General features: G+C 38.0%; 1 protein-coding gene across 2 annotated transcripts; it reads left to right on the top strand.

The window, feature by feature from the left end:
- Positions 1-33,889: 33,889 nt before the first annotated feature.
- Positions 33,890-67,750, top strand: PGR (progesterone receptor). Of its 2 annotated transcripts, XM_038149049.1 has the most exons (9): positions 33,890-34,181; positions 34,391-35,782; positions 37,063-37,214; positions 48,528-48,644; positions 56,010-56,312; positions 57,682-57,826; positions 61,005-61,135; positions 64,186-64,343; positions 65,761-67,750. In XM_038149049.1, exons 2-9 carry the CDS (start codon positions 34,617-34,619, stop codon positions 65,914-65,916), a joined length of 2,328 nt encoding a protein of 775 aa, XP_038004977.1. In that variant the 5' UTR covers positions 33,890-34,181; positions 34,391-34,616; the 3' UTR covers positions 65,917-67,750. The 2 variants fall into 2 exon arrangements, with proteins under 2 accessions (XP_038004977.1, XP_038004967.1); XM_038149039.1 differs by lacking the exon at positions 33,890-34,181 and having other exon boundaries at positions 34,189-35,782.
- The last annotated feature ends 4,339 nt before the right edge of the window (positions 67,751-72,089 follow it).

Below are 72,089 nucleotides of genomic sequence, written 5' to 3'. Positions count from 1 at the left end.
TTTGCTTTTCTGCCTCACTATTATTTTTTCTTTTTCCTGCCTTGGCTCATATTCTTTTCAAAGTCAGCAGACTTGTTTGAATATTCTTCTTCAAGATATTTCACTGGCACTTTCTCTGAAACACATGGCAGAAGTAAGGCATTACCCCCAGAAGTGTGAACAGGAGCACACTGCCCCATAAGTGATCATTTGTTTTCAAGGCAAAGCAAACAACTGAACCATGCAGACATATAGAAATATTTCACTGCTCACTTGAAGAAATCAGAAAGCAAACAAAAAAGAATTAAAAACAAATGTAATTGAATTATTAAAAACCTTATATACTAGTCAAGAAATACCTAATGTGACTGCTCAGTGAAATAGTTCAGAGTCCATGACACTCACAGATTCTCTCTCTCCTGTGCAAACTCTCAGGCTCCTTTCATCCAAGAATTTTTCTCCCTCCCCTTCCAACTGCTTCTAATCTTCCTAGGCTTGGTCCAGCTGATGCAGCCACTGTCTACTCTGTCTGCCCCCCCCAGATTCGTGCAGATTGAGTGTTCAGAGCAGCAGCAGCATGCTGGAGAGAGCACTGGCATACAAGAGGGATGGCTGACTTGTGCTCACATTCTTCAAAATAAGTGCACAGGTGGTGAAAGTACTGCTAAGATTGAACATTTAAATATATCTCATTAAGGAAAATTAGCACAAGAAATATCAGTTGATTTATCTTTATGGGGCTCTGTGAAGCTGCCAACTGCCATGGAAAGGCTATGTATTTTATTACTGCATTAGACAAAAATTCACCAAAAATTACATCTTAACACCACTGGAATGCAGGGGTCACAGGCATGTTCAGACACACTTCACTTCTGCTCACCTTGGTGAGACATACACCATGAAAATACCATGAATACCCTGAATACAGTCTTCAGAAAATGGAAATACTCCTGGCACAGCATTGCAGCATCCTCCAAAACTTTCTTAAGCAGTGCCGTGGCTGGGCAGCTTTGGGCTAGGCTCAGCCAAGGATGAGTTAAGGTTACAGTCAGTGAGAGACAGAGCCTGAGGCTTCAGCTGGGGGTAAGGCTGCCAAAGGCAGGGGAGGGGGTCCAAAAAAATTCTGGGAACTTTTTCAAGACCAGTTTATAATGGGTTATGGAGAAGTGCACAGTTGAGACCAGAGGCCTCTTGGTGCCAGCACTATCTTTAACCCAAGGTGCTCAAGAGTTGAACAAGAGGCCAGTGTTTAGGCTGTCTGTAGCCCACCTCCTTTCTCTGGCAAGCCTGCTGCAGCCCTGCACCAGCAAGAGTTATGGGCTCTGTCTCTATACTAAACATAACCCTAGCCTAAATCCTATGCCTAAGTCCTAAACATTGACCTATGAAATATCAGTGACTGACCCTCAGTCAAACTTCCAAGAGTCACTTCTTTTTGAAATCCAGCCCCTACTCTGGCAGGCTTTTATGGTCCTACTCCATCCATACATAGCCCCCCACACATGAGCCTGAGGCTTTGGGTTTCTCCTAACTCCAACCCTAAATATAACCCTAAACCAAACTTGGGCTGGGCTGAGCTTTAGTGCAAGACCCCTTGAATTTGTTGGTTTAACAAAGATCTAAAATATTTTCCCCACTTATTAATATAAATTATAAATTTATTATTATAAATTATAAAAAATAATTATAATTTTCCCCATCCCTTTTGCACTGACACTCCTGGAGCCTGAAACAAGTTCTCTCTCACAAACCTGACAATAAAAATCACCCTAGGTCTTGGACTTGGCTGAACCTTAATCATAGCCCTCTTGACTGAGGTCTCAAGGGAGATTTTCTGAGACCTTGCTGTAGACCCCTCCTTCCTCTTCAGCCCCTTTGAAGCTTCTGTTGCTGAACCTCATTTGTAAACCTAACTTTTGACAACAGCAGAGCTTTAGCACCAATCCTCCAGCCAAAACCCTCATTAACTAGCTCTTATGGGAGGACATTTTTCACAGTCCACCTTCTTCTTGTGCAGCTTGATTCTAACCCTACATACATATGTTAGGGTTAGAATCAGATTTAGACGAGTGTTATAGTCACAGCTGTCACTGACAAATCCCAGGGCTCCATTGAAGTGAGATTACAAAGGGAATGACCAAGGGTTGAACTACAAGACGAAATCTTCCCTGAGAACTTGACAATTCTCATGGCTGGGAACATGAAGAAGGTTCAGCCAAGATCAAGGCAAAGGCCTAGTGATAGGCTTAGGAAGAGGAGGGACACAGAGCCCTGCACTTGTATTGTGCAAATGTGGAAAAATGCAGACAGGGGCGACAGTTCTGATGTGGGTTGAGAAGCCTTGGTCCACCAGGTTGCCAGTCAGGAGTTGCTTCAGCCAGGTCTGCACTCCACAGAAATAAAATCCATCAGATCTTAAACTTCAGCCAGTCAGGAATGTACACAGTGCCCCAGCTCACACTGACTTTGAAAGTAGTGGTCAGCCTTGAAGGGCTGCAGACACAATTCTGAGGACAAAAGAGGCAAAGGGGGCAAGGGACTCTGGCTGTGCTGACCCATGCTGGCTCTATGAGAGAGACCACAGTTATGGCCATGACAGGCAAGGACATCCATGAGGGACTGTGGCAGAGCACAGATACTCCTGGATCTGAATTTATTAAAAAAATGTACAACTTCTAACCCAGCACAGTTCCTTGATGACAGCAATAATACGACCCGTTTCTTGAGGGCAGCATTACTACAACTTTGTTTCTCAGGAGCAAATGGTTTCAGAGTCCTCATTAGGTGGCACTTTGTGTTGCAAGTGTCACCATGACAACCCAAGGAAGTCAGCGTGGCTGTCGCCAGGCAGCAGGACACCCGCTAGGGTCTGCTCCCATCTCAGGTGCCCTCCTGGACCAGCTGCCTGGGATGCTCACACAACTGCAGTGATAGTTCCTGTATGGAGGTGTCAGAACACAAGAAGAAAATCTGGATGGTGCATTTTTAGATAATTAATCAATAGCTCTGGCAGGTTTATGAGCTCTGAAGCTGACGGCAGTGTGAAATCGACCACTCGAGGTGAACTATAATCTTATAAAGATGGGCTGTGGGGAAGAAACTGTGGCTCTTTCAAAATTGAATTTTCCCATTTGTATTTACGAATCATTATTAGCATAGACAAGAGTAAAATGGATTATATTAATATCCTTCAGCAAGTGGTGTGCGGGTTGGAAAATGAGTAGTTATTTCCATGTAATTACAGCTCAGGCTGCCTATAACACAAGCAGCTGCCTGTAAAAGCAAGCAGCTGGCAAGCAGTGGAACTGGGCATTGCCAGCTGTTTCATCCCCTTGTGAAATGCACCACAACATCATTACATTTCCTCCCAGTCTCTATGGAACTTTATACGTGACACCTGTGACAGTAAGTTAATGCAAGAATATTCTACCCAGAAGATTTTTTCTTTCCCATGAGCTCCATCTCTGAGAGGCAATGCATGGTGCCACCCTGAGGAAGTCAACTCTCTTTGGGTGAGTGGCACAGGACAAAACCCATCTCATCATGTAATGAGCCACTACCTGTAGAAATAGGTGGAATATGGGGAAAACCTCTCATAAACCCACTCCTGACTTACCACGGGCTCAAGTGCCTGAGCAGTCCTCAGTGCTCCTCACATTGGGGCAAGCAGAGAAAGGACTGCAGAAAGAGAAAAATATTTTCCATTGCCTGTTTGCAGTGGCTGATGCCTGGGCCATCTAGCTTTGTCTCAGATGAGGAATGTGCCCTGGGACCTGTACCTTTGAGAGTGGCAAAACCAGGAAAAGACTACCCTCCTTTAAAGGCTTCTCCCAAACCAAATTGTTCTATAATTCTATAATATTATTATGTTATGATTCCTAAGTTTCTTCCCTTACCTTTGTATTCTTCCTCCAAATCGTGCCACATGATCTCCCTCTCTCAAATAATTTTGACTGTAAGTTTGAAGGTGTTATGTTACCTTTAGTAGTGACAAACCAATAGAAAAGGCAGAACAAAGATACTTTTTACAGTATCTGGTAAGGATGAAAATTAAAACTGAGTGTTAAGGTAACTTCTGGGTATTGTGTGAGAAAAAAAAAAAAAGAAATTGGTTTAGGACAAGTGATTTAATGTCCTTACAGAGTGTTTTTCCTAATCAATTCCTTGCTTAAAACAACATATACTGTATTAAAAAATAATATATCTGTAGATCTGTAAGTCAAAATCCTTGCAATATGAAGAATAAGAAATGAATCATGATCAGGATCTGTTTCAATTTTATCTGTTTCAGTTTTATTCACTATCCATCACCAGCTACATCTTAAAAAGCATTTGCAAGAAATGAGAAATAGATAGATTGGCTGTTTAACAGAGGATTTAACAGAAAATCACACTTTGTGTGAAAGTGTCAGCTTTTAGTTTGGGGTGGCATTCATCTCAGTTAACTACAAATGGCACCAGTGGAAAAGTTGACACCTGAGCGACACCCGCCCCAGCCTCCATACTCAAAGGAGAGAAACTGGCATCTTAGGGGTAGATTTGGTTATCCTGTTTCAGATTAGGACAAGTCCTCTCATCATCAGGAGTATTAGGATTGTTGTGCCCTAAAAGTAGTTATTACTCACCTTACCTTTCAGCAGATCCGATAAAATTGCCTGCAATTCAAATCTGAGCAGGTTAACTGTACCTTTACATATCCTTGTAGGGTAACTCCAGCCTCACTTCAGGTTTTCTAAGGCATTGTGGCTGGACAGTTAATATAGAAAATAAAAACAAGGAGTTTTCCAGGCTATTTTTTTAAGATTTTTCGCTGTGATTTGTACACTTGAGCTCCTTTAAGCATAATTTATCTCTGTTCTCTGACTTGTAGACATAACACATACTGATGAGGTCTATGAAATTACCTCCAAAAATGATTTTAAACTTCTGATGAATCATTCTAGTCTTACATTTTCAGTACTTGGAAAATGCCATCAAAGAAAAGAGAGGCTATAGTTCTAAAGTTTCTAGAGACATCTGCCAGCAACAATTATACCGACTGAATCTTAGAGTCTTCTAATGGACAGGAAAAAAAATAAATGGCTTTCAGAATTGTTTGTCTCTTTGCACTCATCATCACTGTGAGGGAAAATGAGCTCATCTCACAAACCTGCAGTACATGACAAAACAAAAGTAAAAATACTTTAAATCCCTTTTAAGGATGAAAATTTTGTTAAAAGACAATAATCCTGGTAATACTGAGATATGACTAAGGGCCTGAGATGAGAGGAAAAGGGAACCTGTGCTTGTGATCTAATTCCAGAATACAATTAAATGTCTGAGAATAGATAAGGAGAGAAATTGTAAGACTGATGGCCTGAACAACTTTTGGCCACTAAAGCTACAGTTCTGTGTTGGAACAGACAGACAGACAGACAGACAGACAGACATATTTTCTTCCCTTTGATCTGTGTCTGCCTCTATAGAATAGACTCTTTACTTACAGTAATTGTGTGAACAAAAAATGGACTGTCTGGCATTGCTGATGATTATTTGGGATAGCAGTCAGCTGGATTTGTAGTCAAAATACACCTCAGGAAAGTGAATATTACTGACACATAGATTTAAATATCATCATCGAAGTATTGTTATTTTGTAATAGTATTTGGGAATTCAGGATGTGTTTCATATAGGAAATATACATAATGTGTTCTTACTTTCCTCTGAAATAATTAAAAGAGTAAAAAAAAGGCCTTGATTTAAATTTCCAATCCTCACTCAAATTTGGGTGATAGTCTTAGGATCTCAGTAACTGGATTTTGAAGTGAAAATGCCTTTGAGGATAGACTTCAATCTTGTATAGATTGATAGAGAATAATCAAATTTCAAAGTAATACAGGTAATCAATTTTCCCTATATCTTGACTCAGACCAGGAAAGATTTGAGCCATCAATTTTCTTTGTACTTTTAATTGCAGACTCCCCTATAAAATATTTTAAGTCAAAACTCTCCAAAGTTGTAGGGTTGGTAGGTAACAGGCAGTACAGCATGGAGATCAGTTTTGGACTGCAGCAAGGAAGGCATTTCTATTTCATGACTTTAGAAGACTATGCCTGATTCCTATCTTTTCCACCAAACATAGAGTCTACCATTTTTGTCCACAGTTACCAAACATCTCCTGTAAAACTGAAACAGAATTTTAGTTATTTAATTTTAATTTTAATTTATTTAAATTTTCAATTAAAAATAAAATATATTTTACTCAGTATTCAGATTTTTCATTGTATCTGATTTACTCATCCTTTTTTAGCTATAAGTAACATGAAGCGAAGAACCCTATCCCTATGTTTGCACCTGCACCAAGAAATAAAAAAATATTCAATTTTATGCCCAAATGATCTGCAATTAAAAGTCACAGGGGAAAAAAAAAAAAGGGGGTTGTGTCTAGTCAAGAGCAGCCATTTATACATGTGTGTATGGGTTTCATATCCAGAAGATCAGCTGCACTATTGATATATGTTTTAGATAAATGTTTTGTTTTGGATTATGATTCCCAGTAGATGATGTAGCAAATACTGCCACTGCAGACTGCTGGAACATGTCTGTGATGTTTTATTTTATTCATTTGAATGTTTCAGAAGAGATTCAGATCTAGTTCATAGTTTTTTGTTGGAAAGAGAGAATGGCAAAACCCCAGATTTCTGACTAGGATAAGGGCAGCCGGGCAAAAAGTAATTTAATTTGGCTAAGACTTCAGCAGCCTCCAATACACACATAAAATGCTGGAAGTCATGTTACCAGCAATCAATACGCTATATAGCTGGACAACCCAATTAAGGATTCAGTGAAGGATCACCATCATCCTGCTGCACAAAGCTGTAACCACACTGCAGCCCTGACAAACAGCCTTGCTAGGCTCTAGAACTAGCAGTTGAAAGCAAAACCTGTGTGTTTTTGAAATTTGCTGCATGTTATAGTTGAACTGTCTGTGCACAGAAAAGCTAACTGACAATCTGTACAGTGTGAGAAAGGCCTCAGCCTCTAATTGTAAAACAGCTTTTTTTTTTTTTTTTTACTTTTCTTGTCAGTGAACAGGTGATGGAGTGGTAAAAAGAACAAGCTCGTATACTGAATAAAATCTCCTGCATTCTCTTTTAAAATATAGGGTTGTATTGCAGGAAAATCAAAACTATGTTGTGTCCATTGGTTCTGCCTGCTAACAAGGCAGGTGAGTACACATTTACACTGATGTATCATTCCCCAGGTAGTACAGTATTGGTGCCGACTACCTTTGTATTTTCTTACTCCAATGTAAATATGTCAAAATAATTTACATTGAATGTATTTTATCATTTTATTACAATAATGCCTGGATAGATCAAATAAAATAAGACTTTCCTTTTTGGTTACCGTACAAACTCAGAATAGACAAGGGCCATTTAAAAAGCAAATTTATTCTAAAAAGAGGGTGATGATTTAATCAACTTTAATTTAATGATTCATTTAGAAGAAAGCAGTCTGATATTTTCTGCCCAATCATTATTAATTTTGACAAGGTGGTTCTTTCACTATCACCATGGTAAGATCAGGTTAACAGAGCACAACTGATTTGTGATAATTTTTTTATGTTTAGGAAAAATATATATTTATGACAAAGAAAAAAGAAATTGAAAACAGACAGAAGAAAACTGTAATGTCATTAAATTTTTCTTCTTCTGCCTATTTAGTCTTGTGTATTTTCTCCTGAGTGTTTCTTTGTCTGGCGCATTCAAATGCTTGGTTTATTGGTCTATTCTAATATGACGAAGCAGCCAAAATTTTGTGTCAGGTAGAGTTACATCCAGCAAAGTTCACTGCAGTGGACACCTTGGATAGCCTCCCCCAGGTGCCTCTCTCTTCTTCTGACACTGAACACAGAGTTAGTTTTCTCCTGGACATGAAATTCTTCTTCAGGACCAGAAACTATACTGTTTGGTGTTCAGACAATAGAACATCCCTCTAAGTCCAGGCATAAGTACCAAAATCTCATCTTTAGGCCTGTGTAATTTCATGGTTTCATAGGGTAAAATATGTATGTAATTGTTCGGGTTAATATTACTATCACTGTTAATCATAATCTGTCAGCATCAACAATATTATGGGTCCATAACATTGTCATCCCTGAAAAGGGCAGTGGTTCATCCATTGAATGATTCACTGTTTCCTTAAAGCCATGGGAACAAGTTTTATGTGACAGGGCTAGGGAAATGTTTTGGAAGATGCAAAAAAGAAAAGCAAAAATGCCTAACTCAGTGATATTGTTTTTTCTTTGCCACATGATTTCCTTTCTGACTCAGATGTGCCCTCAGATGTTATCAATGCCTAGGTTTTCCTGTAATACAGAGTTCACAGGTGCAGTAGTTAAATTATCCCACCAAATTCTGATTTCAAAGAAAAGGAAGGGAGAATAGAGATATTATCTAAAAAGACTAATCAAATGAGATTAAAAAGCACACTTCAGTGTGCTGTAAACCCCAGAGGTTGAGGACATTTCCAGTGTTACAGTGCTGTAAGAGCTCTGCAGCAGTAAAAATGTCTAAGGACAGCCCAGGGCCAGGATTTGACTTTTAGAACCACACATTAAACCCAGCTCCAGCCAGTGAGTCTGAGGCATAAATGAGTCTGTGGAAATGGATGCTGAATCATCCAATGTTTTCCAAGTTCTTTATTTAGCATCTGCAGAGCAGGCTGGACTTCAGTCAATGCAAAGTTGTACATCCACACACAAATGGAATGTAGCTTCTGCAAACGTCACAGGAAATCATCCCAATTGAAATCCAGGCTCACCAGCTGTTGGCTATTCTTCTATTCAAGAACTTCTTCTATTCAAGAAATATTAAAGGGCAAATAAGAAATATGTATTTCCCTCTGATATATTCAAGTTTTAAGCAGTCCCTTATGATGACTCTTAATGCTGATTTCTAATTCACAAAAGGGTGAGCCTGTTTGCTGACACTGAAATTACATTTCTCAATTTAAGGACAGGGTTTGGGTCAGAAAACTTCTCAGAATAGATCCTCCTCTTTCTCATTATACTGATTTAGCTAAATGGCAGTTTTGGAAATAGAGAGTGCCATAGCAGTGGTCATGGGCTTGATAGTCTCTTGAGTTTGACAACTTCTGAACTTGTTCTTCTTAGTATCTATGGCTCCTTGTATCTTCTGGTGTCCATAGCAAAATTAGACAGGAATGGACTGATATTTTGGAATGGAGATAGGCACATGAGAATTTTTAGATTTTGAGTTTTACTGTTTGTTTTTATTTTGATTCATTGTTTTTCCATGTTTAATTCATGATAAAAAAATCAAAGCATATATAGTGTTGACTGTTTGGTTTACTTTTATAAACAGAATATAACAGAATATATAAATATAAATAGCAAAATTTTCAGGAGCTGGTAAGAAGCAAAAAGGAAACTGGAATGCAGGAATTTAGCATTCAAAGTATTTATCAGTCTACCATGTGAAAAAAAAAAGAGCAGTACAGAAAATACATTAATCATTACCACAGCTATTTTTGTGAAAGGATCTTACAGCTCCATTAATGGAATTACTAAAATTGGAAAAAACATATCCCAGGAACAGAGGTGTTTGATGGATGCCCATTAAAATATGAGTGTGATTGAAAGGGTGAAAAGATTCACTAGTTATTTTCTTGCAGTATAAGGGGACGTGAAATGAATCTTGAAGGATTCCCATTCAAAATGCACAGTGGTAGTTTGCAACCTGTGCCAATGTATCACCACACTCACAGCAAAGAATTTCTTCCTAACATCTAATCTAAATTTACCTCTTTCTGTTTAAAGTCATTCTACTTTGTCCTACAACTACATGCCCTTGCAAAAACTCCCTCTTCAGCTTTCTTGTAAGTCCCTTTTGGGGACTCAAGAATGCTATAAGGTCTCCCTGGAGCCTTCCCTACACTGGATAGCCCCAACTTTCTCAGCCTGTCTTTGCAGCAGAGTTGCTTCAGCCCTCTGATTATCTTTGTTATCCTCTTCTGGACTCACTCCAACCAGCCCATGTCCTTCTTATGCTAACAGATCCAGAGCTGATGCAGCCCCGCAGGTGGGGTCTCAGCAGAGCAGGGCAGAGGGGCAGAATCCCCTCTCTGGCCCTGCTGCCCACGCTGCTTTGGATGCAGCCCAGGACAGCATTGGCTTTCTGGGCTGCAAATGCACATTGACAGCTCCTGTTGAACTTTTCATCAACCAACATCCCCCAAGTACTTCTCCTCAAGGGTGCTCTTTATCCATTCCCTGCCCTGCCTGTACTTGTGATTGGGATTGTCAAATAGATAAACATGGGAGAGTTGTAAGTAGGATGTTGGAAAAGTCTTTAACACAAGCATAACTAAAGCAAAGAGAGATTTTGATGTATATAGCACTGAATTTTATGACCTGGTAGCTTGTGATCATCAAGTGCTTGTGATCACCGCATGACCTGAAACATCCCCTCTGTTCCTGTGATGTGTTATTACTGAAATACATGCTAGCAATTGTAACCTACACAGTGTTGCTCAATCCTGTTCAGTCCTGAAACTTTAACTTTATACTTATCATGGCACAGCACAGCACAGATGAATTTGCTGATTCTCTTAGATAAAAGATAAGCTGATGGTGGGAGAAAATTACTTGGTCTGTTTGAAGGAAATAATGGTAATGTTCCAGACCATCTGTAAATCTTTAATGATGCTTTTAGTAATTTCTGAAATTTCATTTCTGAACCCATCTTGAAAAGAAATTCTTTCCAGTGACTTAAACGTTCCATCTACAGTGCCCAACTGTCCAATTGCTAGGTACAGCTCAATTTAAAAATGCCATTATCAATCACTTCTGGTTTCATGATGCAATCAGTTATTGCTAAGAACAAAAATTTCACAACAAGGTTACAGTAAAGACTGCCACATTTGCAGAATTTGAACTGAATGGCAGTAAACTTCTCATAAATGATGTTTCGGCTAATAACAGTAGAGCACTCTGCTGATTGGAGAGCTACTCTAGCAATACAAGTTTTGTGCCCATGGTTTTATTTCTTGAGCACTATTGTTAGCCTGGTTTTAGATTAAAAAATTATAGTCCCCAGTAGAAAACAACATAATGAAAAAAAAATTGAGAAGTCTGAAGTAGCTCTCAGAAATGCCAGCATGACCTCTACAAGGCAGTAAAAATGCTCAAAATAGAACTCTTCTTCCTAACTCCTGGAGAAAAACTCTACTCATTTCCACTCTTCTAAAGTGATAAGATGGAATAGAGATGGGCTGGGTGTATTAATAAAGAACCCTTTGTAACAGCTAATATTCTGAAATAATAAGAGGAAAGAAAACCTTTCTTGTTTCTTGCCTCTCAGGAGTACATTTTCAGGTAGATAGGTTTTAATTTGATCAGAACTATGCAGTCTCTTGATGTGGCAGCACAAAAATGTTATTCTGGCTTACCACAGTGCCATCCAAGTCCTGAAGGGGAACATGACAAAAGAACATGGCATCTAAATCTTGCTAAAAATCCTGAGAAATAATCAGATCTTTTACTACAGTTTTTGGTTCAAATATTTTAACACAACCACCTCAGCTGGTAAAATCAGTAGGGTAGAACAGTACTAGGAACAACCACATGATGAGGAAGCAAAGACTAGAGGAAGACTAGAGGAAGTCATAACAATTTGACTTGGGAGAATTGTGGAATATCATGTTCATGTTGTAACATACAGGAAGTTCATGGAATGACCAAAGCTGAGACTTTTGTTGTTTTGGATACCTGTGGAGGACCCTGCCTACAGACTGCTCTTGCAAGAGGAAAGGAGAGATATTCTTTGAATTCCCCCAGTGACTGAAAGCCTCTAAATCTGGGCTTCAGGATAAGAATCAGAGAGGTCTCTGAAGATGCTTGCTTGCGTATGCAATTGAGAGTCACTTGACACCAATCTTGCCCTCCTGCAAAATGGAAATTCCAAAATCATACAGATTCATGCTCTTTGTCCTGCCAAAGAAAAACATCCTCACTCACACTCAGGAGGGGAATTCATTTTGATAAACTACCAGGTAGGAAGACACACTGTTTAAGCACACCATTTCCTACCAAATATGCAGTTGTGTTGCTGTCACATCAGCCTGAATATCTTCACAGCTCCCAAACATGCTAGGGGTCATCCACAAGTCAAATAACAAACAAAAATAATTTGATAGATGTAAACCAATAACAGTTTTATAACTCTCAGCTCTGCATCTGACTCTGGTAAATGAAGTAACTCATGTGGCAGCTTGATGCAGGACGGATATTAGGAGCAGGTAGGTAACAATAACGTAATTCCCATGCTGTGTCTGAGGCTGGACCTCAAAAATAAAAATCATGCGTTAGACCCAAGGGTATTTCACAGGAAAGCCATAGATGAAGGGCAAGGGGCATTCAGTGTGTAAGTAATATACATTATACATTTAAGTATCATTTCGTTTTTGAAGGGACAAACTCAGCAGCAGTAATATTCCCCAGTTGTCTCATTGTCACATTATATGTCTGTATAACCCCATTCCAGTAAACCTACTGAACAGTCTAAAAAATTTAACTACAATTTCACATATGTTAGAAGGCTATTATCTTCTGATTTTAATACAGCTCCTATTATATGCAGTTTTGCAATCAAAACAATATTAGATATTTTTATAAATCCTAGACTTTAATTAGTGAAATTGAATTTTTTCAGGGACTACCTGTTGGGTTAAAAGGAAGGGAGAGGTCAGGACCTAAAACATCACTTCATTTTTAAAAAAAATATTATTTTTCAAAAATAAAAACTGACGAATAATCTCAAAAAATATAGATATATTGTGTAAAGCAATAAAATATGGTGCTCTTTTAAGGCTTTGTCATTAATGGTGAGGTCAAACATGGTACTTTTTGCTCCATTGATTCAGCAACTCACAGCCCAAGTGAGGTCACTGCTTATGCACAGAGCACAATTAAATCAAGGTTAGGCAATCAGGATTCTGTAGTACAAGATAGTGTGCCAGCAGATTACACAGTACTAGGAAATTTACATTTGAAACATGCTTTAGGAAGATAATTTATTCATTTTCATGAGTGAAAGTAACTTGTAATTTTATCACTATAACTAGTTCTGTTTATAGAAAACAAGTTAATAACCAAAATGTCTGCCTGAAATCTAAGGATGGTTTTACATGTACTGGTATACAATGAAAACAAACAGAAACTGCTTTGTACACTGTTTTGTGTGTTGTTTACACACTCTCAAGATAGCTTTTATGCAACAAATGAGTTGCAGTAACTTCACAAGTTACATAAATATTTTTTTCTAATCAGAATTCAACCTAAAACTCAAAGGTTCCTTTGCACAGCAAGAATTTCCTATCATAATCCTTCCACAAGCACAGTGTGCAGTCCTTTGCATATATGCTTCAATAAAGACAAGGCCTTAGTTGAAGTATGACATTTAGAGAATGAAGTAAAATCCTACCATCTGACATCAGAAAATTACTAATATGTGGCCTATTTTTTTTTCTAACCAAAACCAAATTGATTGCAATTCAAGGCTGATATTTCACTGAGTGTAATTGGAAGCTTTCCATCTGCATTATTTACTGAACTCTGTCAATGAGTTTTAGTGTGTTTAAGCTCCCAGAGGACTACTCAGGCACAAGGTCCACAGATCAAAGGCATAGTATTCAAACAATTCATGAAGTTTCTTTCAAGTATATTTAAAGTTACTTGGTTCAGGAAAAGTCATCATGGAAAAAAGGTAGTTTTGAGAAGTGACCTGGAAAAAAAGGAGAAGTTGCCATAAAATACACAACAGGGAAGTGCAAAGGGAGGATGTAAAGATGTTAAAAATATAGATGGATTTGGAGAGAGCTGACAGGACACAGGACAAGCATGTAGAAATCCAAGGCTATACCATGAATGCAAACTGGACTTACTTCAAGTCAGAAATTTACCTTTTTGAAATATTTGTTAGAATTTCTATAGTTCTGTTAGGTGAACAAACTAAACTGAATGTATCAAATTATTTTACAGATTAATGTCTGCATTATTGCCTGGAGAAAAGGAGGCTTAGGGGACACCTTATCACTCTCTACAACTGCCTGAAAGGAGGGTGTAGCAAGCTGGGGGTTGGCCTCTTCTCCCAGGCAACCAGTGACAGGACAAGAGGCCATAGCCTCAAGCTGTGCCAGTAGAGGTTCAGGTTGGACATCAGAAAGAATTTCTCCATGGAAATGTTTGTCAGGCATTGGAATGGGCTGCTCATGAAGGTGGTGGACTCACTATCCCTGGATCAAGAAACAACTGGATGTGGCCCATAGTGCTAGGTCTAGTTGTCAAGGTGGTTACAGGACTTGATGATCTTGGAGGGCTTATTTAACCTAAGTAATTCTGTGATTTTGTGATTACCTTCCACTTGTACATCATATTTCTGATTGTACAAATACACATGTGTGCTTATCTAAAATTTCCTGCAGACTCTGTCAACCAAGTTCTACCTCAAAGTGTCCAGTTCAAGTAGCCTGGTTATCCAGTTCAAACAGCCTTGTTGAGCAACAAGCTATTTTATAATGACTATGTGTTTACCCCCCAAAATTAAAGGAATGTTCATTTCTCTTTTTTCTTTTTTTTTTCCCCTTCTTTTCCCCTACTTATAAATAATACCAAAACTCTAGGATATGAATCAGAAAGAATAAGGAAAAGAAAAAGGCAGTTTTTTGGACACCCTTGTAACTTGAATTTAATTGACTTGCTTTAAGATCCTCTTTATTTCATACAAATCTTTTTTCCTTTGGCTTAATTCTTGCTGTTGATTCACAAAACTGATCAGGACAATTGATATGTTTTGTGACATATATGTACAACTGCTTTATGGCAAAACACATAAAATGACCATGTAGATGCAGAACACTCAAAACTTAGAAACAGCAACAACAAAGTATCAGTGTATTATGAATTCTTCCTAGGACCCTCTTTTAGTTTGATTAATGAAAAAGAAGAATTAATATAATCAATTTCAGTGGTGCTTTCTCTGCTGAAATTTACAGAATATTTCCTGACCCTGCTGGCTGAAGACTGTTATGCTACATTCTTATTATATGTACAATAAACAGCCAAGGTCAAGGTCATGAAAGTAGGTGTGTAGATGCTATTGTTCTATGAAAACATAAAGAAGACTATCATTAGAGGCCTAAGAAGACTATATTTTGTCACTTTTCACAGATATTGAAATATTAATATTATCTTGCAATTCAAGATATTTTTTACCACAAACCACATTTTTTTACCACAAGATATTTTTTACCACAATCTCTTGCAGTTGCAAAATGTGTATTTCCCCTACGATCAGTCTTCTTTGGGCTGGGATGAGCAAACATAACTGATGTAACTATATCTGGGTCACAAAAATAATGATATATGAGCTAGTCATAGATTCAAAGAGAATCTCAGCCCAGTTTTGACAATTAACCAAGTTTTCTTCAACACCTCTATAGTTTAGTGAGAAGAGTCCCTGTTGTTGTTAAACTGTCAGCACCATATCCACTCTGTTGCTAAACGAGGAAATACAAGCTTATGAAATTGCTACAGTATTTATAACCTCCTGTTACGGAGCCAGAACAAGTTAGCAAACACTGTTCTTAAAGCCCTGTTGACATTGTCAATGCTGTAAGTGCAGAAACAATCCCTCAAAAGAAACAAAGCCAGCTTGGCCAGTGCTTTACCTCACTTTTCTGCCAAGTGGGACAGTACAGAAGCCACAGGAACCAAAACTTACATTCAGGCTTCTAAGTAGACAGCAGAATATTGGTCATGGGGACAGTGTGGGATTATATTTTATACATTTTAATATTCCTGTTATCACTGCTCTGTGGGCAAGGAAGATGTTAAAAAGCAGGAAAAGACTTCTTAGAGTAGTATTTGTTTCTGCACAAACTTATCAGAGTTTGTTTTGGTGCTGTGTATGGGGTGGCTGTTGTCATCTTTTCCTCTATTCCTGGCAGGTGCGAGGAGGTAGGCCATGCTTGGATCACATGGCTTGTGTGTGTGTGTGTGTGTGTGTGTGTGTGTGTGTGTGTGTGTGTGTGTGTGTGTGTGTGTGTGTGTGTGTGTGCTGCTGTCTTTTCTGTGGCACTTCTTTTAATATCAGTGATCAAATATTGTGTGTGTCTGTTTGGACTAGATATAAAGGTTTTGGTGGTTTTTTTGTTTGGTTGTTTGGTTGTTGTTATTGTTTGGTTGGTTTTGGTGTTTGTTTTTGGTTTTGTATTTGTTTGTGTTTTGTTTTTGGTTTTGCAATGAGGGTAGCAAAATACTGGAACAGGTTTCCCAGAGAGATGGTAGAAGCCTCCATCCCTGGAGAGATTAGAGGCTGGATTAGATGAGATGCTGAGCAACCTGATCTAGTTGAAGATATCCCTGCTGAAGGCATGGGGGTTTAGGCTGGGTGACCTTTAAGGTTCCTTCAACCTTAATTATTCCATGATTCTATGTTTGCAAGTAACATCCATACTATCACCATCTGCTTATGTTACAAACCTAGTTAGAATAATATGTGGTTGCTGTTGTGAAATGGAACAAACAGTGAAGTGTGAGCAATGTGTAGAATTTCCATGTTTTTGAGCTGACACAGCCCCAAAAGGGTGCATGCCAAGGGCTGACCTGAAAAGAAAAAGGTATATAGAAGGGGCAGAAAGCAACATACCTACCAACATTAAGTAACATAAACCTTGCAGTTTTTACCCTGTTGCCTAGTATTTCTCTCTCATCTCTCTGTTGCAAAAAGAAGGAAAAAAAAAATCCCTGTCATCAAGAGAATCTGGAGCCTAGTGAGATTTATGATTGATTTTCTCAAACACTCTTCTCTTCTCACATACTTTCCTTATCATTTCCTGCTTAGAATACCTGAGGTTTTGCAAATCACTATTAGTGGCTGAAAAATTCCACTGAAGTTAAGGCAGTCAGGGACAGTTGCTGAATGCTGATGCAAAGGACTGCCTGTCTGGGCAAAAAAAAACACCACCCAGAAGATCAGGTGAAAAACAAAGAAGAAAAGGAAAAAAAAAATTCACCCTCTCAGAGGAAAGGTAGAAAAAGGAAAGAATTACATTAACCACAGCAAACCCACTCATGGTAGGCATTTTCTATCTTTGGTAAGTACCAGCATTAATGCCAAAAAACTCTCCAGTCCCTATTTTCCTTTTTACACAATCCAGTCACATTTTCACATTTTCCAGTCATGATACTGATGTTTGGCAGACTCAGAGATGAAGGCATGACCTGGTTAACAGCAGTCAGAAAGCTTTGTGTCATTCTGCATCTCAAAATGGCGTGAAAATATAAGTGAACTGGACTTATTGGTATAAAAATAGGAAAGTGGGGATGGTGATTTGATTTCTATCTGTGCAATGCTCCATTAAGAAAGCAAAATGTTTCATTGTATGCATGCTGCCTACCCCGCTTCCAAAGCAGTCAGCATTGCTTTTACTTGCAAATATGCATCTTGCAAACATTTATAACTTTATTTCCTATCTACCTGTCTTATTCAATCTTTCGTTTAGTGTTATCAGATCCAAAGGCTTTGGAAGATAAAGTTGCCATCAAGAAGCTCTGAAAACAGCACCTCAAACACAGCAGTTAAACAAATACTCCATCTTTTACATAAGAAGTTCCTTTCAGTGACATTTCAGTGAATGGAGGTTCCCCAGAAAAGTCCAGCCTCCAAAATTACAAAATATAGCCTACCAAGTGCTCTAAATCATAAACATAATGGTACCTGGACATTTAGTTTTTCCTCATATATGAATAAGTCAAGGCCATTTCATTTTTCTAGTAGGTAAAAATGAACAAGGGCACCATCCATACTTTGTGTGTGTGTCCGTATTGTGTACAAGCATATGGAGATATCATTACAGCTTGCGCAGGTGTAATAAAAATAGCAATACCTATCCAACTCATGCCAACAGTGCTGAAGAGGAGGCAGGGATGGCTGCCAGGATGACCAAAGTTAGTTTTCTCTGCGATTAGGTTCTGTTGAGTACATCAGGACTTCAATGTTTATGTGTTGTTTACACTGAAGAACACTAGATGAAGCCTGTTCTTTTAGAGCGTAGTACTGATTTGTGGACTCACACATGGTCTGGCAGTGATCTGAAGATTTAAAACATTGAAGCAGACAGGCAAAAGCTTTTCCAGTTAAGTCTGCTGACACTCAGGAGAGACAGGTGTCTACGTTTCCTGAAATCCTAAGCCCTATTCCCTTGGCTCTGTTAGTCTCCCATCTTTTCTTCACAATTCCCAAGACTATATGTCTTATGACCTTGGGCTTCACGGTGATGGAACTGGCGGCATTCCTGAAGAGCCAGGCTGCTCCCAGAGGCAGAGAATTGTATGTGCCTAGTGTTACATCCCTGTGGGGTTTCACCCCCGGATTGGGATGACCCCGAAAGATGGAAAAGTCCCTCCTCCAACCCGTGCCTTCGAAGAAAGACTCAGTAGTCTTCTGTTGTCTGTTCTCAAGGTAGTTTATTGTTGGTTATCTAAAAGATTCTTCTCCTGAACTGCTGTGGCCCGTTCAGCAGCTCAGACAAAGGCACACTGCCCTCTCAGGGGGCTGGTGCTATCTTTTATATCATATATTACGTACTACATGTTTATACTTTTTCTCCAATACCTACTATCTATATTGAATGGTGACTTTCTACTCTAAACCAATCTGTGAGTGCCAACATCACCAAAGACATGGAGGTTAGGAAGGAGAAAGAAAGAGGACAGGGCACACCCAAATCCCTCCATCTTAGAATCCCCTGACCCCATGTACAAAACTTGGACCCCTGCGTACAAGGCTTAAAACCCCCCTGTACAGCACTCAAAAATCCTACCCTTCACTTCGTGACTACTTCTACTACAATATCTAAACTTTTGTGACTTCTTGTTCTTCCTGCAAAGTTGGTAAACTGTTCCATGGGTCAGATTCAAAGCCACAGGGGTCTCTGGCTGCATGCCAGGGTCTCAGATGCTTTTGACCTGGGTCTGGAAGGTCCGAGAATGTCTGTAGGACATTCTGAGTTCCGACATATAGTATTCCAGCTGTCGCTCACAGCACACTGTACAATATGCAAAGACTAATGACATATTTAAAAAGAAAGTAAAAGCATAATATCAACCCTTAATAACTAATAGAAATGAATATAAAAAACAATGAATACCAAAACGAAGCCATATCATAAAGACCGTGTCTTTTGCATACTTGAATCTTACATCTATAACAAATTAGAGAGGGTATATTTGCTTTGCCACACAGCAGTTTCTTTGACATTTGAGCCTGTGCAATTACAGACCTACAACCAGGTCATGACACTTATCAGATGAGAGGATATGAGTCATCTGAGACTTACGGAAAAGATGCTGAAAGCAGAAGATCCTTAATTTGGTCAGATACACAAATGGAAAAAATAATTGTAATGACTCCAATTCTACCTTTCTCAGATTTGAAACCAGAAAATGTCACAGGTTCATTTTATCTTATCAATCTGTAAAACACCTTCATATTCTCATAATTACACACACATGGACAGACTGCAAAACCAGCTCTAGCTAACATTAGTTGAGCTGATGACTTCCACTGTTTCTACTGCGAGCATAATTTAATTTGTTTGTCTTATGACTTTTGTCTGCAGCTCTAACCAGGTTATTTTCAAGGCTAACAAAATAAAGGCAACAGCAGATTGCAAAAACATTTAATCTCTAGGCTTTGGAAGGTCTTACTGTGCACAAGGTATATATGTAAGTGAGGAATTTGGAAATATGGTGTGCATCAGCTGATATTACACCTTTTAAAAAATTGGAAGAATTTGGCACATTACTTTAGGGTGCATTTTGACCAAATCTCTAGCAAGAAGAGGTCTTCTTGGCCACATGGGAACTGAGGCTCAGACAGTAGTTCTCAGAACTAAGCTGTCTTATGGACGCAATGAAGTGAAGCAGTTTGCATAAAACTTAATACTGCCCTTATTTTCTCTTTACTGTCAGGAATAAAGTCCTTACAGATAACTTGAGATTTTATAAAGGAGAAAACACATCCAGTTCTGTAATATGTCTACCAACCTTCTATATGTGCTGTCTCAGTCTGTGAAAAAAAAAAATTCTCAGTGGCTTTTGTCATGTGCTGTTGAAAGCTAAAACAAGCTGAGTTCTCTAATGCAGAACTTGACTAAGCAAAGTGTGCAACAGCAAAACCAGATCATCTGTACAAAGAAGAAAAAAAAGAGGAAAAAAATTCCAACTATTTCCTTTGGCAAGAGAAGAGAAAGGAGAACTAAATTGCCTGTTAAACCACAAAAAGCCCTCTAATATTAGCATTAAAAAGGCAAAGATTGATATAATATTTTTCACTTTGTGAGCAACTTATAAAGATCTAATTTAAAAGGCAGCAATCATTTAAAAAGCCTGAGAACCAATTTATGAAGAAGCCCTATCATTATCCAATAATATTCAGTTCATTGCCCAAACATCTATTTCTTAAGCAAACATTTAAATCTACTATTTAAGATGGCTTTTTAGTTGATCTCTCAGAATTGTTAGTGTAACTTTTAAAAAGAAAAAACAGCAGTAGAACACTAGGCAGGAAAAACAGCCTGGATAATTTTTATAGTCATAAATAATTCTGTAAACTCCCAGACACATCAATCACAATTTTTTAATTAATTTGGTGGTTCAATTCTTCCCTTAATTATAGAATTTTAATTTGTAACTTTACCAGCAATTCTCCATCCTGAAAAAGTAAAGAGGTGTGAACTTTCTTGCCACTCCTCTTGCCAGTCAAAAGCTCATCATCTTTTTCTTACTCAAAAAAGCAGGGAAACCAGCTCCATTAATATTATCACTAGGCCTCATTCTCCCAGAAAAAGGATCTTCAACATCTGGATAGCTCACAGATTCTGGACAATAGAGAGAGCAGCCAGAGCTTTTGGGTTCTCCTAAATACCCAGACACAGCCAGCAGAATTTAACTGAGCAATATCCATTCTGAAGAAGAGGATCTTTCTGGTTTGCCTTGATAGATCTCTTTCCCTTTGACATCTTGAGTTCTATCTTCCCTCCTCCACTAGATATACCTCTACCCTTGTACAGAATTTCTTGACAGAAAACAGAACGCTGTTTTTTTTCTAGTAACCTAATATTTGACGTGTATTATTGAAAAATTACTTCTAATTTGTTTTTTCACTTGCAGATATTTTTTGAATGAAAAGAAGCACTCAGTATTTCTTACTTTTTTGTGGATGACAGAATCAAAGGAGCAGTCAAAATCTCCTGTAGCCATTGACTAGTTTCAAAGACACAAAAGCAAACAAAAAATTAACATATTGTTAAAAGTATGAATGAATATGTTACATGTACGAATGAATATAAATGTTGCATGTTTGGAGACATGTCCAGGTGAGAATCATTGAGTATAGACTCAGTGAAGGAGGCAATAGACTAACTTGGTACATACAAAATGACAAATAATGAGGCTGAGCCAGCAGATACTAATGTGAAAATATCAGGAACAGATTTCTACATCAGAACGCTGCCCTCTTTTTAAACCTAACATAATCACCCTGACGAAACTGTGAAGTGAAATAAAATTTCTGTGGTTATTTTACAACTTTTCGTAATGTTCTTAAATCCCAAAATCATCAGGAAGCCTAGGCACAACTTTAGTTTCTTGCACTGCATCAAAATCTGCCATGGAATGTTTGCTAGTCCTGGTTTCTGTGTCCTACTGTGGCTCCCTCTCTGTCCACCTTGCTGCTGCTGTTTCTTCCAGCAAGAGGGGTACAGATGAGTTGTGGTACACAGAGAGTTTCATTCTGACATAACCTCAGGGTGTATTTAGAGTACACAAAAGAACCTGGAAGATTATTCTGGGCCCCACAGTTTAGGTTTATCTTGGTTGATCAGCTGATCAACTTTTCAAAATAGCCTGATACATTTCCCTCTATCTGATAATTTGGGTGCTGAGGTCTATGCTGTGGACTTGGCACAAAACATGTCAGCTGAAGTAACAGAAGTGCATTGGCATTAGACAAATCTTATATAGCAAAGAGTAACAAATTCTCCATCAGAGTGATACTGTGGCAATTGCATTTGTAGTGTATTGCATTCTACTCATCCTAGATCCTATAGCTGTATATGTGGCAAAAATAATTGTATTAAATAAAATATATTCTATATACTCATACAGTACAATCCATGTAAATAAAAGGATTTAAATAAAGAATTAACTTCAATTTATTTCCATTCAAGTGTATCTAATATCCAACCCTTTGCAGGTTCCCTGCTCAGGCAGTTACAGAACCGCAGCATCACAGAATAATTAAGGAGGCTGCCTAATCCAAGGTCCTAAATTGTCCAGTTGAATTTTGAACACCTCTAAGGGAGAACACACTGCCTCTCAGAGAAAATATTCTGGTATTTAAAACATAAAAAGTCTAACTGGAATTTTTCAGGTTACTGTCTTCCTGTTGTTGTGTACCTACCTCCAAGAGGAGTCTAAACTGCTTGATATCCTCTGATCAGGTAATTGTAGACAGCAATAAGATTTGCCTCTTGGATTCTCTTTTTCAGGCTGAACAACTGTGACTTGCTCAGTCTCTTCTTGTAAGTTCAGTGCTCTGGCTCCCTGACCACTGATGACCTCCATGAGTCTCATTCCAGCACACCCATGTCTTACTTGTACTGGGGAGGCCAGAACTGGGAAGAGCATTCCAGATGTATCCCATGGGTGCAGATACAAGGGAAGTGGAAGGGTGATTTCCTGTATCCACTGGCTGCACTCTCATACAGTCCAAGGTAACATTGGCTTTCCTTGCTCTGAGGGCAGTATATTCCATGAGTACCATAGCAGTCACAGTTTTGTTTTGTTTTGTTTTGGTTTGGTTTGGGTTTTGTGAGGATTTTTTGTTTTGTTTTGTGTAGCTTTGGGTTTGGTTTTAGTTAATCAAAGCACCTTCCTGGCTTTTTATCAAATATTTATCCCTGCCCAGGTAAGCTGGAACTGTACAAAGTTGTGATGCATCTTTCATATGAAGAGATCAAAGACATTTAGAAAGCTTTCTAGTTTGTTCAGGACAGACAGAGAGAGTCCATTTCTACTTATTACTTCAACAAATGAACGTTTCTTATTGAATATTCCTGGTTCTGTAATTTGAGCAGGAGTTTCCTGGATCTCAGTCTACATCCTCAACACTCACTATGTTCCACTGAAAGATTTCAGACCTGCTACCAAGGCTTTTTTTTTCCCTCTTTTTTTTTCTTTTTCCTTCTGAGAAATAAAACATAGAGGAATTTTTAGGATTAGAATAATCCACTTGGACAATAATTCAAAATGGAAAAAAAAAATTCCATTGCAGTGCATCTAGTTTTTCAACAAGGATTGTGACCCCTGCCACATCATCCCTTGTCTATGAGTTATGTTTCCATAACCAGCAGGCTGCTTTCCCACCAGCTGTAACAAAGGCTTTACACCACGAAACACTTAAAATCAAAAGGCATGTACAGCTTCCAACCAAGGATTGGCTGATTTTGTTCAGATTACCTTTGAGATGATTGTCTTTGATAAGAAAGTTCCGTTTCCAGTGAGATTAATTTCTTATCTTTCTAAAATGACATGGTCAGTCTAAGATTGTCACTTCACAATTGTCACAGAGTATTGTAAGTTCAAAACACAGAACATGGTCTACACTGAGCCATCACTGGATTGGAAAAATAAGAAGGAAAAACTTAGTCTGCTTCCTTTGTTGCATTTCCTTATTAGTATGATAGGCTAAATTACATCTTGATTGCTTGCTCCTTGCCCTCATAATTCTTGCAGTCTTCATTGTATGAAGTCTCAGAGTGATAAATATATAAAAAATCAACTGTTAGACTTAATATTTTTAATTTTTTTCCTGAAAAATTACTTTTCATACTCCTGTTCAGGTCCCTCCTGCACAGTGTAGATACCTATTGAGTCACTATGTCACATCTTTAATATCAGTCATCATTTCGAAAAAGACAACAAATGCTGCTATTGTATGGGTCAGGCCAGCAGTTCTAGTACTGTGACCTGGTTCTTATTTGGGAAATTGCATTCTGTTCTATTTGAAAGTTTTTTAATGTTCTAGTGAAATGGAACATTCTTCATATCCTTCCAGAACCACTGCTAATGCTTTGGAACATTTATGTCTGAGGCTTATACTAGAGACAGAAACCTTTTCTGGGGAGAGAAGTCCTGCATTAGTAACAGACAGCACAATGAATGTATCAGTCTACAAGAGGCATCTAAATATGTCAGGATCATTTTCTGGTTTAAGATGAAATTTGCATTTATGATTTTCTTACTCAAAAACTGCTTTTGCTTTGATTTTTTAATGATGCCTAAAACACAGAGCTGCGGCTCCAAATCAGATTTCCTTTAGGATCAGACATGGTGGTTTGGGTCATATTAGTTTTCCCTATTTCATTGTAAAAGAATGAATACAACAAGACACACAAAGAAATAAAGTATCTTGTAAATATTATATTAACCTAGAAATCACAACATTCATTTTCTGGAATACAGATAGGTTCTGATCACTTTTATATCAAATGCATCAGTCTCTCATCATGCTTTTAATTTTCCATCTCTTGTGATAGAGCATCTTCACCCAAATACACTGCTGATCATTTTTCGTCACTTAAAAGTTAGGACTAAGCACTGTGTTTTCAAAGACTGGAGAAAGACGATTGAACTTAGAAAGCAAACACAATAAAAAGATTGAACAAATACAACTCATGGCAGAATGTTCATACAATAAAACCCAGGGGCAAAAACCAAAGGAAAAGATGCCATTTACTGATTTTAAAAATATATCAATAAAAGAATATATATGAAATCAAATAAGGAAAGCTTGAGTTATAGTTTTAACTTTAAATGGTCCCTGTTTTGCTAGTAGATTTTTACAAATCCATTTTGTTTATATCACTCATATTTTCTGTCTTTGGACAAAAGAGGAAAATTTTCTCTTAGCACTTAGAGGAATGTTACAGTTTGGATATCATTGGGTAGGGTCAAGATATTAAGAATATTCCCTAAATCCATAGTAATAATTTGGGGGACTTCAATACATTCATTTAATTTACATCAAATTATAGATAAACATTTATAATAGACATGTTTTTATATTATATAATTTATATATTACAGTGTCCTATGAATAGTGTTCTATTCATATATTGATTGTATTCTATTAAAAACTGAACTTCCACACTATTTCAGACCACATATCTATCTAATCTCTCTGTTCAGATTTTTAGGCTAATCTCTCTGTTCAGATTTTTAGGCTAATGTTAGCAGATTTGTGTCAGTCTACTTGTCAGAAATATTGCAGAAGTCTTGAGGTTCTGGTTTAACATAAGTTTTGCTGGGAATAAGTCATGCAAAAGAACAGGATGAACAGAATTATGATAAAACAAGGCCAGCCAGGCTTCTGCCCCTGCAGCAGAAACTCCCACGAGTACCCAAAAGAAGGTAACCATGGCATTGGTGTGACCACCAGGTCTTCTCCTTTCCATACATTGCCTTCTTCATCCCTCCTGCCACCAGCTGTCACCACTCTGATAACATTGTTCCTATCTCACTGATCTAGTTTTCCATGAGCAGTGATAGTATTTTTTTTTAAATTTCATGGCAAGGAGAGCCCCACATTTAGCAGCATAGTATGAAATTTTTTTTGGTTTTAGATTTCCTGGTGTGTCCACTGGCCTTCCAAAGTGAAAATGTAGCTATCATTTTTTAGCCTAAGGATAGCAGAGGTCAAGAGAAACACACCCTAAAATATCCCTGTAAGATGTGTTATGGCCAGAATTTCTAATGCAGTTTATTTTGAGATTAATTTTAGAGGAGAGTGATTAGCAGCTGTAGCAGGCCTCTGTCTTCTTCTAGGGTTGTATTAAGTGAACATCTCCCTGACATGTATCTCTATTTCTAGAACAAACTGCACAATGATATTAACATTCATCTTTTGTTTAGATGACTTTAACTTAATATTTTCTGTGAGAGGTTTTAAAGACACCTTTTTTCTGTTAAATACTTAACATAGAACTGGGACCTCTGATCAGTGACAGACACCTCTAAGGATGAACACAGCACCAGCAATTACCAGTAATAACAGAACTAACAAGACTATCTGACAAAGGAATATTTTAGCCAAAACTTGTCAAAATCAGCATGAGAAAGTCTGTGCACTTCGCTGACATGAATAAATTTGCTTCTTTGGAGTTAGCATAAAGCACAGGGAACCATGTCTCTGTGTCTTTCCACGTTTAGTTAAGGGACTCATCTGCAAATTGTCATTTCAGGTGAACAAGAAAATAGCTTGTGTAACTTGAAGGTTTTACTCTGTGGCAAATCAGCACAGGATTTATTCCCAGTTTAGTTCAGACAGCCTTCACACCTTATAGAAGATCCCATTTAATTAAAGTGGTGACATTTTTCATATTCCAGACAAGTTTCACATTTGATTGAATTTATAAGTGGCATGTAGTAATGTTAAATTTCAGAAATGAAATTTAATTTTCTCTGATTCATTTAAGAAATGGAGCAATCGTGAACCTGCAGGGGTATGTCTTCCCTTCCTGCTGTTTAATATTCTACATCCAAATCAGTGCTTAGCAAGCTTGTGGTTTAAACTTAGCTCTTTTTTATTCAATAATAAGTAATAAATTAAAATCTGATGATATGTAAGTACAATGTTTGCCTGACAAATCTCCAGTTGTGGGTTTATTTGCAATATTTTTCTGCTCTCAACTCAGAGTCATGCTTCCTTTTCCAAGAATTGGGAACAAGTTATCCCTTTTCAGTCAGTCAGATGTGAAGTACTGGTTTTGTCTGACACTGACAGCAGTTTACTCTTTGGACAAGTATCCAGACCCAAAAAAATGTGACAGTCCTCTAGGCTTCCTAGGAAACAATGACCTTGCATGTATTACCCTCCAGAAACACTCTTTGAGGGAACTTTTGAACTGGGAGAATTAAAGAATATTGGTCCCTTGGCAGTTTTTAAGCTAGTTCCTCTTCTGGATCTCATTTAGCTGTGCTGATTGATAGCATTCAAGTATCTGATGCAGTATTCAGAATCTAATATTCCAGTTCTTTAATGCCTGGCTGATTCACAAACTGTTGGCAATATTTTGAGTAGATTTTACTGTTATACAGCTTCTGGGTAGAACTGAACATTTCAAAAGGTGAAGGACTTCTGCCTCAGGCTTTGCTTAATTTTAACATCACAGGGCACCTTCCTTTGTATTTTAGCATTTCTACCTAGAATTGCCAAACACATGGACACCTTCACTGATAATCCTCATATGCATCCATTCTTCACCCCACAGTTACATTTTTCACAGAATAACAGAATGAGTCAAGTTGGAAGGGACAACAGTGGGTCACCTGGTCCAATCTCCTTGCTCAAGCAGGGCCATCCTTAAGCACGTGGCACAGAATTGTGTCCAGATGATTATTGGTTATCTCCAGTGAGGGAGAATCTGCAACCTCTCTGGTCAAACTCTTCTAGGGCTCAGTCTCTTGCAGAGTACAGAAGTTCTTCCCCTTGTTCCGGTAGAACTTCTGTGCATCAGTTTCTGCCTGGTGCCTCTTGTCCTATTGCTTGGTACCACTGAAAAGGGCCTGGTCCATACCGCCTGCACCCACCCTTTGGATACTTGTATACATTGGTGAGGTCCCTTCTCAAGTATCTCTTCTTGAGCCTGAACAGGCCCAGCTCCCTCAGTCTGTCCTTGTAAGGGAGATGCTTCAGACCCCTCATCATTTTTTCACTGTCCACTAGTCCTGCTCCTGGAGCTCCATGTACTGAGGGGCCCAGACCTGGACACAGCACTCCAGATGTGCCTCACCAGGGCAGAGGAGAAGAGCAGGATCACCTCCCCTGATCTGCTGACACTGCTCTTCCTGATGCACCCCAGAATCTCACTGGCCTTCTCAGACACAAGGACACTGCTGGCTCATGGCTTGTTGTCCACCAGGACCCCCAGGTACTTCTCTGCAGAGCTGCTTTCCAGCAGGTCAGCCTGTGGTGATGCTGGGGGTTATTCTCCAGGTTCAGGACCCCGCATTTTTCCTTTGTTCTCTGAAAATTATGGAAAAACACCGTGTTGCCACACCTTGCCTTTAACAAGTGGTTATGAAAAACTGAAAAATCAAAGCAGGTTGCGAATATTTCAAGGCTGAAGAGTCAGCTTTGAAATTTCATACGACAATCAAGTTCCTGGTGGACAATTAGACTGTAAATAGAAACAGGAAGAAAAGCTGGGGAATATAACAATTTGATGGAAAAATGAATCCATGCTAAGATACCTTGAATTTACATAGGAAGGATGTCTCTTATGAAATTAAAGTTGGCAGCAAAGGCTGTGCCAAAGTAAAAGAAAATTATTCCTACTTCCACTTAGAGTGTGACTCAACTTGAAGATTGCTTCTATTTCAATCAGCTTTTGAACTCTTAAGAAAGTGCCATAGTTATGTTCAACCCTCTTTTTTTTCTCTGTATTAAAAAGCATTTTCACATAAATTTGGATCACCAAATTTACTTGTGTATTTCCTAAGGCCCTATCCACTTGTTACCTTCTTTTCTATGATTCTTTGGACTCACAATTCAATAAGGATATTGGTGTAGTTCTTCTTCTACTTCTACTTCTGAAGATCTACTGACTGCTTCTTTCTGAATTTCAGAGATGCTAGCAGCTGCTTAGTATCACTGGTTGCAACTTCCTACTCTCCAGCCAGCAAACAAGACTTGCTGCAACATCACAAATATTATACTGCTGGGAGTAGTATAATGTCATATTGTTCCACCCAGCAGCACTGGGTTCAATCATCTTTATACAACCACTTAACATATTTATATAAAATATGTGTTTCATAAATAAAGATAATTGAATATAATATTTTATATAAAGCAATGTTTATTTCTTTTTTCTGAGGCTACACTGGAACAAAGCCACTTTGAGGAAGATGGGGGGTTTGGGAAAAAGTTTGCCAGCTAGGCATTGAGGGAAGCATAGCATGTGCCCTATGACATCTCAAGGTGATGCATTCATTGACAAAATATTTGAGAAAGTTTCTGAGGGTGTAGTCCAGCAAGCAATGACATTCTCTGTGGGGCACAAAAGCAGAAAGCTTCTTTTCCTTTTATTTTTTTCACTCCTCATGTTCCCGCTTATTTGCTCAGCTACAAGTTCATTATATTCTGCATTTCAGTGAGCATTAGCCAAAACATAAACAAAGAATAATAAATAAAATATATTACTCCTTTAGCAGAAACAGCTACCACTTTCATGACTGTAACTCAATACCCATCTGTTCCCTCCCTCTGGACAATTTATAAAGATAAAAGTGTCTCACAGTCCACTGCACCTCCCATATTACTATTATCCCTGTGGGAACTTCAGCACCTGAGAGCAAAAAAATTATGAAACATGCCCTATGATTAGCTTCCTTCCCCTCACCTCCTTTTACAGCTCTATTGCTTACCATCTTTGCCACATACCTCTCTGCCAATCCCTTTTGCACTTACAATATGTTTTAGTACACCCTTGCATTTAGTAAACCAATAGTTTTGATAGCTTTTAGTAAATCTGATGGTTTAGCTTAAGCTAACCAAACACCTGATAATAGACAACAGAGATTAATTACATTGTGACATGCCCTTGCTTAGAGGAAATGAAAGTATGCTTACAGCGCAGTTTCTGAAACTATAAAAACAATGCACATTGATAGTAGAGCACATTGATACTGCATTTTAAGGATTTAGGACTCTATTCATACCTCTTCACTTAGGCAATGACACTGCACTGCCAAAAAATCATGGCTCTTTGAGTGCTTCAGATCAAAGAAGTCCTTTATGTCTTTAGTAAAACACAAAGTGTCTGAAGATCTCCAGAAAAAAATGTACCTACAGACATCTATGACTCTTAGCTGACTATGGAAGCCTAATCACCAGGTTCAGAAGTGAACAGTTACCATCAAATCACATTCCTGATGCTGAGTGCTTCCATGACTTAGCTGCTACTCCAAAACCATGATCTCTGAGAAGTGCATATTTAATGTCTGCTGGCACCCTAATGTAAGTGAAATTCAGCCTGCTAACTGGAGGTCTAAATTTTTACAGAATAGCGATGAAACTATGGAGAGAAATGTCTCCAAAAATTGTAACATCACAAGAATATGCTTTATTCGCATGACAATATTATGTTTTTATTGTCCGCACTACATGCTGAAATGTGGGGCTTTTCCTACAGTTACAGAGGTCTTTTTTTTTTAAATAAAAATGTAACATCTGTGATAGAAGCAAAAGCCTCTATGTCTCCCCTTATGCAAGCTGCTTTTTTGGTTTTGGCCATGAGCTCATACGCTGTTTGAAGCAGTCTCTCCTCCTCTCTGTTTATAAGAAGTGAATCACATTTTTGGTTGTATTATATCCTAAACAATGATAGAACAAAATTGTGAGCCACTGATTTAACAGAAAAAAAAGGAAACAAGCATTTTTAACTTCTAAGTTCTGTTCTCCAACAGGTTGTGCAGAACAATGTTGTAAGAAAGGTCTGCATGGGCTAAGCCACTAACTCAGTGTAATTAATCTGTCATTTTCCAGATTCAAACACCAGCTCACTCACTGTTTGCACGGAGCAATCTCGACATACAAATGGAACACTTTAGTGTGAGAAAACGAACTTAGATCTTTTTGACCTTCAGCCCATACTTCAAGATATTTTTAAGAAAAAGTCATCACAGGAAAAGTATGTGATTTTGATATTTGTACTGTTTGAGGAGGCTGGGTACTTGTCTTGGTTCTCACACAACACTGTCTTTTTATTTAAGCCAAAACCATTAGAAATATTTCAAAGGGTCTATCAAAAAATTTTACTGTTTAAAAGGGTACAGCTGAATGGCTGAATGGTCAGACTCAGGAAATACTAAAAATACTCAGGAACTACTTAAAAAATTAAGTACAAATCTAGAGCATTACAGTGGGAGTTATCAGTACAGTTCTATTGCTATTCGTGTTGACATTTCATACAAGAATCGTGCTGAAAAGCAACACAGATGAGGAATTTTTTTCAGTGCAGCTTTTACTCATCCACAGCTCTTGAACAGAGCAGGAAAATAGACACAACTTATTCGAGCTCTCAGACATATTTTCACATTCTCACAGAATTTTGAAAAATGCAAGAGTATCAATCAAACCCTCCAGCGCTTTACTTTTGGGTTCAAAATAGGTCTGTACATAAGTACTTTCATACAGCTTGCTCTTTGAAAATTTTATATTCAGTATAAAATATATAAAAAATGTCATTTTTAGGTCTGAATTGAAAATATCAGTTTCAATTTTAATGGCTTGCAAATGAAAACTAGCTATAGATACACCATATGAAATCTGTTTTTCTTTAATGTTGATTGACATACCAACAAAGTGAATAAATGAAAATTAAGAAATGATAACAGCAGAGTGCTAAAAAAGTTGAGGACATATTTTGAAATGTTCTTATTGAAAAACCTGCGGTACCATTGAAATATCAGGGAAAGCTTCCAAATGATGTGAGAAAATCTAAGAGCAAAAGAAACTAATCACAGAACACATTAGGTTCGAAGGGACCTTAAAGACCACCTAATTCCAAATCCCCTCTCAGGGACAGGGACATCTTTCACTAGATCACATTGCTCAATGCCCCACTATTAACCTTGAACACTTCCAGATATTGGCACAAGGGTCATGAGCAGAATAATGTAAAGAAAAGAGCAAAAGTTTCCAGTGAAAGTTCACAGAAATCATGTGAAGCCAATATAAAGTCCACTCACTTAAGTCCAATGAATTTCTTAAGAATACTGAACCCCAAATATTTTCCTTAAGCAATGAAAACTCAGCACAATTGCTGTTAACATTAAAGATTTGAGTACATTTCTCCGGTCATAAAAATGAAATTAGGAAGCATAGCAGAAAACCTGGACAATATTTAACTGCTAACATTTAGAAAAATAATGCAAGTACTAAATATTTATATTTCTGGTAAATATGCAGGTGTTTACAGTCTCATGGCCTTGTTGGTGTAGAATTTTAATGGACAAGTCATGAGCAGCAGGGAATGGAAACTGCTCAGTGTTGCTTTCCTTTCAGGACCCTCTATTCAGGTCATCTGTGGCTCTTTACCTCTCCTAAGTCCAGAAGCAGTAGGAAGAGGGGAAATCACTGTAAGGAAACAAGTCTTTGGAGCACACTTTTGTAAAGATGCAGGCCATGAATGCTGTGCGCATATGGGGAAGTGGAAATGAGAAAGCAAGGCAGTGGCAATAAAAAGGCATGACAACCAGCTGACTAAGCATGCAACATCAGGGGAAATCCAAAACAAGCATGGAGATAAACAGTACTGGAGATGAACTTCTCTCTCCTCTGAGAAAAAGAAGGTTTGGGAGGAGAAATTTCGTAGCACGTAAAACAGAAACTCACTAGTCACTGAAGCACTTCAGATTATTTTAATGTCATGTCCTTACAGAACTGGATAGCACCTCTTAAATAGTTCTTTAAACATTAGTTCCACTTATAGGTTTTGTGAAAACATCTTCAGCTCCTGATACTTGCCGGCCAAATAGTTCTTTCCCTTGCAACATCAACAGAGTGAAACACTGCTGTTCAAGAAATATTCCTATACTCAACAAGCGTACTTGAAAGCGCATCATTCTGTTGAACCTCCTAAATGTGTATAGAGGCGCCCACAACATCTGAGTTTTAAAATGCCTATTATCATATTGCCATAATTCTTTTGAATACCAAAAAAAAAAAGTATTTTCTTCTGTTTATTCTTAAAGGAATAAAAAAGCAGAGTCCCAAAGCAGTCTGTAAGCCAGTAGTGTTTTGACAAGAATAACATAGAAAATACACACCACAATGAATAAGGTTTGTGTGAAGCTGCTGCTTCTATAAACTTGCCTTATATGATTTATTAAAACTAAAATAATTTCCAACAGTTATGTTTCTCTCCATGAGAAGCCATCCTTTTCAGTCTGAAGATATTTGGAAAGTAAAACAACAAAAGCAACTATTTTGTGGTGATCACAGTTGTTTGTTTGGTTTTTGTTTGTTTTTTTTTTTTTGAAAGAAAGCTGTTTCCTTTCAGAAAAGCATGTTACACCTACAGGGCATAACCAAGAATCCAGCACACTTTGTTTATCAAAAAATATACTGATTCTGCCTAAAATCAGGAGGACTACTCCTACACGGATTTATTCTCTGTATCTTTCAACTCAAGTTTCTTTCCTGAGATTTCTATATAGTGAAAAGTATACTAAAGGTTGCATTGGGTTTTGGGGTTTTTTTTCCTCACATTAGTAGCTGTCTTATTGAGCTGAGTGGGTTCTGCCACAAAGCCAGCATTTTACACAAAATGCCAGCAATTAGCTGGTGACAGCTTCTTGGTCAGAACTAACCTGGGCTGAATTGCAACCTGCTATATGCAGGCTGGCCAGCCAGTCCTTTTAAAATGTCCTCTCTTTTCTCTGACAAAGAAATTAAAATTTGGAAGCAATGAATGCCCCACTTTCCAAATCTTTTGCCGAAAAGACGTTGTGCTTCTTGGTGTAAAGGATGCTTTGACGTCCTGTAATGCCATATAGATAACTTTACAATGCTTTGGTTTTCTTGCTACTGAAAAACGGGTCTTGTATCAGGAGGGGTTTTGGAACAGAGCTTAATCACGAAAAACTACATTCAACGTCTGAAGGGGACAGTGAAAAACAGACAAATAAGTTAACTGCAAATAAGTAAAGCTTGTCTTTCTCTCTGCTCTCCAAAGCAGCGACCTAACCAGAGGCTTGTGCCCTCTGCTCGGTGCAGAGCCGCACTTCTTGGGACGGTGAAGCGAGAGGACGGAACAGCGGCACAAGAGGTGAGGGAAAGGAATGAGAAGACAGAGAGATGATCAGGAGAAGCCAAAAAGCGCTGACCTAAGGCACAGGGCGCCGGATACGATGGGAAAGGGATGCGGGCAAGGCGAGCGATGGGAGGGGGACAGGCGGAGCGGAGGAGGAGCCGCTGGAAGTGCTGGAGGAGCAGCGATTCCCAGAGGCAGCGGGGAGCGCTGGGACCGGGAAGACGGCAGCCCGCGCCCCGCAGCGCAGACCCTCGGTAAGGGACGGGGCTGGACGCGAGGAGGGGCGGGGAGGGAGGGACGGGCGAGGGGGCGTGGAGCCCGCGGCCAGCCTGCCCGGGCTGTGGGAAACAGTCGGGGGACGAGCGGAGCGCGGAGTCAGCCTGTCCGCCGCCGCCGGAGCCTGGCAGGCACCCTCCTTTCCTGCACGCCTCCCGCACACGCTCCCTTCGTTTCCCCTCTCCAGGCTGCACCGCCCCCGGCTCCGAGTCACCCCCGTCCTGGCGGCGGGGGCCGGGGCAGAGTCGTCCCCCCGAGAGAAGCATTATGTGAGCAGGAGCCGCGCCACCGCCGCAGCGGGCACGTCCAGGATGTAAAGAGCCGTCCGGCTGCTCGCACCCCGTCGCTGCCCGGCTGCCTACGCTCCGTCGCTGCCGGAGACTCGCCGGCGTCCATCACTGCCCCGGGCCGGCATGACCGAGGTGAAAGCCAAGGAGCCCAGAGCGCCTCCGCCCGTCACAGACGGGGCGGTCCTGCTGCAGGGTCAGCCTGGCCGAGATCCCTTCCGCGAGGAAGCGGAGTCCGTCGACATCTCCCTGGACGGGCTGCTTTACCCCAAGAGCAGCGACGAGGAGGAGGACGAAGAGGAGGAGGAGGAAGGGGAGGAGGAGGAAGAGGCGCAGCAGCAGCAGCATCTGGGGCGGGAGGACGGCCGGGACTCCCTCTGCCACCAGCCAGGGAGCGGCTCCCTCTCGGTCAAGGACTCTCTGGACACCGTCCTGGACACCTTCCTGGCGCCTGCGGCTCATGCCAGCTCCACCGTGGCCGCGGCGCCTTGGTCCTTCTTCGAGGCGGAGGAGGCGCCCGACGGCCCGATGAGCAGCGGCCCCTCGCAGAAGGCGGCCGAAGCCGCCCCTGGGGCGCCGGGCCCCTCGCAGCCCCCGCCGCGGCCCGCCGCGCTCTGGCCGCCCGGCGACGCCCTGGTGCCCGCCGCTAAACCGCGGCCGGCGGGGCCGGGGGCCGGCGCGGAGTGTCCCGCCGCGGCGCACAAGGGCGATGCCCCCGGTGCCGGGGCGCTGCCCGGCGGGTCCCGGGCGGGGGACCCGGGGCAGGAATACCTGCACGTGCCGCTGCTGCCGCTCAACTCGGCCTTCCTGGCCTCGCGCACGCGGCAGCTGCTGGACGGGGCGGAGTACGAGGGCGGCGCGGTGCCGCGCTGCTCGCCCCCCGCCCCGGACCTGCCGGCCTACGGCTTCCCGCCGCCCGACGCCAAGGACGGGCCCTTCGCCTACGGCGACCTCCAGCCCGTAATGAAGATCAAGGAGGAGGGTCTCGGCCTCGCCGCCCGCTACCCGGGCGGCAGGACCACCCCCGCGGCGGGCTGCCACGACTACCCGCAGGCTCCGCGGGCCGGGCAGGAGTCCTCGCTGGAGTGCGTCCTCTACAAGGCGGAGCCCACCCTGCTGGCCGGCGCCTACGGGCCGGCGGCGCCGCCCGACAGCCTGCCCTCCACCTCGGCCGCGCCGCCGGGGCTCTACCCGGCCCTGGGGCTGAACGGGCACCAGCCGCTGGGCTTCCCGGCCGCCGTGCTCAAGGAGGGCCTGCCCCAGCTCTGCCCGCCCTACCTCGGCTACGCGCGGTAAGGCGGGGGCGGCGCGGCGCTCGCTGAGGGACGGGACTGGGGGGGTCTCGCTGCGCGGTGGGAGAGCTCCGCGCCTCCTCATCCTCCTCATCCTCCTTCTCCGGAGGGGCGGGCGGGCGTGCCGCGCGGTGGGCGCCTCGGGGGGATATCAAGCGGATGCTGAGGAAAGGACAAAGTTTCTCTCGGCGAGGGCCTTTTTGGGCTTGTGGGTAGTGCCCGCAGCCCCGTTCGCATTCCCTGCGCTGCCTGCGCACGCCGCGGTGTCCCGGCTCCGCAGCTGGCACCTCGCGGCTCCGGGCGCGATGACGCCCCAGGGATGTTGGTTTGTTATCGCAGCGGGACTTCGGGGCCACCCGATGTCCGAGCCAGTGCCCGGCCCCGGGGGCTGCATGCTGGTGTTCTAGCTTCTCCTCACTTTCAGCGATATCGTATTCATCAATACCTAAATATTTTCCAAAAACCAAACCAAAAAAAACAAAACAAAAAAAAAAAAACCCCACCCGACCAAAAAAAAAAAAAAAAAACCCAAAAAAACCCCCCAAACCAACACCGCAAAAAGCAGTTGATTTCACACGAAAAAGAAAACTGAAACACTTGTATATTGATTTGCTTGAATGAAATGGTGTACTATCATGCTGAGATGTGCATTACCTACAAACAGATGCAATAAAAGGTGCATGCAATGTTACAGTTTCAATGGATATCCTTTCTATCCTTTCTTTTAGTAAATGCAGTGGTTACCTAGATTAGTCTGCCTTGGAGACAAATTGGAAATATCATTGATATCCCCATCAGACTTAGTTACTGCTGAGAACGCTGCAGCTGAATGGGGGGTGAAAAACTGATTATTAAAGATTTTTTTAGTTGAAATGAAATTTCATGTTTCCCATGTGAAAGAGGCCTTTGAAGTTCCATTGACATCTATGTGATTCTGTCTCTGTACAGGAAAAAAAAATCATCACTATGACTCCACTCACAAGAGTTGTTGATCTGAGGAAGATGAACATTTTAACAGTGTCCTAGATGGTACCTTTTGCGCTAAATGGTTGAAAATGTAACTTTCTGCTTTTTTTTTTTTTTTGCAATGCTTTCCTGTATTACCATGGTAGAGACAAACCATTAAGCAGAAAGGCAGTCATACTTTAGTTTGTTCGTGTCCTTCTGTATCTTGACTACAAATTTTAAAATGAAGTTGATATAAAACTCCTTAATACAGGTAAGTAGTTCACTGCACAAAGCTAGATCTTTCATTTCTTTTAATTCTTTTTCTTCTCAAGGCCAGATACGGAAACCAGCCAAAGTTCTCAGTTCAGTTTCGAATCACTACCCCAGAAGATTTGTCTCATCTGCGGTGATGAGGCTTCAGGTTGCCATTATGGAGTACTTACCTGTGGAAGTTGTAAAGTCTTCTTTAAAAGGGCAATGGAAGGTACTATAAGATGCCATTGTTCCTAATTATCTGAAATATGTCTTCTAGACACTAGGGCATAGTATTTATTTATTGCTCATTTTTATAACTATTGTCACTGCAGTGAATTTTTTTTTCTTTTGTTTTATCACCAGTGGATATTGACAAAGTTCTTCCTTAATTGTTTTTTTATTTTTTTGCTATTTATTATTTACTGTTTATCAGTTAATCTTTCCAGGTAGGCAGAGTTAAATAAAAATTTTGTGCATTATACAACTTGTTTTTAAAAGTATAAATTATGTTCAAAGGAAAATATTCTGGATATGAACTCATGATAGGCAAATAAGAGTTGTTTTTGGCTTTGTTTTCTTTTTGAAAATATGAAATTTTTCTTGCTTTCAAGTTGCAGAGTTTTGGCTTCCTGGAAGTTATGGAAGTATTTAAAATTTCACTGAACCTTTTCAAGTCATAATAATAAATGTATTTGACTTGTTGTCCAAATAGTCATTAAATTGCAAAGTCAAGCTGCAAATTTAGTGAAACAATAATGAAACAAGTAGCAATACCTATGTTTATTTTTTCATTTTGGATTCTTTTATATGCCTTGTCCACTGAGATTTTAAATACAAATACAAGAGCAGACTGTTTTATATGGTTCAGCAGATAAAGCAGTAAAACAGATCCTTTTTTAGGCTTTGTCTCCTGCTTTGATTTTTATCTGATCCTGCCAGAACTAGGATATTCAAATTTCTGTTCCATGTATTTAACAAAACCGTTGTTCTAATGGATAGGATTCCTTAAAATAAAAAACCTGCATCCTGTATTTTCTTGTTGTGATACATAGTTTTTTCTACTTTATAGAGCTTATCTCTCTCCAAATGAAAAAATTCCAGGGGAATTTTGAAAAAGTAAAAGCTTAGCATAATATTATAATCAGATTTTTTGTTTCACTGTGCTGTTACTTTCTACTTTAGGCATATACTCATGTTCTTCCTTTAACATTAAATATTTGCAAAGTGGTCTTGGTGGTCTAAGTGAACTTTAGAGCTAGTGCCACGTTTCTCCAATGCATTCAATGGGTTTCATGAGAAAATTACTAGAAATATTTATGTTATGCTGCAAAGCTCTTAAGTCACTTGCAGGAATACATTTAAGTTTCACTGAATCTGCTGCTTAGTCTCCTGGTTTGCCTTTGCATTTCTTTGGTATGTTTTTCTAAATCAGCCAAATATTTTTTTAAAAAGTCAGGGAGCTGAAGTTTTAATACTAAGCATAGTGTAATTTATGAGTACTGTATTTAAAAATAAATTTTATTGTTGATGTTTACCTATATAATAATGTTGTAATATGTTCTTTGAATTTTATTCTGTCAATTTTAGATTTTATCTCTTTTCTAATTTAGTACGCAGTTCTGTTTGCAGTAGAGGGACCTGCTCAAAAACATATTATATTATATTATTGTTCAGCAGAATTATTTTAACAAAAATTGTTAAGAGGGAATAACTTGATACAAGGAACATCTTAAAGTTGTTTTCACAGACTATTCAAAGTATACGTTGGCAGAGTCTTACCAGGTTAAGAATATAGAGTTATTTAGACAAGTGAGAGGTCAATGCAGTAACATAAACAGAAGTCTGAGGTTTTACATAACAGCTTCATAATTTTAATTTTTAAATGAATCCACAGACTGAGAGTCAGTTGTGTTTGGGTTTTCTAGTAAGGATTTTCAAATAATGTTCAAGAATGTACATCAGAAACCTGACTGTAATCAGAAAAGATACAGGTTATTGAGTTTGATGGGAAGCAGAGCGGCACAATGAGCAGTGTAGGCATTGGCAAAATGAACAAATACAGTCGTACCTGTTTTTGTATAGAAAGTGCAAGACTACAGGGAGTTCCTTAGAGATGGACTGATGGACTTCTTATTTTCATTGCAGTATACTATATAGTTGTCAGCACTAAAACAATCCTATTTACTGATAGATATTTGATTTTCTATGGACTTTAAATACTTTTTGAAATTTTAATATCAGAAATAATGGTGGGAAATTGCTCCTCTGTAAGAAGACATCGAGTATTTGTATTTTAAATGCAATAGAAAATAGTGTTTAAAATTCTCACTGGCTGTTGTATAAATTTGAAACATATTTCTTCCATGAAATGTCCTCCAGCCCATAATTCCTCTGAGCATAAATGCATTACTTATTTTTTTAAAATTTTGGTGCTACTACAGACATGGGATTTTTAATAATAATTTGTGCAAATAAAATGTTAAATTTTGTGAGTAAAAATTCCTGGTCAAAACTCTGCTTTTCACGTAATTCCCATCCATTACTGATCCTTATGAGAAATTAGAACATGACTGGAAATAGCTGGCTTTTGCTATTTCATGGATTTTCTCTATCTTGAGAGGTTTTTTTTTGTATGTTATGAGGTTTTGTGCATAGGTAAAAAAAGTACTTAATATAATAGCTTTACATTTGTAGGAAAAGGTTTATTTTCTATTTTAATTATTTGTGTAATCTGAGGTGCATTTGCTGTTTGAAATCAAACAGCCTATATTTGTTTTGTAATCTTTTTTCACAAAAACTGTTCTATTTATACACCAATTATTTTACCTTCCCTGGTGTGAGAACAATACTTTATTGGTTAAATACATCCATTTGAATAAAATGAACTGGTCTGTTACCAGAAAACTAATTTTTTCCCATATCTAGTGTTTTTGAAATAAAACCAGATTATTTAAATTATTCAGGCTGAACAATGATTTAAAACTGTATTTACAAATTATTATTTAATAATACATTTGATGTAACTAATAGATACACATACAACTTAATGAGGGGGTCAAAGTTGTGTGAGGATCATAAAGTTTACTTAAAATGTTTCTTGGCACTGAATTCTAAAATATATATGCTTTGTAGATACTTTCTGTCTTTTGGGTTCTTTGTTTCCCATATGTGGCTATATATATGAAAAAAAAGACTGGTGTTAATACAATAAACACATATTTCTCAAGGCAAAGTCTTGAGGAATTGTAAACAAAAATGCAAGTCCTTTGGGAACCTGTAGTATAGCAGATATGTAAAAAAAGTTAGTACTGCAAGTGAGGAGGAGAAAGGGGACAAAATAATGGGTTAGTTTTACTTAGGAAACTTTCATCTGTATGTAGAGGTTGTAAATTTTCTGTTGGACTCCTACAAATAACTATTAGTCTGTAGATTCACTTAATGTACTAAGAAATGACAAGGCTTTTTAAAAATACTTTAGAGATCTTCTTTGAGTATAATGAAAACAGTGAAAGTTACATCTGTTTATATTCAGTAAAGAAATTTGAAGAGACAACATTGAATTCACTGTGTTGATGGGGGTAGTGCTGTTCCTGTCAGTGAGATAAGAGTGATGAGCATTTTGGAGATAGAAATCAAAAAAATTCAGAAATAATGTTCAAAATGCTTTCAAATATGTAGAATTACTATATTTTAAGGTAATTTGCTCTTGATGACCAGGAGTTGTTTAACTGCTACCATTATATATCATTCATGGTAATAAAAATAGAGGAGAATATTTGTAACGGAGCATTAGGAGAGTGAAGATTAAGAGACAAACTTTTTAGATGAATGAATTGCCAAACAGTCATTAGTGATGTCTTATAAAGATTCCATAATGTGAAATGATGCAGGGCAGCTATGATCACAGTGCTTGTGGAACACCACAATAAAATGTTTTTCCCTTGAGAGGAGCCCAGAGTTCAAAATTCTGGGATTCTGGAACTGTTGCCAACACAACAGGTTTCTTGGTAGCCTGCTTTATTGCCTTCTGGTTGAAAGTGTCTCTTTTGCAGTAGTTTTACTAATGAAAAATTTGAATTACCTAAATCCTGCAAAAAAAATTCAAGTCCTGTTTTTCCTATAATAAAGCCTCATTTCTTACTTTTGTTCTCTATTTAAATTTGCACTTTGCTTATATTGATACCTAAAGAGAAGTAGTTGCTCAAACCCAGAGTCTGAGACCAACATGAATACATGATATTGCAGCAGATTGGTCAGAATCTGACTCTTGGTTTGTTTAAATACCAGGGAAGGTGTTACAAACTTGATCAAGTGCTTGTAGAACATTTTTCTAGTTTTAATATGTGCTCTAAGGTCAGGGTAACTCTGACCTTAAACTCTGTTGCATCAGTGACATCAGGGAACAAGCTCAAGCACATGTAGCAGATAACATTTAACTGACCACGTGTGAACTTCTTTCTGAGATCTGAATTTGGTAAAGTGGCAGACAGTAAGATTTCCATGAGAGTTTTCACTGTCTGTGTATGGAGAGGTTCTGTGGAATGTCTGATGATGAGCTACACCTACACAGTAAGAAGGCTGATAATGACTTAAACCAAATTTTCTGATAAAGTTTATCTGACCTTATCAGTGTTATGATAAGCAGTTTTGTGATGGCAGTGTGATTCACTATGTGCATAGTGCAATACTGTGCATAAGGAAAAGTGTTTGCACAGTTAGGCTTTTCCATAGCTAAAGTACTGGTACAGCATTGGTACAGCATGCCAAGTATTAAAAAAATACCAACCACTAGTAGAAAATCCTCTTTGAAAAGAGAGAAATAATAGTGTAGAGACCCTTTTAGCTGTAAACTTGATGAAGCAGGTGTTGAAAGTTCTTTTTCTCCCAATTCTGAAGGGTTTTTAATTCTTAATCCAACTTTCCAGTCTGGATCTTGGGATCAGAATTTGGTACAGCCATGTACTGTAAACCTGATGGTGATGAAGTGTTCATGAAGTAGAAAACATGCAAACACACAAAGCATACACATGGCAAGTTGAGAGATAAAAATGTTTTTCACTCAATATAACAGATTTGATGTTATTGAAGTTCTTTTATTTTGTACATGGCCAAAATGTGTTAAAGTACAGTAAGCTAAGTGTATTTTCAAATTCAAATGTACAAAATTGCTTTATTGAGGAGCCTAAAATACAGATGGAAAACATCGCTTTTGTGAGTTCAAAGATAATCTGCATTGATACACAATGGTGTATCTTCATTGACTTCAAAAGAATTTGAAGTTATCCAGCAGTTATCCAGCAGTTTGACAAACAGCAATTTGATGAATTGATTTATATGAAGCACAAAAGTGAAGTGAGCTGAGGTGTCATCTGTTTGGGTGCTTTGACACTTGAGCTAAGGCTGGGCTTCCTACTGCTCTAGCTGTGACTTTACCACTGTTTTCCTAATAGACATGGCTTAGTACGTAATCACCTATAGAAATGTCAGTCGCTGAAATTTTTAGTTTAACTTTTATGTAGTATTTTAGAAACAGTATCATTTATTATCTTGATTATCTTTTGAGGTGGATTAGAAGCTAATTCAGGTTGTGTAAGACTGCCTGCTTTAAAGAGCACCAGCAACTGGCTGCTCAGTCTTGCTAATATATGGTTCTAACTTCCCTTGTGCACAATGTGAGCAACCATCTTAAGTTCATTCTGTGGTGAATGGAGAGAAACAAGAAATTTTAGGAAGAAATACACTGACATTTCTAAGATGTACTTGTGATGAAAATAGCAGTACTCTGACGGTAACTATTTCTCAGCAGTGAGTGTAAAGGAGTGTCCGGTGACCATGCACACTGTCTGCATTTGGTAAGATAAACCTACCCACATCACCAAGGTAGCTAACATAGTTCTGTAGTATATGAAAGAAATATAATAAGTATATAAAATACTAATTTCATATTTGTTAAGTATTATATCTAGGATTGTTAAGGTATGAATTATAATTATAATTAATTATATATAAGGTCATTAATGATATTCTAGATACCATTAAATTATTCCACGTATACAAATCATACTTATTTATAAATTGTATGACATAAGTATATAAAGTGTAAGTATTTATAGTAAAACTGTTCTCTGCCAAAAGTAGATTTGGGATTGAGGGTCCATTACCTTAAATTGTGTATTTGTTCCACAGTATTCATGATGTACAAACTAGCAGTGTTTTGATAGATATCTACATTTTAGAATGTAATTAATCAAATAGAATCAAATTAATCTAGGGAGTTTCAATCAAGAGGCAGCAATATCTGGGTGTTTTGCGTATTACATTTTTCTGCTACTAATATTTCTGGGTTTTTCCACCTTTATTGCTCATATAGTGGATGACCCTGTCCCACTGCTTCAGTTGTAGGACAAGTCAAGGAATATGAGAAAATATACATGAAAAAATGTATCATAGCAATGTGCTAGGATAATTCCGCTAAAATAAGAATGGTAGGATGACTGAAATGCAAATATAGAGTCTTATCTTGATAGAAGAATATAACAGGGATCAAAAGGAGAACAACTGATATTTTAGCACTGTATACCTCTGAAATAGTGTGTGTGTTTTTAAAGTAGATTTTGTGTTCAAATCCCATGTTTTGTATTTGTAAGAAACAGACCCACTGTTGACAAATATTCTGACGCTTCTGTCATTTTACGTATTTATATCCCTGATGTAGTTAATTACGTAAAAATTATGATGAAGGAACAATTGTGACACAATGCCCTAAAAAGAACTGGAAATAGTGATTTTTAGATGCTACCATATCCTCCTGAAAGGGTATTAGCTGTGGGAAGTTTTTACTGTTGTCAGTTCCCATATTTAGACTCCAAGACTTTATATGTTTCAAGGTGTTGCAGTGGTAAACAGTCTAGGCAAACCAACTGAAAACTGATATGAAACAGCATTCCTAATTTTGCAGTTCATTGTAGTTTCCATGAATTATGAGTTAATCTTGTTTCATTTTGTTTTTCTGTGGTTTTCCTTGTGTTTTCTTTCTTTTTCTTGTTGGAAATGATGGGACAGACAGGGAAATGTAAAAAAGATTAAAAAACAAGATTGTAACTTTTGACTCTGTCTAGAAGTGAGTGAAAACAAGATAGCTACATTTCATTGTTCTGTTTGTAGATATCATTTAAAAATTATACTCTCTTTGGAGGTTGCTCTTTGGAGACGTGATTTTGGAAGGAAAAACAATAATATTACAGGATTCACAGCAAAAGGCAGCAAGATTTTGACATCAGCATACAAGGGGAGGAAAGAGTCAGTCAATGATGTATAAACAATTATTTTTATTGCCTCCACTATGAAATATATTATTATGAAGAAAGAAATTCTTCATTATTTCAGTTAGATTCCAGGATGGAACATATTCACCAGTTCCTCTGCTTTCCACTCTTTGTCCCCTTTGGTCCACTGAATCCTTAATTCTTTGCTGAGGAGCAGACTTGCATCAATAGCAGGTCTTTCTTTATACCAATATGGGCTACAGAGTGGAAGTCACAACACCTACTTAAGAACTGGAAGTGAGAATTTTACTTCAGTGGGCCAAGAGGGAAATCAAATCTTTATCAAAAGATTGTGCATGGTAAAGTCCATGACGGATGTTGGTTTTGGTTAAGTAGTTGGAGTCAGAAGTCTTACTTCAGGGACTTTTTTTATTTTTATAGAAAACACACAGAAATAAAATAAATTATGAATTAAAACCCCAACAGCATTATCTGAAGTGTGTGGAATCTTGAAGACATATAGCAGGGGATGGCATACAGGGACATGGAGACTGTGTGGTATAGATTCCTTGTTCTTCACAACTTAAAAAACCACACGATGAGAGGTAAATTCAACCCACATTTGCTGTTTTGCACTTTGCAACAGTGCAAATAGTGTTATATTTAGATCTGGGCTAAATTCAATATAATTTTACTTCTCATTTTACCAAGCATGAACTAGGCCAGACTGCCTAGCTGTGGAAAACCTGTCTTGTTAGACCATGTTCAGGATAAGGATTACCCTCTACTACTCTGACAAGTCAGGTTTTCCACAAGCTAGGGACTAGCCTGGTCTGTTGTCTTAGCTTCCAGAAGTCAGATTTTTACTCAAAATCTACATCTGCACCATTATCTTTTGTTTAGGTGCACAGGTGAACTTATTTTCCATTTTAAAAATTTTAAACCCGTGCATATTGTCATCTTCCACAATTCCATTGTGGTTTTTGGTTTGGTTTTTACCTGTTGATTTAATTGGTACTTTTTCAAAAGTTTGTAAGATGTAAAACATACTTTTAGAAAATTATTGAGCAAAACCTTGAGGTGAGCCTTCAGGAAGCAAAGATTCAATGTTGGGAGACATTTGGCAGTAAAATAATTAGCAAAGAGATGCAATAGATGTCTGCAAGCTTTAGACAGAAATCTAAAACTAGACTAAATAAAACACCATGATGTGTTCTAGGTTGATGTTGAAAGGTTGATGGTTTTATACAAAAGTGTTGGCAGTTATTAGAGATACAGGGAGGCAAAATCACACTCAGGATGGAGGAAAAAAAAGGTGAGATAGTACTCTTCTTGCAGCTAGGAGGAGCTGAGAGTTTGCAAGCATTTTGCTTCTATGCAGGGTGGCAGCAGTTCTGCCGAGATGCATTTATTCAAATAACTGATTGCTGTCTGATACCCTAGGTGCAGATAAAGCTTTATTTTTTTCCATATTTTGTGCATCTACAAAGTCTCTGCAACTCCTGAGTTTACTGGAGTGATTGTGAGTTACAGCATGTCAATGAGCTAAGTTAATAGTGCAGTTTGTAAAGACACTGTACATACTACTTTTACCACTGTTTGGATTAAAAACCTCCCAGTATAGCAGTAGTCATTACAGGACTTAAAATTGTGTTTGCCTGCTTACATTAGAACTTGCAGCTTTGCTAACACTAATGGATTTTGATGGAAGTTTAAAAAAATACTATCCTACAAGAATCAGGAACATTTAAGTTGATAGATAAAATAATCTCTGTGTTTTCTCCATCAAGCTGGTCACGAGCCAATACATTGAGAGTGACCCTCAATGTGCACTTTCAAAAAACAGTGCAAAGTAAACATTCATAGGAAACTTAACATTAAGATTTGAAGGTGTGGCAATTGCCAGAAAGTTCCTAGGTTTATATTTTTGTAAGAAATGCTAATAGCAAGCTTTTCCTTCAAACTTGTGCCCTAGTGACTAGAATACATATTTGGTTTTTTTCCTGAGTATTTTGTTTGCTTGTTTGTTTTGTTTTTTGTTTTCCTGGTTATAATGACAGTAGTCATAGACAAGGTACTGACTATCAAGCTACCAATTGAATGGTGATTTTATCTTGATGGAGGTTTTGGGTACTTCATTAGTACATGCATTTGGTTTAACTGCAATGCTCAAGTATTAAAGACAATTAGTTCAAATCTAGATGATCCTGAAGACTAAACTGCTGCAAATACATTTTCAAATACATGTTTTATCATCCCAGGAAAACCTTCCAAACATCGTCATCTAACTAAATATCGTCCTGTAATTTTGAAATTAGGCAAATATCTAGCATATGTTCATTTCTTACACAAGCTCTCCTTCAGATGGCTGCTGTCCCTAAAATATTAATATCAAGCAAGTAACGGTTTCTCAGAACCCAGCTTTGCACAATGGTAGACGTGATTTCAAATGGGAACATTTACTCAGATTTATCTATTGAGATGAAATCCACACAGACACTGTGATTAAAAACAAAATTCTTTACTGATGAAACTGAAAACTACCAAACAATTGAAACTTACATGTTTTCCAAATCAGTTGCAGCTGAATCAAAAAGAGTGGAATACACTTTGGGACAGAAGGTGTCAGGGAGAGGTGGGGTAGAGATGAAAAACTCTATGGAAAACTCACACGAAGGTGTAAGTCAGGTACATGATATGACTGGTTTCTTAAAAGTCTTGAAAACAAGGAAGATGTTAACAGTAAGCATCAAGAAGTGCCTGAGTTTTTGTCACCATAATCCCCTGAGAGAATTGGGTTGGTAGCGTTTTGACTTTCAAGCAAATTTTACTGTGCCTAAATTCTAGTAACAGATTTCATTTCTGGCCTGGTATACACTGGGCAGAGACACTGTTTAATCCTGTCTAATCTGAAACTTCAGAACATATGAACATGGAAGTGTACTTTTTATAACTGTGATTCAATTATGATTTGCTTTGTAAATGTAAAAAATGTTGTTCAGTCTTAGATTTATAATAAGCAGGACAAGGTTTATATGGAGTCAGATCATCTTGTGAAGAATTAACAAATTCTCTGGAAAAGACGTCCAGAAGAAATCTCTTTTCAGGGGACCAAAGAAAATCCCCAAAACAAGAAAAGCACAAAGAAAACTATAACTATACTTAAGCATTCCTTTGTACAATAGGTGTGCATTAAAGCACTAGAATGCCATGGAGCTGAGATAATACTCACGGATTTCAATTAAACAAATGGAGTTTTAAAATGGTTGTTGCTTATCAAAAGACTGAATGCTTTTTGTAGCTTATAAAGGCAAAGAAATGCAAGGAAAAACTGCAAGTAATCCCAAGGGAGAATTGTTCAAAGTAAGTGTTTTGCTTACTGGTCTGCTGCCAGTAGCAAGATGGATTTTTATTCATTCGTCTGCTTTTGGTAATGTTTCCTGTACGGAGGAGTGCAGGATTAGAACTAATGGGACAAAGCAAATGAGAATTTTTACTGATTAAAACATTACTAAGGTCATTTTTGTTGCCAGGCAATGTGTGTGGCAACTGTTTTTGTTTACCTGTAGTTAAAAAAAAATTGTTATGAAAAGGAATTTCAGACAATTGGGTTTCTTTCAGTAAAATTAAGAAGTAAACTATTTATCTTTTAAAATGGTAACACAGAAGCAAATGCAGAATTAAGCAATAAACTAAGCTAATCTAATCCACAGAGTTACAGCCATCTTCTATTTGGCCTTTTTGGCTGTGTTGGCTGCACCTGGTCCGCTGGTATTTCAGCAAGTTTAATACAGAACTGCTTTTCTATCAGAGGCCATTTGCTTTGCTTAAAGGGCTTCTTTTTTTACACTACCCTAATTTCTTCATTCTGCTTGCTGTCAGAAACTTCACATCAATCCAAGCAAAATGTACTTAAGTTCTTTGAAAACAGGATCAATGACTTCACAGAAAAATAAGTTTTAAAGAAACAATTGGTCTATCTTCATGTTTGATTTACTTAAGAAATTTTGTTAGCACAATAGTTTAAGCAATTGATGCTGCCTGCTAATTATTTTGGAATTTCATAGATGAGGAGTTTTGCCCTTAAACAGACCAAATAAAGCATTATATTCAAATAGCAATATGATTGGTCAAAGGTTAGCATAAAGTGAAGGAGTTCTTTGGTGGTTCAAGTACACTTTTTTGAATCTTCAGTTATTTTTGCAACATTTATACACAGAAATAATTGTGTCATGTTAGAAAACATAGTGTTCACCCTGTTTTTCTCTTTCCTGCAGGGCAGCACAACTATTTATGTGCTGGAAGAAATGACTGCATAGTCGATAAAATCCGTAGGAAGAACTGCCCAGCATGTCGCTTGAGGAAGTGCTGTCAGGCTGGTATGGTCCTGGGAGGTGAGCTGTTTTTCAAGTGGATTTATAAAAAATAGGCAGTCAGGTGCACTACCTTCAGTCTGTTGAGGTTAAACAACAGTACTTTGATACTGTAAAAGAAAAACCACATTCAAATGTTATTTTTGGAAGAATTACCTAATGCTTTATAATTTCTTGGAATTTTTCTTTAGTGAATCTGGAAACCCTGACAAAACACCTTTCTGTCAGAATCACTGTGTACCCTTACATTCATTTTCTTGAAGGGAAAGGAATTATGTCCTGGGTGTGTATTTATTAAGAAATTTGGATCAGGTAATTTGATATAGGTAAAAAATAAGTAGATTGAAGTTGACACTAGAATCAGGAATCAGTATTGTGCTCTTCTAATTTTTGTTATACCCTTCATCATTGCTTTGAGTACATGTCAACAAAATTGTATCCTTCTGTTCCACCAGAGAGGGCCAGGCAGCGGTTTCACCAATATTGCAGGCTTTGCATATTAGGTGCTGGGAAATCCCATCTTTGTATTAGTTCTTTCTGTAACAGATTTGGAGTTTTTATTACATATCATTACATGACATTGAGCACTGTGCCTTTGAAAACCTACAGGGAGAAAATGGTATGTGATTAGGTAGTCACATGGCAAGTTTTGATGTGCTTACAGGCAGGAATAATGCTTATTTTTGATGTTGTGTTTTTTTTTTTTTTCCCCTATTTTGGATTAGTACAAAGCTTGAAAATATGTGGCTAAGACTATAAGAAAATGGCCATATTAAAGAGATGGAAAGAATATGTTTCTAAAGGGACTTAAAAAAAACAAAAAGGGGGAAGGACAAAAACCTGCTTTATTTCCAATTTAATCTATTTTAGCGCATCAAAACTCTCTGTCTGTCTCCCTCCCCTGCTCAACCCTACATTCCCTCCCCCACCTTTAAGTATTGTTTTTTATCCCTGAAGGAAGAGCTGGTACTATATACTGTACATCATTTAATTATCCTGCTGATCAGCATTCATTGATAATGTAAAATATCATATAGTTTTCAGACTGATAGTTTGATTGCACAGCTCTGTGTTTCCAGCTCCTGTAAGCTGAATGCAAGCTCCATGGAGCTGGAGTATTCTGCACACACGGCCATTGTGTCATTCTTATGCAGTCAGTCAGTGCCACCTCTCAGTTAAAAAAAAATAAACGAAGCTGACAAGCACATTGATGCCACTGGGCTGAGGGGAGAGGGACAAAAGGAGAACATGTCCCTTGGATCCTTCCAAGATTGAAGTGGTGTTTTAAAATGGAGTAACGGTGCAGTAGAGAAACAGTATTACTACAAAGGCAGAACCTAAAGCCCAACTTTGGAAGAGGAGAAAGCCAAGAAGGCTTTTCCACAGTCCTGGGTAGGCTGTAGAAAATACAGAGTAAGAACGAAGACTCAGGAAGAGGAGTTGGCAGATGTAGTGCCTGCCTTTTAAAATTTGGGAGCACATACAAGGTTTGATCAATTTGACATCTGAAATATATACCTGCCTAAGGCAGGTGGCTCAGACTAGAGGATCTTTAGATTCTTTCCAACCCAAACCATTTTATGATTCTAATGGGTGTAAATTATAATACAGATAAAAATTCATTCCTGACTGTGAATTTTGCACAGCTAGGAGTTTGATGATAATCTAACCTAAATTTTCATTTATGATACTCTGGATAACACCAATAACTAAACTCTGTGTGTTTCAACATCACAGGCAGCAGTTTCAATGAGCAGAAGACTGTGAGATGACTCACTATCATTGTCTAGTCCTTTTGCTTCAGCATTGTTCTGCATAGTAATGCTACATAGGAAAAATCACCAGCAGGCTTGACTTAATTTTACACTTTGTGTGCATTCATGGATGCTAGTTTTCCTAGTGTTTTTTAATATATAAATTTTGCTGTGGGTGTAGGTACTAGAAATAGAAAAAGTTGGACACTTTTGCCCGCAATATTGATCAGATGGTAAGTCCTCATTAGTTTATCCACGTAATCCACATAGTAGGATGTTATGTCCTCCTACAAAATCTGAGGATAAAGGTCCTGTGACTTATTTTATTACTATCAGGTATGAAGAGATTAAAATATTCATCTTTCTCATCACCTTTTTTTCTCAACTACTACAAAGCAAGGGTAAATATTTTCTTTGTATGTAATGCTAGATTTTTGTACTTAGCCAGTTTGTTGTGTTGCTTAGTCTTCTCCTAAGTATACCTAATCAAAGTTGTCTCCCATTTTTTGAGAAGCCTGTGCAGTCTAGTTTCTCTGGTTCTTAGAGGGACATTGCATTTCATCAGGGCATCTCTGCCCTGATATCCCCACCTACACCATCTTCTTGAAAGGAGTAATCTGGCAGCAAATAGAAAGCAGAAGAGAATAGTTGGGCAATGGAAAAAAGGAAATACTACATGGAGCTGTGACTATGGGACCTCTATTTTTTTTTGTCAGCTGCCTCAGGTTAAGTGCCTCAGATGCTCTTAGTGATGTCAGCAGTTCTGGGGGCATTAGAAGCTAATTGTTTTATGCAGGCTGAAATGGAGAGCTTAGTACTGAAGGAATAAAAAAAGACAAATGTAGACCAAAAATGAGGAAAACTGGAGTGAAATTATACTATTTGTAAATGAGGATTTAAAATTCAAACTGCAAACAAAATCTCAAGATAGTCTGTTAACCATAATACTCTTTCTATGGTTATATTGTTGCCCTTCTTCCTTTTGCTCATCTACCATTTCTTGTCATTCCTTTGTTGTATCACATGAGCAATATTTCCTACCCATGACTTGAAGTGCTGATCAACACAATATGACTCATATTTGGAGGGTTACAGGGCTTAGATAATTTTCCCAAAGACATCAGTGATCAAAGGGCTGGGAAACCTGCCATACGAGGAAAGGGTAAACATGAGCCAGCAGTGTGCCCAGGTGGCCAAGAAGGCCAATGGCACCCTGGCCTGTATCAAGAATAGTGTTACAACCAGGATTAGGGCAGTGATTGATTGTCCCTCTGTACTCAGCACTGCGGAGGCCACACCTTGGGTGCTGTGTCCCGCTCTGAGCCCCTCACTACAAGAAAGACATTGAGGTGCCTGGAGTGTATGCAGAGCAGGGCAGGGGAGCTGTGGAAGGGTCTGGAGCATAAATCCTATGATAAGCAGCTGAGGGAGCCAGGGTTGTTTAGCTGGGAGAAAAGGAGGTTCAGGAGGGACCTTCTTACTCTTTACAACTCCCTGAAAGGAGGTTGTAGCAAGATGGAATGTAGCAAGCATCTTCTCCCAGGAATCATGTGACAGTATGAGAGGACATAGCCTCAAGCTGTGCCAAGGGAGATTCAGCTTGGACATCAGGAGGAAATTCTTCACAGATAGGGTTGTTAAACTTTGGAATGGGCTGCCCAGCGAGGTGGTGGTGTCACCACCCCTGGAGGTGTTTGAAGAAAGGCTGGACATGGCACTTAGTGCTCTAGTTGACAAGGTGGTAATGCATCAAGGTTTGGACTCCATGGTCTTGGAGGTCTTTTCCAAGCTAAAAGATTCTGTGATTCTCTGATTGTGTGAACTGAGTTTGTTCAACCTTGAGAAAAGAAGGCCTAGGGGACACTTTATCACTGGTTTCCACTATTTAAGGGTGGCTGCAAAGAAGATGGAAATTCTCTTTTTACAAGCAGGCACATGGAAAAGGCAAGGGCTAATGAGTATAAGTTACTTCTAGGGAGATTCTGAGTTGACGCAAGAGGAAAATATTTCACAAGAAAAATCAGCCATTGGCATTATCACCCAAGATAAGTGGCAGACTTCTCACTGTTGAATACTTTTAAGATTCATCTGGACAAGATACTGGGTCATCTTGTCTAACTGTGCTTTTGCCAAGGAAGATTGGACTAGATAGTCCTGGAGGTTCTTCCCATCCTGGAATTCTGTGATAAAAGCCCATATGCAAATTTCCAATTTTTGGAATAGAGTACATGCTTAGAGACATCTTTGAGTATTTTAAATGAATTGGAATTGGCAATACTTTAAATCTCTTCTTGTGTTTAAAACCTGTACAGGTCAAGATTTTTTGTGCATTTTGTGATTTCTGCCATTTAGAACTTACATAGAGATATTTTTGTTCTTTCACCTCTGATACTTAGTTTCTTAATGCTGGCCTTGAATTAAATGCAGACTTGCTATATTACTTGATTAACATGAGAAACACTGAAATTTTACGGGATATTAATGATAAGCTTCCAAAAATTACTGTATTAATTAAGTTAAACTTACTTCTTAGGGAAGTACACCTATCTTCCATTGAATGTCACTAAATGGCAACCATATAGATAAAAGTGTAATATTATATTATATGGACAACAGTTCCATTTTTCAACCCTAAATTCAAAGCAATTTCAAACCCCTGAAATATTTTGAAAGAAATTTTAAGTCAGTTGTAAGTAAATTATAGAATAGCAACCAATAGCTTCAATAATTTGTTTCCCTATATGAACTGTTTTGTCATTCTTAATCTATAAAAGGAAAGTATCAATAAAAACATGCATTTCATAGTACCATATTTGGCATTTTCTATGAAAGTGTTAATTGTCTTTGGGCTTTATAACCTCATAACTTGAGACATTAATCTATCCCCTATCTAATCTTAAACCAAATAGGATAGCTGGATCAGGTCCTGGAATAAACAAGTACTCAACTATTTTATTTATTATGAGTGAATCTGTAATTTTTTCAGGCTGATTATCACAGATTCCTTGTTCAGCTGTATTGTAAATTACTGTGTCCTTCATTGTTTCAATCAGCTTCCAGTCCGCAGTGCAGTGATTACATGCAGAAAAAGGTGAATTAATTTTCCAGCTAATATTTTTTGAAGTAGGATCAAAGGGTTTATTAAAACCAAGATGTGTTACTTCTGCTTTGCTGCTTTTTCTATGTTGTGTACACCTTCCTAAGGTGTACACGGCTTCTTTTTCTACACAAAAAGCAAGAGCGTAGTGACCTTAAACTAAGGGCCATTGTGTTCTGTCCAGAATAATACATCATTGATGCTTTTCACCTCGTTACAGGGTAAGGAGAATGGTAGTAAGATGTTAAGCTTCTACTAGAAACCTGGCCCTTTTAATATAAATTATCTACTATCAGTAATGTCTAATTGTGTGTATGATTCTGTAAACCTAGTTGAACAAATATTAAAATACAGAATTAGGTAGTAAGGAGAAAAATCATAATATATTTGATAGTGGGATTAAACAGATTTTTTTAATGTTTTCTAGGTACATGTAGAAAACAAACACTATAAACATGCAATTCGTAGTAGTCAAGTAATCAAGTATCAAGTAATCAAGGGTAGGGGAACAGTGAGTATGAAGGAACTGCTTGAGTGGTTAGCTGTCTTAAAGTGAAGTAATGAAAATGTTACAAAAAAGTGTGTGCTGTCTAAATATGCACAAATATCTAGTATTAAGAAGTATATATTATAGTATTAAGAAAAGTAGTTGTCAATAGATTGGTATTATTTACCCATTATGGGACTAAGGGGAGACATTTATTTATTTTACAGCAAAACTTACCTGCTTTGTAAACAGCAAATGAAAAACTAAGCTATTGTCAAATCTCCATTGTTTTCCTTATGTCCTTTAGAGTTTTTATTAATTTGACGTAGTCTCCTTGTTGTAGATGGGAAAGTTTACTGCGAGTTATTAATAGTCACCTCTCCTGTAGACAGGTAACAAGTAGAGTTGTTTTTTTGATGGCTGTTAAGCAACATAATTAGCAATAAACATACGAGCAGTTCTGCAAACCAGTGTGACATTAATTCTGATACATTTAGTCACTTGGAAACATGGGTACTTATTAACTACTAACATTTCCATGTGATAACTATTCTGTTTGGTTTCTTTCTTTACTTGTTCTCTGAACTGTAAAAGTATCTGAAGCCATTATTTCTGAAAATACCTGAAATCATTATTTATGAACTATCAAATGCATTGTAACTTCTGTTTTCCTTCATGCCTACACAATACTTAGTGGGAAATTCCCAGCATGTCTGTGACTATGTATATGTTTGTTATGTAAAAATTTGCTCTAGGTCTTTCAGCATAATAAATTGTCTATTCTGTTATGGGGTTTTGTTTTGCTTTTTTTTCCTTGGTTCAGCTGTAACATAAGATGCAACTTTGTGTTTGGTTCTTGACTAAGAAATCTCTAATTAGAAATATTTTTATTCTTACTACAAGTGATAAAATGAGCATATGATTGTTGGGGCACTTGATACTAAACTAATTAAACCTGCAGTTAAGTTAGTGGGAATGTGACCCCTGAATATCATTGCATGATGAGTGTTACTGTTTTTGCCATCACCCCTATGTCTATTTCTGTCCCCCTGTCATGTAAATCAGATCATAAGTATCAGTATTTTCATTGCATTTTTTGTCCTTTTTTTCCCCAAGACAAACTTGTTTGGCAGAACTAAAAAATTAGCAGGGTTTTCATCACCTTTGAACATCTATTTAAAGCAAATGTGTTCCACATAGTCACCTCTGCATGGATTTGCCTTTTTATTGAAACTGGTAATATTGTCACTGAGGGTTATTGTCTTTGAGCCTCTGAAGGTTTGGTTTTCTGTGTCTGTAGGGTGCACTGCCAGACTGTTTCCATGAAAGAAATTTGAAGAATTGCTAAACCTGTATGTTCCCATAGCCATACTACACGTATCTGTGCTTATTTTGGGAAGGCAGTTCAGCTATTGATTTACTTCAGTTAATGTTGTTCATACCACTGCAGTATGGACATAACAATTAAAAATACTGAGGGAGGGAAATTATGCTTTAGGAAGTGAAATATCTTCTAAGAGTTTACAGTATTTGTCGGTCTTTCTCTCATCCCCCTGGGCATCAAAATAAGATTCAGCCATGAGACTGAAATGCTCTTAGGGAACTGGAGGAGAGGAGTTTCTGTGTGTAGTAATTAATTACGAACTTTTTTGGTTTTGAATATTAGGGAGTAAAAGGAGCAATATATTTAATTGACATTAAATAGAAACTGAATTGTAGAGCCAGCTGGCTTAGCTGTTGGCATATGACAAAACAGTGGGAATTGAACCAGAAAACACTTTATGAGGTTACTGTAACCTCGAATTCGTGGCCATAATTTTAATGGGTGGGTGCTGTTCATCCTTTAGTGAAGGGAGCAGGATACAGAGGGAGAAGCTCTAAAGAATTTTCCATTATAATTTTTCAATTACATAAACAGTCAAAAAATAGAAAACATTCTGAATACAGTTCTGGTTTCCTTGTTAGATTAAAAGTGTAATCTAACACTAGTGGAAAATACTAATATTCTTGGTTAACTCTTTCTAACAGATCAACAATTTTTTTTTCAGGTCGAAAATTGAAAAAGTTTAACAAAATTAAGGTTGTGAGAACATTAGATGTTGCACTCCAGCAGCCAGCAGCTCTTCAAGATGAAAGCCAGTCTCTAACCCCAAGGCTGTCCTTTTCTCCAAATCAAGAAATACAGTTTGTTCCCCCAATGATAAGTGTTTTACGAGGCATTGAGCCAGAAGTTGTCTATGCTGGTTATGACAATACAAAACCTGAAACACCAAGTTCCTTGCTGACCAGTCTGAATCATCTTTGTGAGAGGCAACTTCTTTGTGTAGTCAAGTGGTCTAAATTACTACCAGGTAATATAATTTCTGATATGTAGTGAATTGTATTTAAGCAATTATTTCATTACAGGAGCAGTCTAAAGACAATAGTATTGACTGCCTGTTAATTATTTACAAATTTCAAAATTATTAAGCTTTCACTTATCAGATAATTTAACTAATCAAATATATTTTAATAAGGAAGCACATTTGAAAGAATCCATCTAAATATTTAGATTCACTCTAAAAGAAAGCACAGGAGCTCAGACAGTTCCTGTATGTGATTGTTATTACAGCCTTTCTACCCTAGCCCCTCTTGCTCTATTATTTATTCATTTGATATTGTATATCTGCTTATTCTTTATTCTTCTTATTACTAAAATGAATTTTTGAAAGCAACAAAGTAAAATTTTTATAAATAATACCATTTGGAACTAAGCAGCTCACAAACAGACTGGTAATGAGAAGTAATTTAATTTATGAAGATCCACACTAGATTAAAAAAAATCCATGTTATGTATATATGTGTGCTGTATGGTGATAGGGATCATCATGGTCATCCTGACATATATAGAAATCAATAAATTGAGCAGGAAGCCTAGAAAATAGTTTCATGTGAGCTCAGTTTGACACTTTGCTGCTGCAGGAAGCAGTAGTCTCAATCACTGCTCTTCCCATTGCAGTTGGCACTTAACAGACCTCTTGAGTGAATTGATTCATCTCACTAAATGAGAAGAAACCTTTTTTTTTTTAGCCCTCTTTGTTTCCTGATGTTTTCATGAACTGAACCAGTTCACTGTGGAGGAGCATGAGTGCCAAAGCTTGCTTGAAGGAGGTAACAGGACCATGCAATGAGGAACAGGAGCACTGCTTTCAGCAGCAGGAAGCTGTTAGTTTCACTCAGATAATTTGTGGCAGTCTTTAAATTTATCAAACAGGAAAAATGATCAAATGCAAGCGCACAACTGAATATGGTTCTGTTTAGTTGAATGCAAGAAAGATACTCATATTGGATGTTTTTGTGTGACAGCTGCATCTTATGGTAAGAACACTGATGTTCAAGCTATTGACATTAAATGAGAACTGGTTACAGTAATCATGTTACAGTCATATTTTTACCGAAGGAAAAAGAGATGCATTCCTATTCTCTGAAACAATAATTTTTGGTAAAATAAATTTTGGTGTGAACATTTCAAAATACTGGATGAGAACAAAAAGACAAGAGGTTGACTATCAAAGTAAAATAGGCAGTTATTACCCAAGCATTGGAGAGCTACATCCCCAAAACAGCTTGTCTTTCTAGGTGTTCTCAGTTTAATAGCTCAGATTTGTAATCTCAACACACCTACTTAGATGCTGTCTAAATGAGAATTAAGAAATATTTTATCTTTAATTTCATTTCCAGGTTTTCGGAATTTGCATATCGACGATCAGATAACCCTCATCCAGTATTCCTGGATGAGTCTAATGGTTTTTGCGATGGGGTGGAGATCATACAAACATGTCAGTGGTCAGATGTTGTATTTTGCACCAGATCTGATTCTAAATGAGTAAGTGGAATCCTCTCATGAATAACATGTTGAACTTTTATGTGCCAATGGGAATGTGACTCCATTGAGGCCAAGATTTCATTCATTACTTGTTCTGTTTCAAAATTAACGGCCAAGTCCTCTGACTATATCAAAGTTCAGTATCTTTGGGAGGGGCTTTGTGGGAACCTCAACTATTCTGTGTACATGGTCAAGCAAAAGCAGTTCAAATAGAATTTTAATTATCTAAGAAAAAAAAATCATGCTGTCAGAAGATTTACTTCAACTCATCTGAATAAGTCACAAGTTAATGTTTACTAAATGGAACTGAGTGTGGGTTTTTTTGGTTGTTTTTGTTTGGGTGGTTTTTGCAAATAGTTTGCCTAAAATCTAAATGCTCAGTAAAAAAACTACTTAACAAGTAGGAATTTTGATATCAAGGAAAAATTATATGTGACTCCTCTTTTCTGCTGGGGGGTGGCAGGGGCTTTTTGGCTTGGATTTGCCTTCACTATGCTGTTTAATTTAGATAATCGTCATTTCAGTCTTTGTCAGTTTTCCAGCTCTGCAAATTAATATTGTCAGACTTGTAATTTTATATTCTTTGGTTATAGTACATGGGAGGTTGCCAGGAACAGTAAAACATAATTTAATCCCTATATTTATGTTTCCTTAATAAATTTTTCTCATTTTTTTCTTAAAATACTAAAAGAACTGCTATGAAGCAAGCCGAAAGAAAAACAGGTGTTTAGTAAGACATATTGTTTAAGGATTAAACAGTTGAATTTGCAGAAGATCTAGACACCTGATTTTAAAATCTATGGATGTGTAGAAGATATTCAGTAGAGCTGACCCCATAGCTCTTGACCTTTTCTCTTCCAAATGACTGTAAATCACTGTGAGGTTGTTGAGTAATGAATTCTTTCCTCTCCCATTTTTATTAATTGTGCAGCACAAAATTGAATTACTTAGAAGTGGTGAGATTAAACAAATTTCTGGCTGTATTGTTGTCCTAGCATAGTCTTATACATCTTATGGTTACATTCAGAAGAAACACACAGAGTGAGATGGCTTTAAGCAGTAATGTCCTGTCTTGGACTATCACCCTGTTTGTGGACAACTGCTGACAGCTTGTGAGGAAGACTTTAAGTACTTTCTTTGTGAATGGTGTTGAGATTTATGAACCCTCATTGTAATCCACCAGAGACAGCTTCTTATTATCAACTCAAGATCATCCATGCTGGGTGCTGACAACATATTCCTCTCTTGGTTGTAGAACACATCATCAGGGTCATACTAGTGATGTTATAAACAAGGAGATACAAAAAGTAAATGATGCACTGAATCATATCTGCAACTATTTATTGGACATAAGTTGGCTTTTAGATCAGTAAAATGTAAATGACTTTGTTATCTACGATGATGTCTAAGTTTGTACTTTTATGTTCACCTTAAGAAAGGGTAACTGCTGAACACTGTCCTGGTCATGCGTCCCCATGACTTTAGCTGAGCTGGACCACTCTGTGGCTGCACTGTCAAACAGATAAGGAGTTTGTATGCCTGAGAGGTACCCCAGAAAAAGCCATTCATTAGCAGGTGGAGGTGATCTCTGACATGACTCACCATGTAGGAGTGCAGGCACTAATACCAGAACCACAGGAGTGTGTGCCTAGAGGTAGAAAGAGATAATAGAAAGTCCTGCAGGGGCAACACACACCATAGTTGTTTCATAATTACCATGAAAGCACAATCCAAAGCCTGTGTCACAGCCAATCTGTCATTTAGTGAACTGAGTTGTAATGCTTCTTGGGAAGGATGTGTTTGGTAGCATCAATTTCAGACCAAGAAAGCCAATAGTGCTAGTTTGACAAAGATTTCTTTGCATTAACACCCTGCAAGGACTTACTGTTACTTGTATGTCGCAGTGTCTGAAAATTTGAGTAGGAACAGCATTTAAGCTGCTAGACCCTGAAATCTGCTTTTACTCTTTGTAGATAATAATTAGGAAGAGATGCTACCAAAAAAAGTAATAGAAAAGGAGATTTAAAGTAGATGGAGAAACAAGTCTATTCGGGTCTAAAAGATTAAATATCTATGGTTATGTCACTTAAGAGATGGTAGAAGATATCAGTTGTTGAGGAACATAAAAATAATTTTCATTCAAGCTGACAGTAACACTTTGACAAGAAAAAAATTCAATGCATTGAAAAAGTCTTTTTTTAAATAGAAAATATCTTCTGTTTTGTTTGCTGAGGTCACTATCTGCAGTCAGGTTGGAATGCTGATCTGAACTCCGTAGCAGGCAGGCGAGCAAAATTTAATCTTCCTGTTATTGTACCTAATTGATCTGGATTGGAATGCAACCTTTTAAAATCAGTCCAAGATACTGGATAATCAAGTTAATATGCAATGAATTCAGTCTAGATTAGAAACTTTGTAATGCTACCATTGCAGTAATTTCAGTTGAAAATTATTCTCCTACTAAGTATATGCAATAATATATACTCAATATACCAAAATCACAAAGAGAAAAGTGGTATCAAAGTGCTGCAAACCCCCCACATTTCTGTGTATATTCTGTGTTGTTTGTTCTGGTTACTTCTGTGGGAGTTTAGGAAAGGTTGTATTTAATGCCTGTTTACTTAGCATGTAACATTTTAAACTGTTTCTTTTATGGCATAACATGCTACAAAGCAAGATCATTGTTGCTGGAAGTACCAGGCTGGAGTTGCTACAAAGTATTTTGATACAGACACTTTTGCAAAACCTAAGAACGAGTTTTTTGTAGACTCTCAGATTTGTCTTCAGTTCTATGCTTTGAAGCCTTTACCAAGATACAAGAATCTATCAACTTCTAAAATAAGATAGTACTTCACATTATTCATTAGGGTATTTTTAGTTAGTAAACACCCCTTATTTTTGGTGGTTAGCATTCAGCTTTAATAGTTTTTTGGTTTCTTTTCCAGACAGCAGTAACAGATTTAACACCCAAAATAAGAGCACATTCATAACAATAAAAAACTAGCATAGGAACAAAAATAATCAGAAAATTGTTTATGTGTATAAGCTTATCTTTAAGTTTTGTAATGTGATAAACTGCTAACATGACCTTTCTTTCAAACAGTTAGTACTGGAGCCTTTCTTTGTCTTTGTTTTCATGTTTTTTTAATTTTTTTTTTTTAACTTTTCTGGGTGTAAGACAGAGGATGAAAGAATCATCGTTCTATTCCCTGTGTCTATCCATGTGGCAACTCCCACAGGAATTTGTCAGACTTCAAGTTAGCCAAGAAGAGTTCCTGTGTATGAAAGCACTGTTACTTCTCAACACAAGTAGGTTCTTTTGATTCTTTGTAACATATTACTATTAAAAGGATTTTGAACCATGTTGTTTAACTTGACAATCACTAAGCCCTCTGGATTAACAAGTGGAAATGTCCTAGATGGAATGTTAGTATTCTAAGACTAAAAAAGACTTTCTCCTAATGTTTATAAAGAACAAAGAATTTGTGATTCATTGTTGGTTTTATTGTGTTTAAAGATACTGGGGAAATGTTGGATCCCTTTTGACATATGGCTATACTGTGTTACACATTTTCAAAACAACCATGCAGTATTTCCGCCTAGAAACATCAGTTCAAGGGACTCTATACAGATTTAAAAAACCCCAACCAAGCCAAAACAACCTTAAAAGTATTAGAATACATTAAAAAATATTTAATAAATTATCAGGACTGAGGGCTTTATCTTGACCAAGATCTTAAACATGTTTGCTCAAAAGAATTAGGGAAGTGGCCATGACAAACAATACTAGCATTTATTCAACTTTTTTTTTAGTTATAAAGAGGTGAAGTTTAGCACAGACATAAACAAATGGAAATGTTTTTCTTTGGTTTGTTTCTCTGGAAACAAAATCTGTGGTCTCTTAATTATACGCATCTTTTAAAGAATGCAGCATATAACTGCTTTCCCCTTTACATAGGAAATGTGGTTGCTGGTGAACTTCTCTTCCAAAATCTTCTCTGAAATACTAAAATTTACATCTGTTGAGGCTATAATTGTTAGTTATAAATCCCCAAGTAGAAAGTTTTAAAGGAGTACAGGTGCTGTTAGAAATGAGAATAAGCACTTTTGAAAAATATAGTTGAAAGAATGTAAAAGTTTGGTTCTCAACACACAGCGAGGTCAGAGGAGAGATGTGCAAATCCTGAATGACCTGCTTCTTGGTTTTACTAAGTTTAAGTAATTTATAAGGAATTAAAATTAAGTCCCTCTCAATCTGTACATGGCTGGTATTTGCATAAACCCATTCTTAAAAAATTAAAACCTGGTCTCAACAGAGAGTAATTTTAAAAAGATTAAATTTAGCTCATATGAACATGGAAATTACTAAAAGAATAGCAAAATGCCATACACTCTGCTAAAGCAGTAAAGGTAATGTGGATGAAAATCCTGATATAACTCCAGTTGCTTTGTTAGAATATTAATGTATTCCTATTTTAAATGTTTTCCACCTTGTTTTCATCCCAAATAAACACTCTTGTCTATCTTCTGAAATTACAGCTAAATTTAGATAAAGTTGTGACATTTCAGCTATCTCTGTTCCAAAAAGTTCATATCAAATTCAAAAAAGCATTACAGTGATTGGTCCTATCCCTCTCATTTCTGAGTGCATCAATTTAACAGAATTCATGCAGTTACCTTTCTTTATCAACTGGATTGCACTCAGAAGCTATTTTTTTAAGATGATATCTTCATGTATATGCAAGAAATTACTTTTTAAAAAAAGAAAGTATTTCTACCTGTTCTGATGAGTTTTGCTCTTTGTTCTCTGCTGCATTTATTGTCATATAGGAAAAACCAATTTGTCAGATCTTTGGGAAAAGGAACACACCTAACAGTTGTTCCTGAGACATTTAGTAAACATTTGGTACTGTATAAATATAATTCCACAAAAGTATTTTCAAAAAAGCCATAGAAACTTGTTGTTTTTCTAAGGTATTTTAAGACTACTTTTAATTTAGTCATGATGTTCATCTTAATCCACTGCAATTGTGAAAGTACAGCCATTTCAGTCTTTTGTTGTACTAACAGTAAATCAAGTCTAATCGTTTAGTCTCTCATTGTGTCTTCTGTTCAATTTATTATTTAGATGAACTGTTTTTGACATTTTTAGATAATTCCAAAGAAACAATAATTTGAAATAAACTGAGTGTCAGTCTCTATAAATTTCTAGTTTTGAATGGACCCCCCAGCCTAAGTTTTAACATGATATTTGATTTTACAGTTTTTTCTTTGAGTTGGCTGAGGCTTAAATGTAATGCATTCCAGACTTCTGATTTAAAGGAATTTTTAAATCTTGTTACATAAGATTCTGCCTCAGTTCGTGCCACTGAATAAAAGCATCCTCATTCTTGACATATGTTCAGGGGAAGGGAGCAGCTCTAATAGATATCTACCAGGAACTTTTTGTTATTAGACAGGAATGTGACTGTCTTTTTGCAGAATTCAGAGGAAAAAGACCATTCATTGATGGAAGATACCATCAAAATTAATTTGGAGGGGAAATATAAAGACTTAATTGCTGGTTTAGAGATGTAAGTCAAGGATAACTTCCATCTAACCCTAAACTCCAGCAGAGCCACTTTATATGAAAATATTCCTTAGTTCTCTATAAAAGAAATGTCCAGAATCATCCAGGCTTTGAAAATTAAGGTATTCTTTTCCATGACACTTATCACTAGCAGCCACTAACAGGTTCTTTTCTCAGTGCTCTCTCCATGTCCTCATTTTGATTCTCACACCTGACCTTTAAGGGAAGAGGGAGTTCAACCAATTTCTCCTCCTTGCTCATTTTTCTAAAAAGCTGTTCACCTTTAAGTCACTGATGGGTTCTATTAAGTGGAAGAGGTTCAAACAGGAGGTCTGAGCCCTGGCAGCTTTTCTGTCTGCACTACTTTAGAGCTGTTAGTTCATTCCTTGACTCCATTTTGAAGCACTCCAGCTAGATCTGTCTACCACAAATTTGCTGTGAAGAGGGCAGACCCTCAGCAGTGTAAACATGGATCAGTCCATAATGTGTTTCCTCAAAGACAGGAGTGGTTCTTTAAGCCATATTTTTTTTTCCCAGCAAACACATGTAACTGAAGCTTAGGGATATTTCTAGACATAAGGCAATCAGCAAAATGAACTGATTGCTCCTGGTATATCCTTTTAACTAATTGTATCACTGGTTTTGGAGTAATTCTTGAAAGGGAAGAAGTACCTGGCACATAATAATGAATTGCATTGTACAGCATGAAATACTGTAAATTTTTCCTGTACTTTAAATTTCATTGCCTTCAGAGTAAATTGTAGTCCAACTGGTTTGGGGTTTTTTTTAGTTCCTTTGGAAGGTCTAAGAAGTCAAAGCCAATTTGATGAGATGAGAACAAGTTACATCAGAGAACTGGTGAAGGCAATTGGTTTGCGCCAGAAAGGTGTTGTGGCCAACTCACAACGTTTCTATCAACTTACAAAACTGATGGATTCCATGCATGATGTAAGTTTATTTGTTAATGCTTTCTGCTCTTTATTTAAGAAGGAATTTCTTAAAAGTAATTCTGTGGAAGGGGGTTATCAGCATTGCTAAACAACAGAAGAACACACAAAAAATCCTTTATTGTGTATATTTGTGTGAATAGATGGCTATATATTCAACATCAGTATTTGTGTTGTGCACATATTTTATGGTATACAACATCAAAGTATTTGTGAAACATGCATTAGAGTTCTACCATTTTGTTTCATTTTTAGTGTAACATAACCAGTACAGTTGTGGGCTTTGGTAGGGGTGGTGTATATGTGTATGTGAGCATGTGCATACTTGTTCAGGAAAACAGTGTGAGGAAGAGGCAGTTCAAGTTGCAAAGTCAGACTACTAAGAATTGGTGAAAGGCAACCAAGATTGGCTTTGCAACCTTAGTTAAATTGGTTTTATGTGGATATTCTATACCACTTTTTCAGTATCTGTCTAGGTTTGGAAATTGAGTAATCTTTGGCAATTCTAGATACCATTCCCTGGACACTTTTGAACTCAGTGTTGGTTGTGAGGAACTCCTAAGGAGTTCAAGGTGGACAGGATCTTTGCATCATTGTATTCTTCAGAATTCAGCAAATCTGCATTTTATTTTAATTCAGTCTCTTCATTTTAAATGCATACAGTAAAATAACTTGTGAGGAAGAGAAAGAGGGAGAGAGGCTTGCTGCAAAATAACAAAGTGAGGTTTGATCCATGGAGTATCTTCATTCAAGTCCTGTTTGATCTCAGGCTGTTAAAGTGATGAGAGATATAAGGAAAAGAAAGCTCGTCACACTGGAGAGATTGTATGATGTTAAAGCCTAAGGTAGCAGAAATAGTCCCATATTTAACAACATAATGGTCGCTGGTTTGAAATTAAAATTGGAACCTCTCAGGGAGGCTAGAAGAGATGTAATAATCACATGTTGAGCTGCTTTCAAGGGATGAGAGTCTGTGAAGTTCAGTGTTTGCAGCATACATGGATATGATCATAATGAAAACCATGGCAAAGCTCACAGGTGAGTAGTAAATGCTGTCTCTCAGAGCAGTGTTCAAATAGCAGGTAGTGATCAAAGCACACACATGAGCGTGAGAGTAAGATGAAAGGTTGAAAGCTTGTTAAGTAGTTGCCATTGTTCATCACATGTCTTGAGTGAGGGTGATACTACTTTGTAATATTAGTGATGCAGTGGTTTTATATGACTTGCCATAGCTATATGTATGGTTTTTGCCATTAATAGGATCTGACAGGTACCCTCATTACTGATTCAAGAAAGGACATGGTAAGGTATAGAATGATGTGACCTGATGAATGTATGAGATAAATGATTGACAGCATGTTTATGTGGCTGCATTACTGTTAGCCTGATTGATCATGTTTGTATTTTATCAAATCCAGCTGGTGAAACAGCTCCATCTCTTCTGTTTGAACACATTTCTCCAGTCCCGTGCACTGAGCGTTGAATTCCCTGAGATGATGTCAGAGGTGATTGCTGCACAGCTACCCAAGATTCTAGCAGGGATGGTGAAACCTCTTCTCTTTCACAAGAAGTGAAATGTCTTTTCTCTTATCACAGAGATGATACCTGGGTCATTTTTTGTTTGTTTATTTTGGTCAAGATTTTGCAATGTCAGGACTTCAGCATATTTGACATACTTACCCTGCTGACTGCTTTATACTTGTAACATACACAAGCCATTCAAGCTTGATGTACATATTGTGAGTTCCTGATTCCTTAACTGCAAAAATCACAACAGTCATAAGAAACCTTTTGTAAACTTGTCTAAGCTGCTTTTTAGATATGCATATGAATGACAGTGAATAGACTTTCCAGATTTCTAACAACAGTTATACATTTTTCTTACACATTGCACACTCTTGAATTTCTGGTATGACATGGTGCAAAATTTTTACTTTAGCACATTGTGTGCATGGGTACACGTGGGCATGTGCATAATGTAAGATTTTGGAGGAATTAAAATAAATATTGCCCACATTTTCTTATGGATATTTTACTTTTTATTACTGCAGTGCCATCACAGGCACACAGTATACATTCATACTCTCATCTGTGGTCATGTTGCATTGAAACTCAATCCAGCATACTGTGTTCTGCATCATTCAGTGGAGCTCTTCTTCAGAAATCAGAAAGTTTAGGAAAATTTCAGTGTGTATTACGCCAGAAATAATGTGTATGCAAACCCACTAAGCTTTGGTTTGTGTTATTTTTCCTTAAAAGTTCAGCACTTACTAAAGCTAAATCACTTAGCTGTAATCCTAAATTCATCAACTCTTACATTCTGTATTTCAGAAGCTTTAAATAGAGATGTTTTCATTGACTGCAACTCTTAATAATCTTAATGTTTTGAATTCCAATGCTGAACACTCAATCAGCCATTAGCATCAAATTATAGTGAGATCAGATGCAAAAAGAAATGGAAAATATGACTGCAAACACTTTGATACACATCAGACTCATTTCAATATGATTTAGTGGAGCTACATATTTTCTATTTTAAAAGCACACCATTATAAATGGGGTAACTGTAAAAAAGGAATTGGACTCAATTAGCTTTATACATTCAAGAAGAATGACATGTTTTACCACAGAAATGAATATTCAACTGAAAAATTATAATGTGGTGGTGTTTGTTCATTTGATATGATTATGAAGCAACTCATGCATTTAAAGCAGTAAATTGTAGATTTATTCAAACAACAGAGAAACAGATAAACTTTAAGAAGAATTTATGAGTCTATTAAAATACAACCGATTTTTCCAGTCATTACAAATGATATGTAAACATAGGAAATGGTGAGTCTTGTTTGGATACTTCTGGCCTTATGCTTTTGCTTTGCCCATGGCTTGTTAGATGTCCCCGTTGTGTGACTGTGTCCTGCTGGTGATGTGTAGCTTGGTCTGTACAGATTTATCCTTGTCTCATGAACAAAGGCCCCTGGGATGTAAGTTCAGTATCCCTGGCTAAATCAGGGTGCCCCTTCTTAAAAGTGTAAGTGATGTTGCTTGTTGGTAAAAATTACATCCTGGTTCTTGAAAAAACTGTGGACAACTGACAAGTACAAGAATGTCTGAAGGTGTCATTACTGGTCATAATTTCCTAAAGCCAATGAAGAAGAATCTACACTACAACTGGGAATAAGAGCATTTTTGAGATCCCCACGTAGCAATACAAAACACACTAGAGCTGGTGCAAATGTGTGACCCTAGATAAAGTGGTATAGACAGACTTTTGTGTTAGTTGACTAGGTTTGTAATTTCTAACTGCCCAGGAAAGAAATGTCTTTGATATTCCATACAGTTTGACTTTTAACTGTGATCCTTAAAGCAATTATGTTTTAATAAATAGCACAAAATTCTTTATTTCTACATCCTGAAGGTTTTTTTCTTTATTTTGTGTTTGCATTCAGTAAATGTGATTTTCAGTAAAAAAATTCCATTTCAATCATTCCACTTTCATGTAACAAGAGTATTTCCATGCATTCTTTTGGAATTGAAGAACTGCCACATGATTTACCACCGAGTAAGCAGACCATCTATGTTACTGTTTAGATTAAACTGATAACAGAAACTTCCCACACTAAAAATTACTCCTCATCACCCTAATTTTGAAATTAGATGACAGATCAGGCAGTATGCTTGCCTTAGGAATGCATGAATCTGCCTACATTTGCGTTTTACTCAAGCCCTAAGTGGCTGACATGTCACTGTGTCCCATAAACATGGCAGATTAGCCTGAAATGCACTATATTTGCCTCAAAGGCATAATCAAAAAGGAAAAAAAAGATACCTTTTGGGAATAGATAACAAAGCTTAAAAACATTCTCAAATTGTATTTCTGAAAGTCCTCTAGCTCACAGAAAAAAATTCCCAAAAGTTCATGGCCATGATGAATTCACTACACAAGATAGAATGACTGGGTAATTGTGTCTGCTATAAGTCTGAAAGTCCCATGGTCATTATGTGATTGTCTGAAGTTTGAAAAAAAATTCCAGCTGTAAGACCAGATTATAAAATGGCTTTTAGTGTCCATTTTGATATTGTCATTTGCTCTGGGTTATGTAGAGACCATGAACAGTGGAAAGACACCAGGTTGACAGTGCCTGAACATTATCCAGGGTGTGCCCAGGTGTCCAAGAAGGCCAGTGGCATCCTGGCCTGGATCAGCACTGGTGTGGCCAGCAGGAGCAGGGCAGTGACCGTCCACCTGTACTCAGCACTGCTGAGGCCACACCTGCAATCCTGTGCTCAGTTCTGGGCCCCTCACTGCAAGAGAGACATTGAGGGTCTGGAGCGCATCCAGAGAAGGGCAACGGAGCTGGGGAAGGGTCTGGAGCATAAATCCTGTGATGAGCAGCTGAGGGAGCTTGGGGTGTTCAGCCTGGAGAAAAGGAGGCTCAGGGGGGAACTCAGCAATCTTTACATCCATCTGAAAGGAGGGTGTAGCCAGGTTGGGGTCAGGGGTCGACCTCTTCTCCTGGGTAACAACTGACAGCAGGAGAGGACGTGACCTCAAGCTGTTCTAGAGGAAGTTCAGGTTGGATATCAGGAAGAATTTCTTCATTGAAAGGGTGGTTAAGCATTGGAAGGGGCTGCCCGGGGAAGTGTTGAAGTCACCATCCCTGGAAGTGTTCAGGAAATGTCTGGACTTACTTCTGTGGTTAAGTTGACAAGGTGGAGATCAGTCAAAGTTTGGACTCAATGATCTTGACAAATTTTTTCCAAACTAAATGGTTCTGACTCTGTGAACATTGATCAATACACCTGATTTCTTCCTTCTCTACAGAAATCTTGTGTACTATGACTTTTCAACCCTGCAGTAACATTTAGAGAGCCATTACTTGATTTTTTTTACTGAGTACAAGGTTTTGTAGTTGTATGTGCTTATGTCCTTTAATAGTTTTTTAAAGAGCAAAGCATTTTGGACCTGAGCTTTACAAATAGGTCTAAATAGACATCTTATAGTGCTTCTCAATATATTGAGCAAGGCAGAATGCTGGATCTTCTTATGGTGTGTTTATACACTAGGAAAAAGAGGTTTCAGCAGATGGATTTTTATTCTTTTCTGTCATTTAGGATGTGCCTGATTACATTTTAAAAGTATGAAATCTGTTGTATTAATTAGAAAGCTTGCCAGACATCTTCTACAGGCTTTTGTTTCAAGCTATGACTAAAAGTTTTTCATGCACTGAATAATGCAGGCTGTGTCTAAAGCTAAGCCTCTCCTGTTCTGCACAGTTGAGTATTTTTGACCAAAGCCCTTCAGCATTACCTTCACTCAAGTTGCTACTTGAGTGAAGCAAACAAACCAACCCATGAAGTCATCGGTTTCCTTTGAGCTCTGCTGCTGTGATTCAGCTCTGTACAGGTATCATATTTATAGTTTTTAAATAATGTTTTGGAGGTTGAGGTGCCTGGCCATGGCAGCTCACCTGTGTTTGGAGAGGTGAGACCTTCAGCCTCTGCAAGCTGTTCTCTTTGCCTACGAGCTGCTCCGCAGTTGTGCTTCCTGTGGTCCAAGAAACACAAAAGATCAAACACTTGGCTCATGTTTTCAAAGATCTCAGCTGTTTCTACAGTTGGAACCAGCCTTTAGGGGTGGAGAGATGTGGGTTCCTTAATACCTAGTCCATGACAAAGGGAAATGTGTTCTGAGAAGCTTTCAGTTGATTTCATGGCACTTTGAAATGGCCTGGTTATATGTGCGCATAATAAATATACATAATAATTTCTGATCTGCAGCTGTTTCTTCAGCTGCACTGGGGTTATGCTCTCTCGCGCTATATGTGCTACATACAAACTTTCTCATTGAAAGTGAGACCTGAATTTGTGTTTTCTGATACTCAATGCCTTGTTAGTAACTTAGCTTGGCTTTTTTCTTTCTTTTCAAGTAGTTCTCTCTCCATTACCTTTGCTGGGAAGGTGAGCTGCTTTCCCGTGTTCCTACCTACACTCAAATATTCATCTCAGTTACCAGTGACATGTCAGTAGCATGAACAGCCGGGATCCTACAGGAATCCTTCCTTCTGGTCCTCTCCTCCCTGCCCAAACTCAAGGTTGGTTTATCTGCAGAGCAGGAGAGGATGGGGCTGCACTCCCCCCATGCAGTGCAACTCCGAGCACACATTTCTTGCCTTACATGCTGTTTGTGGCAGGCTGACCTTTCTTTCCTTCCAAGAAGTCAGCTTGCAGCCACAGAACTAATATCCAAAGCCCTCCCAACTTTCCACAGCTCAGAAGCCTGTGAGCACACTGCCAGGCTGGACTGTCAGCATTGCTGGATTTATTGGTTTGTACTGCTTTGTGTCATGGTGACCTGACTTGAACAGAGATTTGATTATAGTTTAGTTCTCTTTTTCCCTTGGAAGATGAAAAGGAAAAAAAAATAACCTCTAAAATTTTAGGTATTTTTTTGTTTAAAATCTATTTTTTTTTTCAGTGAATGCTAATAATTTATTAGATTGACATTATTTGCATGCAGAATGGTATTGCAGCTTCTCAGATGCTTGGACAGGAACATGCAGTAAAAGGTGACCGCACAGATATTAATAACTAAGTTAAAATTTATCTTTCTGTTTACCTTAAAAAGAAAATAAATAACCCACAGAAAATAGTCCTTAAGTGCTGTTGGAACTATGCAGCAGTTGCATAACTTCAAATACATGAGCAGTGCTGCTCCCTTGATGATTTTTTTACTGGCATTTAGGAATTTTTTTCCCTGGGTTGAGCCCACAGTGCTCTGTATGGGGCATTTAAGCATACATAGAGGACATCAGATAGTGGTAAACTTTCATTTAATTCTAGTAGAGCCTTTAAAACTGGCAACACATCAATTTCTTGCTTGTGTGGGGTGGGCTCATTATAAAAAATACCATCACAAGCCTTTTAGTCATAGATCATGTTTTTCTGACCATGAAAACTATGTTACCTTTTCACCTCTATGGGTACAATAGTTCCACCAACTTAACATTCAGGCATATCAGTGAGGAAGTTCTCACAGTGTCATTTAAATAGTCTCACTCTATTGCATTTTCCCACACTCAATTCAAATACCTACCCAGCCAGTTCATGACTAAAATCTCCTTTTCCTTTGTGAAGGAAAAAAAAAAAGAATAAATCATTGCCAGGAAATCAGAACACTGCATCACTGAGCTTCAAACAAGGGGCTAGATTGAATGAAAAGCAGGTAGGGAGCATAATAATCACCTTTGACATCGCATCAGAAATAACTGGGCAGAGAAGTACAGAGACCTTTGTGTTATACAGGTGAGATTTATATGACATCACCATAAGTTGCTCATTCCAGGGATGTACAGTTCTCTCAGAGGCCTATTTTTCATATGTTGGATGGGAATATAGCAATGCTCTTACACTTCATATCCTGTATTGCTGGGTGATGTCCAGTGTGGGACTCTAATCTGAGATATCTCCAGTTGAGAACAATGTTTCTCATCACAGTGCTGCTCAAAGAAACTGATTTATTTTGGCAGGCCTATCTTGGCTATATGGAGCATGAATAGGGGAAGCACCAAACCAACATGTGCATGGCAGTATGAATCCACAAAGGTGTGGATGTGACCTTACTGAGAGTATTTGAAACAGAAACACCTGGCCACCTGCAATTAATATGTTCCCAAACATTTCCCTAGATTCCAGCAACATTCCTAAGAGTAAAACATGGATTTTGATGGCCCATGTAGGCATATTC

This window comes from Motacilla alba, chromosome 1 (genome assembly GCF_015832195.1).
Source record: "Motacilla alba alba isolate MOTALB_02 chromosome 1, Motacilla_alba_V1.0_pri, whole genome shotgun sequence".
Taxonomy (NCBI): domain Eukaryota; kingdom Metazoa; phylum Chordata; class Aves; order Passeriformes; family Motacillidae; genus Motacilla; species Motacilla alba.
This window is presented reverse-complemented; position numbering and strand designations above follow the sequence as displayed.

What these genes read in the sequence shown, in the direction of transcription:
- PGR (XM_038149049.1), top strand. Translation starts at nt 34,617, where the DNA reads ATGACCGAGGTGAAAGCCAAGGAGCCCAGAGCGCCTCCGCCCGTCACA. An exon ending in GGCTGGTATGGTCCTGGGAG is followed by an intron (nt 48,645 to 56,009) that starts GTGAGCTGTTTT and finishes TTTTTTTTTCAG; the next exon opens with GTCGAAAATTGAAAAAGTTT. An exon ending in CCAGATCTGATTCTAAATGA is followed by an intron (nt 57,827 to 61,004) that starts GTAAGTGGAATC and finishes TCTGGGTGTAAG; the next exon opens with ACAGAGGATGAAAGAATCAT.